At 34.8% G+C, this 72,089-nt stretch overlaps 2 protein-coding genes and 1 pseudogene across 3 annotated transcripts; all 3 read right to left on the bottom strand.

Moving 5' to 3' along the window:
• Positions 1–33,798: 33,798 nt before the first annotated feature.
• Positions 33,799–42,688, bottom strand: LOC149151770 (triacylglycerol lipase OBL1-like; annotated as a pseudogene). The gene is made up of 6 exons (XR_016263286.1): positions 42,421–42,688; positions 35,432–35,743; positions 34,985–35,204; positions 34,863–34,896; positions 34,091–34,749; positions 33,799–33,978 (listed from the first exon to the last, which is right to left on the bottom strand). The product of XR_016263286.1 is annotated as a triacylglycerol lipase OBL1-like (transcript).
• Positions 42,689–56,083: 13,395 nt separating this feature from the next.
• LOC149151769 (putative xyloglucan endotransglucosylase/hydrolase protein 5) lies at positions 56,084–57,756 on the bottom strand. Its single transcript, XM_089445567.1, has 4 exons — positions 57,370–57,756; positions 57,054–57,154; positions 56,733–56,929; positions 56,084–56,619 (listed from the first exon to the last, which is right to left on the bottom strand). The coding sequence occupies exons 1-4, from the start codon at positions 57,563–57,565 to the stop codon at positions 56,208–56,210; spliced, it is 906 nt and encodes a 301-aa protein (XP_089301693.1). The 5' UTR covers positions 57,566–57,756; the 3' UTR covers positions 56,084–56,207.
• Positions 57,757–61,797: 4,041 nt separating this feature from the next.
• Positions 61,798–66,278, bottom strand: LOC149151768 (uncharacterized). Its single transcript, XM_089443259.1, has 5 exons — positions 65,868–66,278; positions 64,338–65,705; positions 62,852–63,854; positions 62,356–62,695; positions 61,798–61,822 (listed from the first exon to the last, which is right to left on the bottom strand). Exons 1-5 carry the CDS (start codon positions 66,276–66,278, stop codon positions 61,798–61,800), a joined length of 3,147 nt encoding a protein of 1,048 aa, XP_089299385.1.
• Positions 66,279–72,089: the final 5,811 nt, after the last annotated feature.

Raw genomic sequence — 72,089 nt, 5'->3', positions numbered from 1 at the left:
TCATGGTTTCAGGTTATGAACAGAATGGACAACCTAATGAGGCCTTCGAGCTGTTTCGGCAATCGCAACGATGAGGTTTGAAACCTGTCTTATACATGGTGGTAACCATTCTTCTCGTATGCTCCCACTTAGCAGCTCTACAAATGGGTAAGGAAGCCCACCGTTATTTAATAAGGCACGCCTTTTAGTGGGATGTTTATGTAGGGATTGCTCTAGTAAATATATATTCCAACTGTGGAAAAATGGATATTGCATACCGGGTATTTCGGCAAATGTCCAAGAGAAATGTGGCTTTGTGGAATGCAATTATCAGAGCATGTTTTCAGAATGGGTACACTAATGATGCCCTGAAACATTTCAATAAGATGCAATTGGCAGGTGTAAAACCCAACTACCATCTTGAGTGTTCTCCCCCACATTTTCCTACTTGGCAGCTATACAAAAGGGTAAAGAGATCCACAATACATACTTAAAAATGGATTTGATTCCGACATTTCTGTTCAGACTGCTGTCATGGACATGTATACAAAGTGTGGAAGTATAAAGTTAACCTGCCAAGTCTTTGATAAGGTGTCTCAAGCTAATGTGGTCTCATGGACTGCAATGATTGCAGGCTATGGTATGCATGGGTACGGTGGAGATGCTCTCCAACTTTTTAACTGAGTGCAAGAGGAAGGCATGAAGCCAGACCATGTCACTTTTGTTGTAGTACTATTTTATTGCAGTCACCCAGGCTTAGTGGATAAAGGCTTGCAATACTTTGAATACATGAAACAAGTTTATCATGTCACAACTCAGATAGAACATTACGAATGCATGGTTTACCTTTGTCGCACCCGGAAATTATATGAAGCGCAAAATTTCATTAAAAAAATGCATTCAAAACCTGATGATGGTATATGGTTAGCAGGGATGGAATTTGACGGGCATTTTGCTCGTCATAAGGCTTTTTGAACGTATTTGACGGCTGGAATTTGTCCATGCCCGTTTTGAGTGACGTGCCCTGAAGAATAAAAAACGTTTTTTTGACGTTTGGAACTTTTTCCAAAACGTTCTTACGCCCGGCCCAGGGTTAGAATTTTTCGCTATTATTGGCTATTCGAATGATGTCGGCGGGTAATTGCACATGCAGAGCGTCAGAAACTTTTAAAAATAAAATAAAATAACGTTTATAATGATTTAAATTTTTACGACTTAATATTTAAGTCAGAAAGGTTATCGACATATGTAAATATGACGCAACTTCAGAAACTTTTAAAAATAAAATAAAATAACGTTTATAATGATTTAAATTTTTACGACTTAATATTTAAGTCAGAAAAGTTATCGACATATCAATATGTAAATAAGTTATGTTGAAATAGACAGCTAGGCATTATAAATCACAGTGACAACCAATGGCATCGTAACAACCAATCTGAAAAGATCAGAGGAAAATTGCCTTTTCCTATGTACTCGCTGCTGCATGAGGCAAGTAGCTCATTGAATTGTGAATCTTGCCCAAATGTTGGAATCTTTCCCTGGACGATTTCGGGGATCTTGCATGCAATTTCCAAGTTCCAACAGTAGCAAACCCAACGCATTGCGCATTGCCCATTCCTGTTTTCTTTGTACAATCCAGACTTCGAGTTCATGATTCACACTCTCTCTCGAGTCTCAACGCATTGCCCATTCAAACTTACGCCTGTTCCCCGGCTCCAGCTCAAGATTGGCTCCAAGGCCCATTCAAACTTACGCCCGTCACCCAGCTCAAGATTGGCTCCAAGGAAACTGGGAGGAAATTACAAATTGGTGCTTCAGGTTAGTGATTGATTTTTTATTCTTCAAACACTGTGGGTTTACCCTCTGATTGTTGCTAGCTTTTAATTTTTTATTTCATAAATTTCACAATAGATTTGGATATGTGTAATTACTCACCGCTCTTTAAACATGGGTTTATCATTATGGAGAATATGGTTTCTTAGAGATTTAAATTCTTTTATGAAATGATTGTCGATTGTTTCACTGTCTACAAGTCTCTCCCAAAATTTACTTAATACACATTATTAATTTACTTTTTTTTCCGAAGAAAAAGCGAACTTTTATTGAAGAAATAAAAAATTACTTTGCATATGCTTCAGCATCTCTGTTTGGACTGTAAGACTGCTTTTGCTATCCAACAAAAACGTCCTACCTTCAACAAAAAAACCAGCTGTTCTTTGAATGAACTGCTGTAGACTGTTTTTTCCTTCTAATCTGTTCAGCGATAAACCGTGACATCCCTTTCAAAAAAGGGCAACAGAACCATCATAAAAGACGGGTCCATCAAAGACATAAGCTTGGATCTGTGCTGCCATAATTGGTTTACATGGCAATTTTTTTCCCTTACGAAAGCTGTATTTTGTTATAAGGCTTGATCGCCTCATTAGGAAGTGCAAACAAAAAGACAGCTCGGGTACATATAGCTTGACTGTCTCATTAGAAAGTATGCAAGATACTTTCCCGCGTCATTCTTGCTCTGAGATAAAAATCTATCGTGAATTTACGCATGCGAGATGGCAATACACATAAAAATTTATGTCTGCTATAAATGCCTGCGTCTTTGGATTTAAATGGTTTGAAATGGACCCCCTAGGGAAAAAATAATAAAATTTTAAACCGCTATGCAAAACATATTTCTGCGAATACAAGAAACTCATCGCCAAAACTTTCGAGGACTGGATCTTGCAAAACAGAACTCCCGTGACCTGCCGGCTACGGGCACTCCATGATCTGCTCCCTTGTATTGCTAAGCTTGTAAAAATAATCCATTGCTTTCTGTAAAATGGCATGGTATTGCACAAATGCAATTACAATCACAAATACATTATCCTAAGACAGTAAAAGTTATTGATGCAAAGATCATTTTAAGTAAAAATAAAAGAAAGATATTAGCTTCACTCTAGACACTAAAAATGTCTTCTGTGCCTAGTACCTACGAATCACAATCTTTGCATTTTAAGGTATAGTAGTTGTTCACATCATGCAGGTAAGTTAACAATGTGATGCAGCTCCGCCTCCAAGTATTTAGTATCTTGCATGCAAGTTAAGAATGTGATACAGCTCCAAGCATTTACTATTTTAGCTGTATAATAAGCGTAATGTAAACGGGAAAAGAAAATTAACTATCACGGAGATATAAATGATTTCAGGCATGGATTGAAGAAATGGCCGCTTATGTGAAATCTATTGATTCCAAGCATGTGTTGGAGATAGAAATGGCCACTTATTGCTAAGCTTGTATAAATATCGATTTCGCCTCCGTACATATTTATACTGTTGGCTGGTACGTAATTAATAACTTCTTCAATCACCAGTTTGGAAATCAAAATTTAGATGCCCAGGTTGCAATTGAAAATAATTCCTTCATAAGTGCAGCCTTTTCAAAATTTCGATTTTTTCCATGAAAATCATATAAAGCATAAGATAAAGAATAGAATCATGACAATAAATTAAATAAAGATGTAAATTATTCTAACAGCTATATTGAAACAATTACATTTGTCTAAATTTAAAATCGAATAAAAAAATATTTATATGGTAATACAATTAATCAAATAAGATATATTTAATATATTATTTTAATAAATAATTATGTTTGACTTAGAGTAAAAGATAGGAAAAAACTAATAATAAAGAATAATAATAAGATATAATAAAAATAAATATATTTAAAATATTATTCTAATATACCAATTATGTTTGACTTAGATTAAAGGATAGGAAAAAACTAATAACCAAATAAATAGAATATAAAAAGACTAAGAACTAAAGATGAGATTTTATCTAATCCTCAAAATAATGCATGGGATAACCTATAAAAGATTAATAAAACAAACTCAAAAAATATATACAATCATAATTCCATCTAAAGGTGAAAGGTTGAAAATAAAAATAAATTAAATTAAAAGAAAAAAATTATAATAAAGGAAAAGGGATCAAAGATGAGACACTAAATCCTAGCTAGAAATCTAAAAATAGTATTAAAACTCCTCTAACCATTGGTATAGATATGATTAAATGGTAGGTTTCACCATTCAATTATCACACTTGCCAATTATTTTGTTCAATAAGCTTTCTAATAATAAAATTTTAATTGTGTTTCTCATAGGACATCTTTATGTCAATTTTTGATTTCAAAAATATTTGGATAAATATTATCTAAGTTAATTTTTAAGATTGGACTTTACTCATCTCCATGAGATTTCATGCCTATCCGATTTCAAAATACTCCAAAAATTCCCAATCAATATTTTGAATAAATTAACTTCTAAATATATGAAGTAATTTCGTGCCCATTAGATTTCAAAATATTCCCAAAATTAGCAATCAATATTTTGAATAGGTTAACCTCTGAATATATGAATTAAAGTGCTTTGCTTTGGGTATTTGTGGGTACAGGATCAGCCAAAACATCGTACCAAGCAGGGTTGGAATTTCGATTTGAACTTTATATATATTAGTGTTTTATATATTTTTTATATTGACTTTATTGTTTTAATTATTTTTTTTAATTTAATAAAAATTGTAATAATTGATTTTTTCTAACTTTAAAAAAATATTAATAATAATAATTATTAAAAATATATATTTAATATATATATATATATATATATATATATATATATTTTTTGTTTATCAATAGTATATAGAAAATAATATAATCAACCTAAATTATATTTTGCTTTAGAGAAAATAGGGGGTGGTTAAAAAAATATGGAATTGTTATATATTATGTTTTTTTTTTTTTTATATATATGAGGATCTAATAAAATGTTGATAATTCTATAAAAAAAAAAAATATTTCAAATTTAAGGTTACAATTATATGTAAGATTTAACAATATTATTATTAAGATATTATTTATTAGTGAAGGGTTAATTTATTATGAGAACATCATTCTTGAAGGGCAAAATTTTTAATATAACGTTTCTTGACGGGAAGCATAAGGACCCAAAACGTCAAAAAAAAGTTGCATGACGGGTAAAGAGAAATCCAAATTCCAACCCTGATGGGTAGCCTTGCTTAATTCATGTTTAATCCATGACAACTTGGAGCTAGGAGAGTATATGGCAGTGTGACTCCTTGAAGTAGAGCCCAGAGATGCTGGAAATTATGTTCTATTGTCAAATGTCTATGCTGCAGCTGGTAGGTGGGATGATGCAGTAAAGATGAGAATCATGATGAAATACATTGGCTTGGAAAGGATTCCAGGATGCAGATGGATCGAACTCAAAAACAAGGTTCATGCATTTCTTGTTGGAGATAGATCAGAAGCACAATCTCAAAAAAATTATGCCACATTGATGAGCTTGCGTCTGCATATGGAAGAGGCAGGGTATATACCAGACACAAGCTTTGTAATGCATGATGTAGAGGAGGAAGAAAAGGAATACATCCTGTGTGGCCACAGTGAAAAGTTGGTTGTCTCTTGTGGAATTATTAGTACCTGCCCTAGGACACCTATCCAGATCATCAAAAACCTTCGTGTTTGTCGTGACGGCCATAATGCCACAAAGTTTATATCTAAGATTGTTGGGGGAAAAATAATTTTCAGGGATGCAAACCGTTTCCACCATTTTAATGCTGGGATAAGATTGTTGGGTGAAAAATAATTGTCAGGGATGCAAACCGTTTCCACCATTTTAATGCTAGGATCTGTTCTTGTGGGGATTATTGCTAATCGGATTGAAAAGATCTTAACACGCTTTGCCTTAGTAGCACATGACTGGGTATCACATTTCATTATTGGATAGTGTTCACTTCAAGTTTCTAAAGTTTGGGAATTTGTAATGAGACAGTTTAATAGATGTTGAGTTGTATTTGCTAAAGGGCGTGCAAAGCATTGCAGTGGATGTTATCATTATATCTAGTCCAAAATCATAAATGCTATGGATGTTCATATGTTGTGTGCTCTTGACAAAAACTTGAATATAAAACAAGAATAGATTCTCGTTCTCTCTTGAACCTCAGTTGCAATAGTTCTTTTGGACATCAAAGTCAGTGAAGAAAGTAGGTGGGTAAATGCGCAGAAGTAGTGCTTCCAAAAACTATTGATCTGGTTTTCTTTTTGCAGTATGATTCACATGTCATGTCTGATAAGAAGCTTACTTTTCCAAAAACTATTGATCTGGTTTTCTTTTTGCAGTATGATTCACATGTCATGTCTGATAAGAAGCTTACTTTTGACTGGTTTTTGATGCAGCACAAACTGTTTCACTGATAGTTGCAACCTTAATGTCCACATTACTAGTTGGGAATGTTAAACTTGTGGGAGTGACGTTGGGTGCTCATGTAAATAATGTCAAGCCAGGTTGGAGAATCATGTTAATGGAATTCAGGACAACAACCTTCGATGATCACAAGAATACTGTGAAATTTTATCATTTAAAAATCATTAAAAAAGGTGTGGGATTATTTTTCTGACATAACTGAGAAAATAAAATGGCATTTACAGATTGTGCTAATTTTCTGATTGCTTTGACTAATATAAGATGTTGGTTTCATGGAAAATGGATCCCTTCTCTTCTATGCTCTAAATGCTGCAGATGGCAAACTTGGTGCTTCTCCAAAGAACAAGGAAAGGGAAAATTGAAAAAGCCAGCATTGCCATCCACTGCTATTGTAAAGGATGGAAAGCTAGTCACTCCAACCTTTTGCCTTTATAATTGATCATTTGTATTTCTGGTTCCTTTAGAATAAAAAATGGAGGGGCAGGAAGAATCTGGTGCCAACAAAACAAGTTGAAATAGATAGTGGATTTCCTCTAATTAATGTCTATATCTATGATAGAATGGAACAATATGAGAGTTTTATTGTATACCTTTCCTAAAACATAACATATGATAAAAAAGAAACGTCAATAAAGAAACAAAAGTGCTAATGTTTCTTATGCCATTGCCTTGAGGTGTTTTTTTTACAATTGTGTATTTAATAAATGGCATTAGGTTATTAGTCAGTTGGGAAGTTATTTTAATCACAATTAATTAAATAAAAATAGATATATTTATTTTAAAGATTATACTTAAATATAAAAATTCATAGGTTTATTAATTGTTAAATTTTTAATTATAAAATAATTGAAAATAATTTTTAAACCTATTTAAATTTTAAATATTTATATATTTAAAAAATGTACAATATTTTAAATAAATAAATTATAATTTATATAATACACATGAATATTTTAAAAAAATATTAAATTAATCAAATAAAAAATTATTCAAAAAACATATATTCTATTTTTTTGGTTTACTCTTAAAGATTCTTCATATTTTTCTTATCTACTCACATAGATTTTTTTTTGTTTGTCAAGTTGTTTGTGTCCTCTACGGATGACTATATGACTAACTTTTGGCTTGAGAAACCAAGACTCAAGAACATTTAAGTTGACAAAATCACTCGGAGATCACACCCGGCTCAAATCACACTAACCCTAACATGACTCGACCACGTTTTGAACCAATCACATTCATATCACGAAGTGAATTAAAAAAAACCTCATCATACTTTATTCTAAACTCGATGAGTATCTACAGACCATTGTTAAATTTCTCCATAATAATGAAGCCAGTGGTTAATTCTCCATCATAATTGAGTAATAGATTATAGAAAAAATGTGAAACGTATTAAAGTTGTATTAAAGTTATGCTATCTCGAATTTCATAATTGATGAATTTTGTTTGTTAATTTAAATTTCTCCATAATTTTCACATCTCTAAACATAATACTTTAAAACGTTAATAATGTGAAAGTAAAAAAAAATTATGAATGTAGTGTATTTACACTTAGGTAAATAAATTCACATTACATTTAACATAAACAATACACTTGTTGCAATTGTATTGAAGGCTTTTACACCGAGTATATATGTTAAAATAAAATGGTATATAAACCTTACTATACATTAATGCAATAATTCCTTATCCAAGTACAAGGTTATTAAATTAGGTCCTAATACAACGAACCTCGCTACCTGTGAGTTGGTGGGAGGAGGGTTCTAGGCTCTTCATTTTTCTTTACAACTATTGGCTCTTCCTCACGATTATACCTTAATCGACGATCATTTGAGACGAAACATCATCCAACGACAATGGGTGAGTCCTTATCTTTTTGGTGAGTTTCTTGTGAGATGTTTTTCGGTGTTTGCATTAGTTTTGGAAGAGTCTCCTAGCTCTGACCCACGACTCTATATTTTTCATAGGTCCAACCACATTTAGTTTTTCTTAGCCATGATTCTATTTTTTGATCTACTAGGATCGCAGAGGAGGGTTTGATAGATTCTACATCGAAGGAGCAGCCTTATGGTCACAACCCTAGCCAAGTATAGGGTTTCATGGTTTAGTCTTGAATATCATAAATATATAGTTCTTGTTTGCATAAATATTGCTAATTTGTTCTTGTGATTTTCTACGTTTTGCTAGAGGTTTATTTCTACTCGAATATAGTTGTTCGAGGGCGAGGCTTCCTTTTGAAATTCGTTCCTAAGGTCGCGAACCTGTTCCTCTTCCAGCCTAGAGGTAATGTGGAAGCCTTGTTTTGAAATCTCTTGGTTAATGGGTCTTTGGACCATCTCGCTATAATGCGCTTACATGAGTTTAAGATTATTTCTCATAAGTGTATTTCCCTTTCTTACTGTAATAGATCCTCAACGCTAAATCCTCTTAGATTCAAGTCATGGGGCCTCCATGTCTATCGTTTCAAGTTGTGGGTGTGCGATTAAACTAGAATTTGTAAAAAAATTGATACAATACTACCAAACTACTATGTGATCGTTTTAAGAGTTTTGAATGTTTTTATAGGGAAACTTCCTTCTTATTTTAAGAAATTTGTCTTAAAGATTTTATGCTAGGATTGTTTGATATCTATCTGGGGTTTTTCATAGAAGGTCAGTGCTTTTGCATAGTTCTAGTTTTATATATTTACATATTCGTTACAGAGATATAATGTTCAGATTTATAGGTTTCTTCCAGCTAGTTTCTTCTTCGAAAGCGAAATTCGACTTTTCCTGTCCAATTGGTTCGATGTATATTTTGTAATTTTAGTTTATTTGCAACAAGGAGATAAGGAGATTCGACCCTTGTCCCTAAGCTTGGTAATATTTCTTGTTGGGGTTTAGTACTTCTCAGTTTGACTTTCCCCAAATTTTATTTATCAATTGTTTTTCTTATGTGAGAGTTACATTCTTACTGCATTCTTTAATTCCTTTCTAGTTCAAATATTTTAACAAACATGGTCGGCCTCCGAATCCAGTCCATCTTCCATTACTTAATTTTCCCTAGCAACGAAGGGCCAAACATAGAGACACCTATTTTGTTCATTCAGTAATAGTTGTTGATAGAATTGTATTCCAGATTTGTAATTTCTCGAGCTATAGAGTCCCTAGACAGATCTAGAACAACTCCTATTTATTTTGATTTCCCTGCTTTCTTAAGGGTTTTCCTACCTTGTAACCCTAGAAGAAGAATTCCTCCTAGGAACTTTGTTTTTCCTAATTAACAGAACATACATAGTTATTGTTTATGACTTCCAGATTATGAATTCCTTTAGTAATCATTTTGCCTCTACTAAATTGGTTCAATTAACCACTTTCTTATCAAAATACCTATTTTTGTTCTAATATTAAATTAGTTAACAACATAAATACTTCTGTTTCAAGAATACATTTAATCAACAACATAAATACTTCTATTTCAAAAATACAATTAGTCAACAACATATAACCTTCAGGAAGTGATAAATACTTATCTGACTTCAGAAATTAATCACTGTAGACTATTTGGATCAAAAAAACTATATGTTACCGAATTTTCCTTCAACCCTGAGACTCACTTCCTATCCTGAGTCTCCCCATGAGCTGTTTCTCACATGCAGTAAGACTAACAATTTTTTGTCACATCTATCTGGTCTTAACCAGACATAGCTTATAAACCCTGTCTCACATTTAAGCACGGAAATCCTTTTTTTTTTTACTTCTTTCTTTCTATTTTTGTCTCAGGTACACATACCCTCTTCATCTTCCTTGAGAATAAATCTTCTAGGAAGTAGTTAGGGATAGGTAACCGCCTACCCTAACTACCTGACATGTGAGAGTTACATGTTTGTCATCAAAACATTTTCCTCATGCACAATTAATCAAAATAGTAAATATTTAAACTTAAATAGTAATATCCAGTTTCTTTAAATGCAGTAATTAAATACTTACAATTGCTGGGGACATCACATCTTCCCTCCCAAGATTAAACATCGTCCAATCTTTCTCTGCTACAAAAAGGTCCAGACAAGTCTCCCTCATAACTTGTTCATGCTCCGAGGTGGCCTCCTCTAGCCAAAAGCGCTGCCATTTCACTTTAACTTGGGTGATAACTCATTTTTGTAGCATTATCTCTCTCCGATCAAGTATAACTAGGGGTTCGACAAAGAACTCGCCTTCCAGTTCGACCTGCACAAAATAGAAATTTAGTGAGTTCTTTTCCCTTGGTAGTTTGCCTTGGAAAACTTTATTTAAGATCTAATTGCCTGTATATCTTGCCAATTGATTATATGTTTGGGATCATATATATATTTTTTAACACATAAGCATGTAAAACATTGTGCACACGTATGTGGCTCAGAAAAGCAATTTGATAGGCCATCGGTCTGATTCGAGCTAGAATTTGGCAAGGACCGCAAAATAGAGGTGCTAATTTGGCACATTCACTCCATTGCAATGTACTCTTCTTGGCTAGTACACGAACATAAACATGATCTCCAACATGAAATTCCCGGAAACTTCTCTTTCGGTCAACAAAATTCTTTTGCCAATCTTGAGAAGTATTTAAATTGGAATGTACTTTCTTAATAATATCCTCCATTTATTTTAACATGTTCGGTCCTAACATCAATTTATCTTCTGGCCCGCCCCAACTCGAGGGTGTCCTGCACTTGCGTCCATATAATACTTCAAAAAGAATCATTTGCAATGATGTATGGTAACCGTTGTTGTAAGCAAACTCTACCAAATGTATGTAATCCTCCCATTTAGATGGTTGTTGCATTACATAATTTCATAGCATATCTTCTACTATTTGATTTACTCGCTCGATCTTCCCATCCATTTGAGGGTGGTAAGAAGTGCTAAAATGCATCTATGTGCCTAAACCTTCAAATAAGGCCTTCGAGAAAGTTGATGTAAATTTTACATTGCGGTTGGAAATTATAATCTTTGGTAATCCATGTAATTTAATAATGGTTTTCATGAATTTGTTAGCAATTTGTACATCCTTGCAGGTTGACTGTATTGGTATGAAGTGAGCAGATTTCCTCAACTTGTCTATTACCACCATTATTGAGTCATTCTGTTTTTTAGAATTAGGTAGTCCTATGATAAAATCGATGGAAATGGTTTCCCACTTCCATTCCAGAATAGGAAACGGGTGAAGTAATCCGACTGGGTGATGGTGTTCCGCTTTCACTTGCTAATAATCTAAATAGCGAGCCAAATACTCAGCTACTTATTTCTTCATACCAAGCAAAAATATTCTTTTCGGAGTGTCGTAATTAAATTCTTGTATCCGGGGTGGCTTACATACAGAATTTTATGATATTCATCTAAAATTTAATTTTTAATCTTTCTCTCGTTAGGTACATACATTCTCCCTTTATAAATCAGTATACCTTCTTGATTTACCTCATATCCCAGCTGTTGTTCATTGTTGTTTAAAATTTAAGCTTTCTTCCATAAAAATTTATATTCCAGATCTTGCGTGGCTGCCTCTTTAATCTACTTATTAAACTTAGTTCACACTTCACTGAAAGAGACCTCATATATAGAGTTTACCTTCTAACTTAAGACATCCATGATTCAATTATCCTTAAGCTTCCTAGACTCATAAGCAATAACTCTACCCTCCTGCATTAGTACGACACCTACACCTTCCTTGTTGACATTTGTACAAACCAAATAATCTTATTTGGATCTACAATGCTTACAATAGGCGTGGTGGTGAGTAAATGATTAAGCTGATCAAAACTCCTTTCACAATCCATGGTCCACATAGGACATTTCCTTTCTTTTGCAGAGAGGTAATGGGATATGCAACCCTGGAAAATCCTTCAACAAATCACCTATAGTATCCAACTAGACCCATATATGATCTTATATCAGCCACATCATTTGGTACTGGCCACTCTATTATAGTTTTTATTTTCTCTGGGTCCATATCAATTCCATCCTTGGTAATGACATGTCCTAGATACTGCATTTTTTCTTTAAAGAAATCACATTGGTTGTACTTGGCGTACAATCGATGTTATCTTAAAACTTGTAGAACAATACGGAGATGTTCTTTATTTCTTCTATATTTTGAGAGTAAATTAGTATGCCATCGATAAAAGTAAACACAAATTTATCCAAACACTGATGAAATAAATTGTTCACGAGGCACATGAAGGTCATAGGAGCATTAATTAGCCCAAAGGGCAACACAACAAACTCATAATACCCATAACGAGTTCTAAAGTTTGCTTTTGTTATATCTTCTTCCTTTATTCTAATATGATGGTCCCCAAGGTGATACACTTGGGCATATATCTTTTTTATCAAGAAGTTCTTGTAGCTGCATTTTTAATTATGTTAAATTTATTATATTCATGTGATAAGGAGTATCGGATACGGGGGCAACTCCTGGAATCAAATTAATGGTGAAATTTATATCCCTCTTTGGAGGAAGTCCCGTAATTTCTTCAAGAAACATGTCCATAAAATTCTGTACCACAGGTATATTTTCTAAAGAAACATATTTTTCCTTTAAATTAGCGTATCCTACCTGTATCACATAAATTTGACATCCATTTCTAATACATTTTGCTAATCGAGGGGCTATTACTGGTCTTATTATGCCCTGAATTTCCTGCTTCTTTCCTTCTTCATCCATATAGTTAATAGTTTTGGTTTTATAGTTAATGAGGGAACAATGTTTTTCCAACCAATCCATGCATATTAGGATATCATACGATCCTAGGGGCAACACATTCAAGTCTTCCATAAGAGACTGACCTGCTAACTTTAAGGGGCAGTGTCTGACCTTGGCCAACACCCTTCTCTTTGCCCCCGTGGCTAGTTGTACTAACCAAGGATTCTTAAAATTAACAGCTTGCAAACAACATTGTTCTACTACCTTGGGACTAATATAACTCAAAGTAGCTCTTGGATCAATTAAAATAGATATGGTTCAGTCGAATATTTTACCTTCAAATTATATCATGGTTGGTTGGTATTTCACGTGATGGTCTTCAAGGGTAGCATTGATTTTAGGAATACTTCTTTCCACTTCTCCCACAATTGATGCTTCTTGAATATGTGTAACCTGATTGGTTCCCTTACGGTATGGACAGTTTTTAACATAATGTGGTCCTCCACATCCCTAACACTGTACTGGAGGTCTAGCTGCTACTTCCACTTCAATTCTGCCTGACTGCTCATTAGTCTTGGACTCACTTGGAAGTCTAAATCTGGGCTGATTTCTATTCATATTTATTTTTTCTTTTCCTTTATGGGGTCCCTTGTTGACTATGGATTTATTTCCCTTACTGTTAGAGGTCAACTTAATCCCCTTGTTGTCAACCCATCTCTTTCCCACATCCCCCTTTTTTCTACTTTGTTGATAGCATAATCGAGCCCTTTGTATAATTTTGTCCATGGTCTTTGGGTTATTGAACTAGAGACGTTATTTCATGAACAGCGACAGACTGCTAATAAATCGCAACACTTTTGCTTTTTCTTCCTATATGTAAGGAACATACCGAAGCAAGGACATAAATTTTGTTATGAACTCATCCATAGGAAACTGACGTAATCAAATATCCTGACACTATTTTACCTTTTCGTCATAAAATTTTTTAGTTAAATATTTCTCCTTAGAATGATTTGGGAAATTTTCCCAGGTTATGCTCTCCTCATTTACTCCATGCACCATTTTTACTTCCTCCTACCATAGGGTGGCTTTTCCTTGCAGATGAAATATGGCCAAGTGAGCCTTTAAATTATGGTCCTAATCATACAAATGAAAGTACTTATTCATATTGATAAGACAAGCTTCAGCTACCTCTTCCTATTCACCATCAAAGACGAGAGGTTTTATTTTATGAAATTCTCCTTGCAATTCTATTCTCTGTCTTTTCTACTTTTTGTGTTCTCATGCATTATCAGATTCTTCCTCTTGATTATCTTCATCACTTTTTGTTTCTAAATTATTTGTTCGAAATTCTTGTTCACCAATCATGTTCCTGTGTTGTGGAATGGGAATTGGTTGTCCCTAATTTTTTCCATCAAACAGACTCTTAATAATCTTTTCCTACTCCTGCATTAGCCTTTCATTATCTTCCGTAACCAGGCCATCTCATCCTTCAGTTCTTGCATAGTTTCCAAGATTGTAGTGTTGGTATTTCGTGACTCTTCCCCCAACTATACCCATACCTTAGAATTGGCTTCTTGAAAATATGTTGGTCTTATTCCTGTCACAGATTTGTGTGGTGTAATTACATTCCTCCTCATGCTCATTGCTTTTATTTCCTTCACTTTCTGTGCACATCACAAATATTGTTATTCATTTATTCTCCAGAGGTATCATCTTTGTAACCTCAATGCTCTGATACCACTTGTCACATCTCTAAACATAATACTAAACATTAATAATATGAAATTAAAAAAATATATATGAATGTAGTGTATTTACACTTACGTAAATAAATACACATTACATTTAACATAAACAATACACCTGCTGTAATTGTATTGAAGTCTTTTACACTGAGAATATATGTTAAAATAAAATGATATATAAACGTCACTATACATTAATTCAATAATTCCTTATCCAAGTACAAGGCTATTAAATTAAGTCGTAATATAATGGACCTAGCTACTTGTGAGTTGGCAAGAGCAGGGTTTTGGGCTCTTCATTTTTCTTTATAGTTGTTAGCTCTTCCTCTGGATTATCCCTTCATCAACAGTCATCTGAAACAAAACATCATCCAATGAAGATGGGTGAATCCTTATCTTTTTGGATAGTTACTTGTGATATGCTTTCTGAAGTTTTCATTACTTCTGGTAGAGTCTCCTAGCTTCGACCCACGACTCCAGATTTTTTAAAGGTCCAACCTCATTTCTTTGCAGCACTTATATTTGTTCGATTACACAGTTTGTCTCTGCCATGATTATGTTTTTTATCTTCCAAGCTCGCAGAGGAGGGTTTGATAGATTCTACATCGAAGGAGAAGCCTTATGGTCACAACCCTATACAGGTACAGGGTTTCATGGTTTAACATTGAATATCATAAATCTACAGTTTTTGTTTGGTTAAATATTGCTAATCTATTCTTGTGATTTGCTAAGCTTCATTGGAGGTTTCTCTCTACTCGAATATGGTTGTTCAAGAGTGAGGCTTCCTTCCAAAATCCAATCCTAAGGTCATAGACCTGTTCCTATTCTAGCCTCTAGGTAATGTGAAAACCATGTTCAGAAACATCCTGGTTTATGGTTCTTTGGACCATCTCACTATAATGTGCTTACATGGGTTTAAGTTTATGTCTGATAGGTGTATTTGCCATTTTTACTGTAATAGATCCTCAAGGCTAAATACTCTTAGATTCAAGTCATGGGGCCTCCATGCCTGTCGTTTCAAGTTCTGGGTGTGTGATTAAACAGGAATTTGTAATTTTTCTTTTTATACAACAATACCAAACTGCTCTGTTATCATTTTAAGAGTTGTGAATGTTTTTATATGGAAACCTTGTTCTTATTTTAAGAACTTTGTTTGAAGAATTTTATGCCAGGATTGTTTGATATCTATCTGGGTTTTTTCATAGAAGGTTGGTGCTTTTACACAGTTCCAGTTTTATATATTTACATATTCGTTACAGAGATATAATGTCTAGATTTACAGGTTACTTCCTACTAGTTTCTTCATGGAAAGTGAAATTTGACTTTTCCTGTTCAATTCATTTGACATATGTTTTGTCATTGTAGTTTATTCGCAACAAGGAGATAAGTAAATTTGACCCTTGTCCGCAAGCTTGGTAATATTGCTTTATAGCAATAACTTGCTTGTTGGGGTTTAGTACCTTTGGGTTCGGCTTTCCATACATTTTAGTTATCAATTGTTTTTCTTATGTGAAAGTTACATTCATACTGCATTCTTTAATTCCTTTCTAGTTCAAATATTTTAATAGACATGATCAGCCTCTGAATTCAGTGTATCTTCCATTTCTTGATTTTCCCTAGCAGCGAAAGGCCAAGCATAGAGAAACCTATTTTGTTCGTTTAGTAATAGCTATTGATAGCATTGTTATATGATTATTTTCCGGATTTGTAATTTCCTGAGCTATAGAGTCCTTAGACAGATATGGAACAATTCCTATTTATTTTGATTTCCCTTCTTTCTTAAGGGTGTCCATACTTTGTAACCCTAGAAGAAGAATTCCTCCTAAGAACTCTATTTTTCCTTATTAATGGAACATACAAAGTTATTCTTATGACTTCTAGATTATGAATTCCTTTTAATAAGAATTTGGCCTTTACTAAACTGATTCAGTTAACCCCTTTTTAAACAGAATACCCATTTATGTTCCAAGATTACAATTAATCAACAACATAAATACTTATGTTTCAAAAATAAATTTAATCAACAACATAAATAATTCTATTTAAAAAATACATTTAATAAACAACATACGTATTTTGTTTCAAGAATACATTTAACCTTTAGGAACTGATAAATACTTATCTGACTTCAGAGGTTAATCACTGTGGATTATTTGGATAAAAACAACTATATGATACCGAATTTTCCTTCCCAACCTTGAGACTCGCTTCCAAGCCGAGTCTCCCCTTGAGCTTGTCACATGCAGTAAGACTAACAGTCCTTTGTCACAATTATCTGGTCTTAACTAGACATAGCTTATAAACCTCGTCTCGCATTTGAGCACAGAAGCCCTTTTTTGTTACTTCCTTTTCTTTTTGTCTCAGATATGCATACCCTCTTGATCTTCCTTGAGAATAAATATTATAGGAGTAGTTAGGGATAGGTAACCACCTACCCTAACTACTTCGCATGTGAGAGTTACATGTTTGTCATCTAAACATTTGCCTCGTGCACAATTAATAAAAATAATAAATGTTTAAACTTAAATAGTAATATCCAGTTTGCTTAACTGCAGTAATTATGGCATAAGGCATTCCCCTCTGAAAGAAACTCCCCCAACTACCTTTCTGTCATAATCCTGACCATCATATCCATTCTTAGATGATTAAACAATGGTCTACCATCCAATTTAATTAAAAAACCTTAAACAACCTTTAAGGTAAGATTAGTTAATTAAAATCAATTTTCACTACCCATCGCATTACCCTAACCAACCTGTCCATCGTGCGCACGTGGATAGTCATGTTTGCAAGAGAGGAGGGCATTCTTTGCTACAGACCGGAACTATACACTTTGTATTTTAGATGGTTCTTCCTTTTTTGTTTTTCTATTCATTTTATACTATTTATGTATTGACCTCTAATCATACCTATAAGAAAACCTCGTTTGGCCAGACTGTTAGGTGCACAGTAGGAGGCTTCTTGGAGATTTCTCAAGGTAAATTTTCAGAAATCGTCTTGATTAATTTATGTGTTTCATGGGGACTATCTCCATCTTTTAATTTGAACCAAACCTAATTGGTTTTTTTTTTTTTTTTTTTTTTGCAGATTGACTTCATACTCCTGTCCCCCACAAACCCTCCTTCGAGCATCTCTAGCTTCAAGGTTAGCATTCTTCCCTCTACAAATCGGTGTCGGTGTCTTGCTACAGACTGTAAATTGTCCCTATCGCTTTGTCAGGGTAACAAATTTCCTTCCCCTATTATGAAGATTTGTCTGTGAGTCGACTTTTACCAGGGTTTCTAATCACTGATTTTCTTATTATTTCCCGCAAGGAATACAATAAGGTGGCCAAGGGTATTGCATCCCTTCCTCTTGCCAGTCAAGGTCATGGCTCGCATCAAACTCTTAAAGGTAATGTACAGTTTGGGGTTTAACTAGTTCTTCCTTTTTGTTGTTCTATTTGTTTTCTACTGTTTACGTATTGACCTCTAATTGAACCTCGTTTGGCTAGAATAAAGGGTGTCGAGTAGGAGGATTCTTGGAGATTGCTAAAGGTAAATTTTCAGAAATCATTTTGATTAATTTATGTGTTTCATGGGGGAATCTGTCCATATTTTAATTTGAACTGAACCTAATTGGGTTTTCTTTGTTTTTCTTGCAGATTGACTTCATACTCCTATCCCTCGTGAACCCTCTGCTCTTGGCTCCTCTTGAAGTTCGTCTTGAAGTTGGTTCCTCTTGAATTTCCTTTGGGAATTTGTAGCTTTAAGGCTAGGGTTCTTCGCTCTGCAACTCGGTGTCGATGTCTGATGGCAGGTGCTTTAGGTTGGCTGAGCTGCTTAGTAGAATCAACTGAAGGGAGTGCTTTAATGAGCTTTTTATGGCCTCTGAATTTACATTGGAGGTGATTATATTATGATTATGTTGTATATTGATATTCATGTATTATGATATGATGCTATTGATCATAGTGATGTAGGCCACTTTTCCTATATGATGAAACAGGTGTGCATGATTGTATTGGATAACTCCAGGTTGGGAGTCTGACAAAGATAACCATGAAGGGTAACTTGTGATGTTGAGAATTTTATTTTGACTATGTTACATATATTGTTCATCTACTTGATTTCTTTGTTCATGCATGTGTAGGACACAGGGCAAAGCCTTGCCAGCTTGCCAATAGATGGGTGTGGGACATAAGTAGAATGCATTGGATTTGTTGTGCCAGGTTGGGTACAAAGGTGCTATGGATTGCCTACTCAGAGTCGAGGATGAGACACAGAGTTTATTATTTCTTTGGCATCATTCATGATGGGAGGGGTAGAGGTGCTTCGGCTTGCCTACTCAGTCTTGAGATAGAGGTGAAAAGTCTCTCATAGGATATGTGGGATAAGGAAGTCAAATAGATAAGAATGCCTATCTAGGAGTAGAGCTAACATTTCTACTCTCAGTACTTCCTGATGCAGCATTAGGTTATGATCAGAGTCAGACAATGGAAAATATAAAACGAAAGAACAAATCTTATGAACAGAATTCAACACAGCAAAGAAATTCACACACTGATTTAAGCAACTCAGAACACTAGTATCTTTATTCAGTGGTTTTACATAACCACTCATCTTTCATACATTCCAAGAACCATCACGGTCTCTTGATTCTACATAGATTCACTCTACAAGGCTAATCTATAAGAGACCAAAGGCCCCAATTACATAAATGTTTCAAATATTGAAACATCGTTTTCAGCCTTACCTACCCTACATTTCGAAAAACAAGCGAGGACTCCATGTTATTACTCTTTCAAGCAGGGGATCTACTCATGAGCTAGGAGCATAATCAATCGGCCCTATCAACTATTTCATCCAAAGGGGTAGGCTACAATATAGAAGGGATTACTCCCCGCCTTTTCAGTCTATGTCTATGTTGTTCTATCCATTCGAGTAAGGGGTGAGTCATCAATTGTTTCCTCCTCATATATATATATATATATATATATATATATATATATATATATATATATATATATATATATATATATATATATATATATATATATATCTATATCTATATATATATATATATATATATATATATATATATATATATATTGATCTATTTTTCCATATGTTTAGTGCATACCCACCATCCATAATATGGCATGTTGTGGAATTGATTTGTTTTAGATCCATATCAAGCAACAAACCCCATTCAGAACAACTGAAATAAAACTCGAATCATGTAGTTTCCTTATGAATGATGTTGCAAAACACTTCAGCTGAGGAAACCTATTTTGGGTGATCCAAGCCCGCCATACCCTATTGGGAAAGCTCCAAGTTTGAAGCTTTCATTTCCTTCCACTATTATAATAATTCTGATTCCTGGGAAAACTTCTCTTAGTCTTATGAGGGTGATGATATGACTCATATTTCTCTTTTTCAAGAACAGAGGGTTGAGGCTCAAGCTCTAAATGACAAACAACACTTCCAACAAGAGTTGAAATAGCCACCTCATCAATTATTTCAACATAGTTAGCAATAGGCTTCTCTGACTACAACTTAGTCATAACATCAGTGACAATATAATACAACAACATTCTCAAGTTCTTGCCTATTAGGAACAACGATCTCATCAATTTGTGCATCTCAATTAGAAATAGGTTTCTCTCTAGTCTTAATACCACTAGCAACAAACAAACTTTCTTGTGCTCAACAAGGCTAGTTGTAGGCAAGGAGGTAGAAGCAGCATCATATCCAAGACCTGCTTTATATGTTTGCAACATAGGGGAAATAGGAACAACAATACCATGTCCATTATTCCCAATTCCTCCTCTGTTATATCCCATTTCGCTCAACAATCAAGACCCAATTCTGATATTGTGGTTATGAAAACTAGAGAAGCATCATCAGTAGCCAATAAAGCATGAGGTGAAACTAAAACATCGACATTAGTAGTCTTACAATCAATAGTTGATGATATTAGTAGCTCAACACTCTTCTTCTCAACATGTTGCAATCAACTGACTTCTTACTGAAGGTCCTGTCTGCAAACCAACAATCCTTAAATTGTTTGATCCTTCTTAGTCAAATGCAGCAGCAAGGAGTCATAATATTATTTCAATGCCTTATACTCATCGAAAAATTATTGTCTTCTTGAAGAGGGGAAGCTTCTTCATGAAGCTTAGTAAGAGGCGTGCAAGTGGGAAACTTAATCAATAATGCTCCATTTTTCCTGGCTTTTTTTTGTGTATGATCAAGATGTCTATCCTTGGTCAGCATGATGATTTGTCTTATCTATGGCATGGGAACTGATGAATTCTATGCACTGTTTTGGCTATTGAATAGATTACTTATGTATATATACATGTGTGTTATTATATCTATACATGTGATATGTGTCTTGTTCTCTTAGATGAGATGTTGTTTGTAATCCTGTTTATGGAACTAATTAGAATGCATGGAATGAATGGTGTTGATATGGTTTCGTATGTGATTATCAATGAAATGTGGTCTCGATAGTTAGATCCTATGGCTGGGACATATGATAATAAATTACTATTGATGCTCTGAGAAAGTGTGAACTGTGTAAGATTGGCCAGACTTGCAGGAATCAGCACTATCCCACCTTAATGGTCGTCACATGTATTTTTTAATGCAAATTATTATTTATAAGTTGGGTTATAATATACAATTTAGGCCATTGTTTAAACAAAATGTACATACATATGGGAAGAATATGTGTGGGGATTTGAGGCCATAAAAAAAAAAACTCCTAATAATGAATACACTAGTCCCTTAACGTACATACATATGGGAAGAATATGTGTAAGGATCTTAGGCCATCAAAACAAACTCCTAAGAATGAATACATTGTTCCCTTAACATACATACATATGGGAAGAATATGTGTGAGGATCTGAGGCCATCAAATAAACTCCTAAGCATGAATACACTAGTCCCTTTGAGAGTGTGAGATGAAATCCAATATGTTCCCCCAAAATAAAATATAATTTCTATTACTCCTAAGCATCAAAACGTACATACATATGGGAAGAATATGTGTGGGGATTTGAGGCATTTTTTTTCTTTCATTACACTTAGGTGTTACTGGATTGGAATAAGCAACCCTTCAAGGTCACGCGTCGGGATCCATATTGGCTAAAAGGGTTTATAGTTACTACTTAGAATACTTGGGACAAATGACCTTAGATAATACCTCTTAGACCTGGTTCATGTGATTCTAATTATAGTTGAAACCTTCTGTTATACATTAATTAAGTTTTGGAGAGCACTGAACTTCATCATGCTCTCATTATTGATTTTGTTATGACCTTTTAGGGGGCATTGACTTCTTTGCATAAAATGTATGGCATGTGACTCTTGTAGGTCATAGCTTGGGTGGATGCCCATTGTCTTATGTGATGGAGATGTATCCAACCAAGATCTCCAAGGAAATTTTTGTGTGTACATTTACTCCTAGAAACAATCAGAGCTTCCTTAGCTCTGCTAACCCAAAGATGTGTTGCCGATTTTCAAATCATTCAAATCTTTATGAAAACTGTGACTTTGAATAGTCAAAACTTTGTCAAAAGAATATTTTACTCTCCATAGTATGTGTTATCAAGTGATTGTTTGTTTTAACATTTTAAGCTTTTAAATATGGATTTTTTTGTTACCAAAATTTCCATGCTAGATGTTGAGACCACTTCCACTAAACATCATTTATGTTTTCATTACAAAAGCCTACATTATGCTTGGAAAGGTTTCCATTGAAGAAATCCAGTGACATTATATTTTTACTCTATTTCCATTGAAAAAACTCAAAGCATTACTTTTAAAGGACTGTGAATAACAAGGGTATATAGATATAGGAGAGAATCAAGTAACTCTTCTCCTTCTCCACCCACAAAAGGAATTCCTACTCATATTTGCATGATGCAATTGTCCAAAATATTTTTACTATTTAACAAAATGGTTTTTCTTCCATCAATAATGATGCACAGAAAGCACTATACTGAAATCTCCCATGTAATATTTCGGTAGAATAAAACACTCAGAACTGCCTTCTCTTATAGATGTGAAGAAAGAAAGGCATATTTTAGCACATGTTAGGGTAGCCAAAAATTCCATCTATATGTTATGGGAGTTTCAAAATTGAGTTCACTCATCAAGGCGAAAGACTTAATTGTTCATCCTGATTGATCGAACACAATTGCCACGACTCAAGATGTTATATATTTCATATTTTGATGCTCCAAATTCTTATATTTGTAATAATTCTCTTTATTATAGCCTTCACAGATTCTGCTCTCTCCTATTAAAAAAACCCATTAACGAAAAAAAATGGTAAAAGAAAAACGTACTCCTGAAATTCTAGCGTTGGCTAACTCTAATAAAGCATTGATAGAAATCTAGAAGCAAACAATATGTTTAGTCTATGTTGTTGTAACACTCAATCCTTGTTTAGAATTATAAGAAAAGTTGTGCATGTCAAATTGTCTTAATGGTTTCTTTCCTCATTATAGTGTTTATCTGAGACTATGTTTCTATTCTTAATCCAAGTAGTGCATTGTGCTCATTCTTAGCCTAAATAGATATTTTGTGTATTTTGTGCTCATGCTTAGCCTAAATATCTATATTCTATGTATGGATACATATGTATCTAATAGTGCAAGACCTGGGAGTTAAGAATTTAGACTTGAACATCAATGACTTTAGATATTTTATTTAAAGCCCCCGAGTTTCTAGTGGAGGGTTACTACTTTTGTAAAATTGTCTCTTATTTCGAAAAAATGCCCATTATTGTTGATTCTCTTTCTATTTGCAATTTCAAGGCAACGTTTTTCCACAAAAAAGTAGAAATCACTTTCTTTCTAAAAATGGTTCTAATCTTTATGGTAGTAATATTATGAAGTTGTAATATATGTGCTTACTTCTTGCACTTTGATTTTTCCAATTTCGCTTTTAACTGTCCTTGAAGCTCAAAGGTTACTATTAAATTTCCAAGTGATTGTTTATCAAGCTACTATACTCCTCATTGAATGCCAGACCATTTGAAAATGAAATGATGTGAGAATTCCAACAAATATGCAAACCTGCAAAAGTAATTTCATTATATATGGAAGAATGGGATTACTAGTGAATCGAATGTACTTAGATGATACTTAGAAGAAAGGGAACTTGACAAGATGTCTATGTTATTTCACTTTATAGTGATGATTCTTAGGGAATATCCCCATACTGGCTTCTTCTCGAGGAGACAACTTACAGAAGAAATAGAACTGTATGGTTCTCTATTTGATTTTCTATATTGGTGAAGTGTAAAAAACACTTATTGTAGCCTTTTCAGAATACAAAATTTTTAAATTTCCACAAATATATGATCACATGCTCAAATCAATGATTGAATATTATGAGCACGCCTTTAAGAGTTCAATAATGCATATTTGGTTCTCATCCATGTATATCTGTCTTCTGTTCCTTTTCCCTATCAATGTGATTGGTTCAATCTAATTTTTTAAGTTAACTATATATGTATTTGTTAAAGTATTGTGCACTCAAGAAGGACTACTTCCATTATTCTATTTTTGTTTTCTTCCATCTCCTAAAATAAGAAGCTTCGAAGCTATAGCCCTTTTCCCCTCTGAACTGGTTTCCAAACACAATCTTTTCAACCCCTTTGTTTTCAACTACTTTTACTATTTGATGCCCATGGAGAACTACTTTACAAAGCTTTGTTGTGGGCTCCCTAGTTGTTCCCCTTAGTCTGTTAGTACATTTGAAATTTGAGTCTTTCCATTGATGAAGGACAAATTATTAGCTAATCTATGTCTAGGATAACATCTATTGGCTTACAGACTAGCACAACCACATTTACCAATGTGGTTGATAAACGCCGATAAGCCTATATGAAACATATATACAACCACATTTTCCAATGTGATTAATATACGCCGATAGGGTTATATCAACCACATTAATAATTATTATGGGTATTTTTTTAAACACAAACTATTTATCATTTTTAATAACTATATAAATATTAACTACTAGATTATTTATATATATTACTATATGAATATTATATTAATATTATAATAATAATATAAACTCACAATAATATTAGTAATATTAATTAATTAGATTATCATTATATTATTAAAGAAATAAAATAAAATTATTATTATAAAATTATTATACTAATAATATAAAATAATAATAATAATAATTACTATTATATTACTTTATTATTATTATAATATATTGTGATTATTATTATATTATTATAACAATAATATAAAATAATAATAATAATAATAATAACAATCACAAATATTTTGAAGAGTTATTATAATAATAATAATTTTAGCTCATAATAATAATCATGATCCAATAATAATTAGAATTGTGATAAGTGAATTATTATGTGTAATTTTTTAAAGACCAACTATTTATGATAATTAATAACTATATAAATAATAACTACGATATTCTTATATATTTATGATTATTATATTAATATTATAATAATAATAATAATAATAATAATAATAATATTCTAAGGATTTATTAATTCAACCATGTTTATTTTAGTATTTTCAATATCTATCTTAGGGTTTGTATACATTGGGTTTATAATATTAGTCCCTTTTGTTTATTATTACCCAAGGGATAAATACTAAAAAGCCAAGGGATTATGAACTAAAGGGAATAATATTAAACATAAGGGACTAATATTATAAACCCAAGGAACTAATATTAGACAACCATGGTCAACCATGGTTGAATGTCACATTGTGACAAGGAATGTCTCACCATGAAAATAAACGATGTTTATTTTAGTCTTCATAATATTTATATTAGGGTTTACCAATGTTGGGTTTATAATATTAGCCCCTTGGGTTTGATATTAAACCCTATGATTAATATTATAAGCCATAGTATCACAAATTATAAAGCCAATATTAAAATTTACTACTATAAACTAAATATTAGAAAGTCCTAATAGTATAAACCTTGTATTAAACCCAAATTTTGTAATGTAACAATGCAAATATTAAACCCTAGGACGAATATTAAACTCCATGATTAACAAACCCAAGGGATAAATATTGTAAACACAAGGATTAATATCAAACCCTACGAATATAAAACCTATGATTAATACTATAAACCCGAGGAATTTATATCATAAACCTAATGGATTATAAACCCAAAGAATCTATATTAAACACTCGTTAATATTATAAACCCTATCAATAATATTATATGCTAGGAATATGAACCCTTAGATTAATAAACCCAAGGGATTAATAATATAAACCTAAGGAACTAATAACAACAAGGGGTTAATACTAAAAACCTAAAAAACCAAAAGGATTAATAATATAACCCAAGGTATATATAACCTAACATAAACAAAAGGGACTAATATTATAAACCCAAGGAACTAATAAATCCAATGGTTTAATATTATAAACCCAAGGAATTAGTGAACCCAACGGATAAATATTAAAAACCTAAGGGATCAAGAAGCGCAAGGGATTGATATTACAAATATAAGATATTAATAAAGATGACCATGATTGATATTATAAACCCAAGTTAATAATAAACCCAAAGGATTAATACTAAAACCCCAAGGGATTATGAACCCAAGGAAATAATATTAAACCCAAGGGACTAATATTATAAACCAAACATTGGTAAACCCTAATATAAACATTAGAAAGACTAAAATAAACATGGTTTATTTTCATGATGAGACAAGCCTTGTCACAATGTGACATTCAACCATGGTTGACCATGGTTGTCTATGATTGACAATGGTTGACCATGATCGATATTATAAACCTAAGGGAATAATAAACCCAAGGGATTGATATTATAAACCTAAAGGAATAATAAAACTAATGGATTAATACTAAAATCCCAAGGGATTATGAACCCAAGGGAATAATATTAAACCCATGGGACTAATATTATAAACCCAACATTGATAAACACAAATATAAACACTACAAATACTAAAACAAACATTGTTTATTTTGACGGTGAGACAATCGTTGTTACAATGCAACATTTAAACATGGTTGACCATGCTTTGCTATGATTGACAATGGTTGACCATGATTGATACTAAACCCATGGGACTAATATTATAAATCCAACATTGGTAAACCCAAATATAAATACTACAAACACTAAAATAAACATAGTTTATTTTTATGGTGAGACAATCCTCGTTGCAATGCGACATTCAAACATGGTTGACCATGTTTGGCTACGATTTATATTATAACCTAAGGGAATAAAAAACCCAAAGGATTGATATAATAAACCCAAATGAATAATAAACTGAAGGGATTAATACTAAAACCCCAAGGGTTATGAACCCAAGGGAATAATATTAAGCCTAATAAACCCAAGGGAATAATATAAACCCAACATTCGTAAACCCAAATATAAATATTACAAACACTAAAATAAACATGGTTTATTTTCATGGTGGGACAATCTTTGTCAAAATAAGACATTAAACCATGGGAATAATATTATAAACCCAACATTGGTAAACCCAAATATAAATACTACAAACACTAAAATAAACATGGTTTATTTTGATGGTGAGACAATTCTTGTCACAATACGAAATTCAACCATGGCTGACCATGTTTGGCTATGATTGACAATGGTTTACCATGATTGATATTATGAACCTAAGGGAATAATAAACCCAGGGGATTGATATTATAAACCCAAGAGATTATGGACCCAAGGGACTAATATTATAAACTAAGCATTCATAAACCCAAATATAAATATTACAAAGACTAAAACAAACATGATTTATTTTCATGGTCAGAAAATCCTTGTCACAATGTGTCATTCAACCATGGTTGAGCGTGATTGATATTATAAACTTAAGGGAGTAATAAACCCAATGGATTGATATTGAAACCCAAATGAATAATAAACCCAAGGGATTAGTACTAAAACCCCAAGGAACTATGAACTCAAGTGAATAATATTAAACCCAAGGGACTAATATTATAAACCCAACATTCGTAAACTCAAATATAAATATTACAAAGACTAAAATAAACATGGTTTATTTTCATGGTCAGACAATCCTTGTCACAATGTGACATTTAGCGATGGTTGACCATGGTTGGCTATGATTGAGGGATTAATATTGAACCCTAAGATTAATATTATAAGCCATATGCTTAATATTAAACCATAGGAATATAAACCCTATGAATAATATTAGAAACCCTAGGAACAATATTATAAACCCAATGGATTACTAAGCCGATTGGATTAATATTAAAAACCCAAGGGATTAAAAACCGAATGGAATAACATTAGACCATGGGATTAATATTAAACCCTAAGAATATAAACCTTAATTTAATATTATGAACCTTAGGATTGATATTATAAACCCAAGAGATTATTACTATATATCCGAGGAATAAATATACACAAAGGATTAATATTATAAACTAAATGGATTATAAAGTGAGGGGAATAATTTTAAACCCAAGGGATTAATATTATAAATCTAAGGGATTAATAAACTCAAAATATTAATATTAAAAATCCAAGTGATCGATAAACCCAAGGGATTGATATTAAACCCTATGATTAATATTATAAGCCCTAGTATCACAAATTATAAATCCAATATTAAAATTTAGTATTATAAACTAAATATTAAAAAGTCCTAATATTATAAATCTTGTATTAAACCCAAGTTTTGTAATGGTTGATAATGGTTGATGATGGCTAACAATGGCTACTTTTGTTGGGTTTATAAACCCAACATTGTTAAACTCAAATATAAACACTACAAACACTAAAATAAACATGGTTTATTTTGATGGTGAGACAATCGTTGTCACAATGCGACATTCAAACATGGTTGACCATGGTTTTCTATGATTGACAATGGTTGACCATGATTGATATTAAACCCATGGGACTAATATTATAAATCCAACATTGGTAAACCCAAATATAAATACTACAAACACTAAAATAAATATAGTTTATTTTGATGGTGAGAAAATCCTTGTTACAATGTGACATTCAAACATGGTTGACCATGTTTGGCTACTATTTATATTATAAACCTAAGGGACTAAAAAACCCAAAGGATTGATATAATAAACCCAAATGAATAATAAACCCAAGGGATTAATACTAAAACCCCAAGGGATTATGAACCCAAGGGAATATTAAGCCCAATAAATCCAAGGGAATAATATAAACCCAACATTCGTAAACCCAAGTATAAATATTACAAACGCTAAACTAAACATGGTTTATTTACCTGGTGGGACAATCTTGATGGTGAGAAAATCCCTGTTACAATGCGACATTCAAACATGGTTGGCCATGTTTGGCTACAATTTATATTAGAAACCTAAGGGAGTAAAAAACCCAAAGGATTTATATAATAAACCCAAGGGATTAATAATAAAACCCCAAGGGATTATGAACCCAAGAGAATAATATTAAGCCCAATAAACCCAAGGGAATAATATAAACCCAACATTTGTAAACCCAAATATAAATATTACAAACACTAAAATAAACATGGTTTATTTTCATACTCGGACAATCTTTGTCAAAATGCGACATTCAACCATGGGAATAATATTATAAACCCAATATTGGTAAACCCAAATATAGATACTACAAACACTAAAATAAACATGGTTTATTTTGATGGTGAGACAATTGTTGTCACAATGCGACATTCAACCATGGTTGACCATGTTTGGCTATGATTGACAATGGTTTACCATGATTGATATTATAAACATAAGGGAATAATAAACACAAGGGATTGATATTATAAACCCAAATGAATAATAAACCCAAGGGATTATGGACCCAATGGAAAAATATTAAACTCAAGGGACTAATATTATAAACCCAACATTCATAAACCCAACTATAAATATTACAAAAACTAAAACAAACATGATTTATTTTCATGGTGAGAAAATCCTTGTCACAATGTGACATTCAACCACGGTTGACCATGATTGATATTATAAACCTAAAGGAATAATAAACCCAAGTGATTGATATTAAAACCCAAATGAATAATAAACCCAAGGGATTAAAACTAAAACCCCAAGGGACTATGAACCCAAGGAAATAATATTAAACCCAAGGGACTAATATTATAGACCCAACATTCGTAAACCCAAATGTAAATATTACAAAGACCAAAATAAACATGATTTATTTTCATGCTCAGACAATATTTTTCAAAATGAGACATTCAATCATTGGACTAATATGGTAAACCCAAATATAAATATTACAAACACTAAAATAAGCATGGCTTATTTTCATAGTGAGACAATCTTTGTCAAAATGCGACATTCAACCATGGGACTAATATTATAAACCCGACATTGGTAAACCCAAATATAAATACTACAAACAATAAAATAAGTATGGTTTATTTTGATGGTGAGACAATTCTTGTCACAATGTGACATTCAACCATGGTCGACCATGATTGATAATATAAACCTAAGGGAATAATAAACCCAAGGGATTGATATTATAAACCCGAATGAATAATAAACCAAAGGGATTAATACTAAAACCCCAAGGGATTGTGAACCCTAGGGAATAATATTAAACCCAGGGGACTAATATTATAAACCCAACATTTCTAAACCCAAATATAAATATTACAAAGACTAAAATAAACATGGTTTATTTTCATGGTGAGACAATCCTTGTCACAATGTGACATTCGGCCATGGTTAACCATGGTTGGCTATGATTGAGGCATTAATATTGAACCCTAAGATTAATATTATAAACAATATGCTTAATATTAAACCGTAGGAATTTAAACCCTATGAATGATATTAGAAACCCTAGGAACAATATTATAAATCCAATGGATTACTAATCCGATTAAATAAATATAAAAAACCCAAGGGATTAAAAACCAAATGGAATAACATTACACCATGGGATTAATATTAAACCCTAAGAATATAAACCCTAAATTAATATTATGAACTTGAGGATTAATATTAGAAACCCAAGAGATTATTACTATAAATCCAAGGAATTAATATGCATAAAGGATTACTATTATAAACTAAATGGATTATAAAGTGAGGGGAATAATTTTAAACCCAAGGGATTAATATTATAAATGTAAGGGATTAATAAACTCAAAATATTAATATTAAAAATCCAAGTGATCGATAAACCCAAGGGATCAATATTAAACCCTATGATTAATATTATAAGCCCTAGTATCACAAATTATAAAGCCAATATTAAAATTAAGTATTATAAACTAAATATTAAAAAGTCATAATATTATAAACCTTGTATTAAACCCAAGTTTTGTAATTGTTGAGGATGGTTGACGATGACTGCTTTTGATATTGAGACAATTTTTGTCACCCTAAAACAAACATGGTTGACCATGGTTTATCATGTTTGACCATGATTTATCCTAGTTGAGTGTGGTTTAATATTAAAAACCCAAGGGATTAAAAACTAGGGGAATAACATTAAACCCTAGAATGAATATATAAACCCTAAAATTAATAAACCCAAGGGATTAATATTGTAAACACTCAGCTTAAAATTAAACCTAGGAACATAAACCCTATGATTAATATCATAAACCCTATGGTTGACCATGGTTGATTTTCATATTGAGACAATATTTGTCATAATGCAACATGGGTTAACTTTTATATTGAGACAATCTTTATCACAATGCGATGTTAGACCATGATTGACAATAATAATATTATTTAATAAAAATATTTAATGTTAAAATTTATATTTATAAATATTAATAATAGTGCAAGTAATATTAATATTCACATTAATATTAATTAATATTATTATTAAAATTAATATTAAAACTTTATATTAAAATTTTATACATATTTAATGTTATTAATGTTAATTATATTCGTAATAACAATATTAATTAGCATTAGTATTAATATTATTAATAAATTAAAACAACACAAAATTAAAAATAATATTATTAATATATTAAAACATCACAAAATTAAAATAATTTAAAATTACCACATTAAATAAATTAAAATTAAAATAACTTATTATAATGTATAATGAATTTTCATATTACTATTACTATTACTATTACTATTACTATTACTATTAATATTAATATTAATATTAATATTAATATTAATATTAATATTATTCATAAATATTAATATTAATTATAATATTAATAATATTAATATTATTAATTAAATGTCATTAATATCAGGAATTAACATTAAAATTAATATTGAAAACTCAATATACCTTAATATTATAAGTTCTAATATTGATGAAAACATTACATAATTTAATATTAAATTCTAATAATACAACCATAAAAATTAAAACATAATAATCTAAACTTAATATAATTTCAAAACATATTAATACCTAATATAACATAAAAATATATTAATATTAAATTAATTATATTTTAATAAAATTGGATTTTAATTTTGTTATTAAATGTAGATATTTATATTAATATCATTATGAATATAATTAAGTATAAAATTAATAAATAGCAAGTTTATTATCCAATTTAAACAAAAAAAATTAAATTTTCTCAAAACAAAAATTGTATGTTTTAAGAATATCTTAAATAAAAATATTAATAATATAAATCTAAAATTACTCATTTTCTTATGGCCCCTCTCAAATTTAATGTTTTCTTTAAGTTACATTTCATGCCACCATTATCTTGGTTTCCCTGTTTATGAAAACAAAAGATTATATATTGTTAAGATTTAGTAAATTAAAACAAAAAAATAATATTTTCAATTATTATTAACTTATTATGTTATTAATTACTTGAATATAAATAAACCAAACATTAAGGGGTAATTGTGAATTGTGGTTGTTTAAATAAGTTTTGAAACACAATTTTACATGTTCAAGTTGTAAATTGGTTTAAAATAATTAGTTTTCACCCTTTTAAATATTATTATGTATTTGCATTGTTATTTTTTTTATATTTTTTAATTTTACAATTAAGTATATATATTTGTATGTTTTCATGAATGAATAGATTAAAACATAATAATATAAATTCAAAATGATTAATTTCATTATCTAGACTCTAGATCATGTTTATATATCCATTTTCAATAAAAATGAAATCAAAGTAACTACAAATTTACAGAAAGATCCAAATTATTAATCCATTACATTTTTATTGCAAGTTTATAAGCATCTAATTTTCTGAGTATTTTAATTTAAAAATATGGAAATTGTATTAGCTCAATATAGTTTCTTCAACAAAAAATACATATTTGAACAATAAATAAGTCTGAAAATGAGAGATCCTTTTAATCATCCTTTCATTTTTTGTATTGTCTACATGGAAACAATTAACAATATACTTGTTTTGTATAAATGGTTTTTAGTGTTTTTATTCCTAATTTAAACATGAACATGTAGCTATAATGTGGTTGGAGAGACAGTAACACAAGGTTCTTGGCATTTGTGGTAGATGTTATTGTCTGTGTTATGTTTTTATTAGTTGAATGGTTTGTTGAAGGAAGATTGAGGAAACACAAACAAATAATATATAATAATTAAGATTAAGTTTAGTTGTACAAGAATAAAAGAATTTATATAAGTAATTTGTCCATTCAAGATCATAGCTGTTTATTTTATTTAAAATTTTGGGATGATAAATAAGATGGGCCATTTTTATAATAACAATTTAAGATCAATTATTTCAATTTTAATAATATACAAACCATTGAATATCAATATTAAAAATCTTAAACCTAAACCTACTGACCTAAAACCTAATCATACTACTCTAAAACCATAAAGCTAAACCTAGTTCCTTAAAACAATATTATTAAGATATAAACCTATTGTTGTAAAAACTTAACATCTAAAACCATTTTCAAAATAGTGACTTCTCAACTAAATATTGTTATTACTTTTATGAATGTCTGGTTTAAAAGACCTTGTATTCTCCTCTCCACAAAGAAATAAATAAAACCTAACATAATAATATGGATGAACATTAGATAGAACTCTTATTCTCATCTCCACAGAGAAAGAAACAAAACCTAACATAATAGTATGGATGAACATTTGCTAAATCCCTGGAATTATAAGCCCTACTATCCTGAAGAGTGTCGACAATTTCGTTTCTTTGAAGTCCCTTCCTTTTGTGTATTGCAAGAATAAACTCTGCACCAATTCCCACACAACATTTATGCTTAGGGGGATGAAATATAATAGCGAGAAATTTCTGTTGGGCTCCTCCAGAAGATTCTGTCAAAAAATAAACCATTTAATATGAGCGTGAGGTTGAACAAAATATTGTATCAGAAATGAAACAGGATTTTCTGGTTGAAGAGAATGTGAAGAGCAGTAGTATAAGTACCTTCTCTTTGTAGCAGCTGTTGTAGTAAAGGCATACACCAAAGTGCTTGTACTCAAATATTGGATCGTCGAAGGGCAGTCTGGGAACTAGGTCATTGCAGTAGACGATTCTAAAATATGTGGGTACTGTTTCGTTTATGTTCTTGTTCATAAACTCTGCGAATGCTTCATCTCCAACTCTCGGTTGTCCGAATGTATAAACACCAACCATTTTCTCCAATAGCGCCTCTTCCTTGTGTATAAATAGTATTACTGGAAACAACACAGCCAAGGCTCCACCAAGGCTGTGGCCTGTCACAATGAATTTTGCATTTCTGTGAACTTGTAATAATTCTTTCAATTTCTTACGAAGAACATAATAAGCCAAAGGCTTTTCAGGATCTTCTTTATCAATATCAACAGTAGGCACAACACTGTCAAAATTACTATGATTATCGAAGATCTGGGGGTTTTGTGAATGGTTTGCAAGACCCAAAGCTTCCAGAAATCCAAGATGAACCTTTCCGATTTGGCTGAATTCATACCATGAGAAATCGAGATCTGTTTCCCAGTCATCTGCATTAAATGGCTCTGTTCCTCTGAAGGCTATCACTATTAGTTGGGCGTCCACCTCCTTATCACAGAATATAAAGGCTTGCGTTGATTTCTTTTGCAAGTGATCTGATTATATATACAAGTCAATCTTAACATCAATTAATGAACGAAAAATTATTTTCTATATATATAATATGACTGAATCATAGATTATTGAAGCCAAAGAGTTGCATATATACCGTTCCAGCAGTCTAAGAACTCCACGAAGTGCATCTGCAGGATCAGGTTGAAATATTTATTAAATCAAATAGAGTTTTGCATGAATAAACAAGTACTAAAATTCATGGAAACTAAACACTACCTCCCAATGTTCTGTGACTCTGTTTCTGATAACCAGTTTGTTTTCATAAGCTACAGTTGAAGCCATGGCACAAAGGCCTGCATAGAACTCTTTCCGGGTTCAATGGTTGAGTCAATAAGTCCCCTGGTTCTGCCATGATACAAGTTTACGCGATGCTCAAGAAGGCCGATGATACTGAGGAACGTGTCGGACCCTCTTCTCGGTATTATGATTCTTTGGCCTGAACAAATCAAAACATTCAGCCAAACCCTAATTAATGATGTTGGCTGAGGGTGAATTCCTTATTCAATTTTTCAATATATTAAGAAGAGATCTATGAGAAAGAAACAGACCAATAAAAATCACCAGTCCCTAACTCATGATGTTGGTTGAGGATAAAATCCTTAAATTTAATTCTTAATACTTTAAAATCACGTATAAAATAAAGAAAAAGATGAATAAAATCACCAGTGAGTGGCCTGAAGAGTGTTTTTAGCAATCCACCATTTCTTGAAAGCAGATTTAAATAGAATTCTATCCAGGTCCCCAAGTTGGCTAATGGTACAGCAGCAATCTGGATAAGTTTTATCAATATAAGCGAAAGCCTGATTTTCCAAGTCTGATTCACGTCCGATTTGATGGAGTTGGGGCATTCTAAAACATCGGATCTCAATGCCCCGTCAAGAAAGGACTGAGTAGAACCTGATCTCGATTTGATGGAGTTGGGGCATTCTAAAACATCGGATCTCAATGCCCCGTCAAGAAAGGACTGAACAGAACCTGATCTCAATGCCCCCGAAGAAGAGATAGCAGGAAAAGGGAGAAAATGCAAACACCCAAGAAACTTTATGAGATGCTCGACGAAGAAACTTTACATTACTTATCCACGTTGCGAGTTATTCCTCCATGTTCTAACAACCATACGTTTAAGAATTTAAATCGACATTAGGTCAGGTTTATGACATGTTGGGCGAAGAAACTTTACGTTATTTGTTGAGAGTTATTCCTCCATGTTCTAACAACCATACGTTTAAGAATTTAAATGGACATTCGTTTCACATGCATAGAGAATTTTTAATTATTTTTAATTTAAGTTTTTTAATCTCTATACGTGGCCATAAACAAGACCCATCCAAAATACACCTTTCCACTACTATGCCAAGTGTATGTGTAACGTGTGTGTTACATTTTATAGTCTTCAGGTTTATGACATGCTCGGCAAAGAAACTTTACATTATTTGTTGAGAGTTATATGGCATGGTAAATTTTTAATGGAGCTTTGTAAAAAATTAATTTAAATAAGGTTTAATCATGTGATTTAGATACGCAGGGAAGTTAGTAATGGGAATTCAATCCATTGATATTGTGGCAACTACGAGAATATACTAGTATCTTTCAATTGAAACTGTCAGCTCAAATTTTTTTATTAATAAAATCTTTAGAATGTCCCACTCTAATAGGAAGGCCACCTATCAGTGTAATTATCCATATCACATGCCATCTTGTTGATTATTGTATTTTTGGATTAAAGCATGAGTTAAAATTTCACTTGGAACGTACACAATTTTAATCCCAAAATATCCTGATCAACAAGATGCTGAACGATATCCAAAACTTTGAAAATGTCATGCTCACCTGCCATCTTAACAATGAAGGTTTCTCTATTGGTCCAATCATCTGTATCTTTGGATGAAGTTGCGAATTTTACGGAACTGAACTGAGGTATGGCTTATGCAACGTCTGGAACCAAGTCTGGCATCTAGAATCCTCTTGAATACGAGCTAGAAGCAATTCATAAAATTTTGATCACTTAAATCCATTCTGGTAGCAGAGCAGTTGCTTTCCAGTATGAATCCTTGTGCTTTGATGTACTTTTCATCCTATTTACCTATTGTGTCCTGTGGCCATTTAAAAAATATATATATATATATACTTTTCATCCTATTTATCTATTGTGTCCTGTGGCCATTTAGAAAGAATATATATATATATTCCTTTCGTTTTACCGCTTGTTTTGGATTGTAATTCTCGAAATATTAGTTGGTTTCCTGGTAGCTCATTCTAACGGATCCATTCATCTGTATTACCATTTTGAATTTTTACTTTCTCCCTTCCACCACTTGACATTTCTCTGGATTGTAATTCTCTATTTATAATCTCAGATTAGAATGAAAAAGACAAAAAATAAGATATAAATAGAAACCAAGGGAAGACTTTGCACCTATTTAACTTGATTCTAAGAAATTATAAATGCAACTTCTAATTAGTACAAATAAAAACAATAATATGTGCTATACATTTCTAATTAGTACAAATAAAAACAATGTGCTATACATAAAGCAGATCCTATACATGGTCGGATTGGAGGGATTGGTGTTTCGGGAAAAATGTATTTTTAATATTAAGGAGATTTTCAAATAATATTATTTTTTGAAATATTTATTATTTTTTTGAAGTATTTATGATGGGTGGTCTTTTTTATTTTTTTTGTTTTAAATATTTTTCCTTTTCCTATTAAATACTAAAAATAAATAAATTTATTATATTTTTGTTTTAAAATTAAAAATTATTTTTTATTTTTACATGTATCTAGTAAATAATTTTTTGATAAAGATAATAAATTGAATCTTTTTATTAATATATTCTTAATATTTAACTTATTTGTAAATTTGTATTTGTAAAATTATCTATTAAAAATGTTATAATTGGATGCATATTTTTATTTTTATTTTAATATTTATGTTATATATGTTGAATTTTATAATGAATTTTGTGAAAATACGAGTTTATGTAGTTTTGGAAATTTTATGTGAATGGAAATTTTTTTAAGGATTAATTATAACTTTAGTGTTTGAATCTATAATGTATAAGCATATTGTTTTAAGTTGTTTTTTATATTGAATTTTAAAATAAAGAATATTAATTTAGATAAAGAAGCTTTAGAAATCTTTTATGAAGTGGAATATCTTTAAGAAATGCATGTCTAATATTTGAATTTAAGATGTCACTTTCTTTAGGTTTTAAGTTGTTTTTATTTATATTGAATTATTTTTCACTCAAATTCACTTATAGTTAGATAATGCAACATATCACATCTTTTTTCATTTATGCTCTTCTTCCATATGCACAACTTACAACATTTCCTATACAAATGATGAATTTTGTTTGGATAATTAATAAGAAAAGTTAGATAATATTATTTTTTATTTCTTAAATTTTTGTTTTATAAATAATAAGAGAAATACAAAAAAAAGATAATATTTAATTTTGTTATAATTATATAACAAAAATTTGAGTGATGTAAAACCTCAAGTCTAAAAGGAACGAGACTATTCATAAATGAAGATCTCATTCCAGAAGATAAAGCAGAATTAAGAAAGGAGGTTCAAAAGGTAAAAGAAGCTAGAAAGGAAGGAAAATGGGCAATAATAGAAAATAGAAAATCCTTTATTCGAGATAGAAACCAAAAAGATAGTAATCAATAGCAATTAAACATGCTCCGAATCCTTTCTTGGAACTGTCGGGGCTTCCCATGGAACAAAGGCCCCAAGCTAAGTTGGATTTCAAATGATGTTGATATTATTTTGCTTGTTGAAACTTGGGAGCACAAAGAATCTAAGGTCCCTAACATAGATGGCTTTACGCTATGGTCTACTTGGAACAAGCGATCCTCCTGTAGAGGCATTGGGGGAATATCTTGTTACATTAAGAAGAACATCTCCCCCCATGCTAGAATTTATAAAAATGACCCTCACAACCAATATAGTTAGATAGAGATCAGAGACATTAATAATAAAATGTCCTACATAGCAATATGTTATTTCCTCCCCATAAATTTTAACTTCTATAAGAAGAAGAATCTAGATAAAACTAACCCTTACAATGGTTTAGAGAATGATATTTCTAGCCTAAGGAATGACAGTAATATCCTTTTAATAGGTGACTTTAATGCTCGAACTTCAAAAAACCAAGCTATTATTCTAAGCAATCATTCCAACACTAATCCTCTTTGGTTAGAAGAAGACCTTACTCTGGCTAGTAGGTACAAAAGGAGCTCTAAAGAGCTCAGGCAAAATTTGTTTGGGTCGGAGCTAGTCAAGCTCTGTAGTGCTCAGGATCTCATAATTTGCAATGGTCTAAAGAAGTGGCCCAATTCCAGCAAGATGACCTACATCCATGGACTTGGTCGCAACATGGTAGACTACGTTATTTCTGATCTCCCATTATACAACAAAATAATAAATTTTGACATCATAAACGACCACGAACTTGATTCTGATCATAGGCCTTTACTTATAACTCTCAATTTTGTCATGCATAGAGTTCCCACAGAAAATAATACTTACAGCCAAAAGAACTTAATATTTGATACAAATAAAAATGATCTCTTTCTAAATGAATTAAAAACTAATTTGCTTCCTTTATCTAGTATAGACAACATAGAAGACCTCTATCATAATTTTACTACAACCCTCTCATATTCTATTAACAAGTTCTCAATTGAAGTTTCAAATAATAAAAGAAATAGTAAAACCAATCCATGGTATGACAAAGATTGTAAAAGTGCAAGGAGAGCAATTAATGAAGTTGTTGATGAATCTCTTAAAATGGACAAGATAAAAATATATAAAGCCCTAACTAAAAGGAAAAAGAGACAGTACATTCGTCAAAGATAGGAGAATCTCTTACACCTCTCTAAGATAGCACCTAAGAAATTTTGGAGGTAGATTCTGACTAGGAAGACTAAAGATAATAATAAAATTGCTCTTCACAATTGGAATTCTTATCTTAAAAAGATTTATGAATCTCCAAATGTCATGGATAGTTTGGAAACCCTGCTCACAACGAAAGAAGTTTTCTCTTTAGAAGACATTAATTTTGGGGTTAATCGCCTGGCTAATGAGAAAGCTAAGGACATTGAAGGTTACGAGGCGGAAATCTTAAAAATTGGAGGTCCTGTCCTCATCCCCCCACATCCACAAGCTTTTCAATCAAGCAGTCAGCAAGGGTTCCCTAAACCTTGGACTGAGAGCCTCATTATCCCTATTTTTAAAAGTGGGGATACAAATAACCCCTCTAATTATCGAACAATTATGATCAGCCCTCTCTTAGCCAAGTTATATGGTAGTATTTTGGAAAAGAAGTTAAGCATATGGCTTGAAAGTGAAGGTAAGTGGGCTAAAGGCCAAGCAGGTTTTAGAAGGCATCACTCAACAATAGACCACCTCGTTACGCTTAAGATCATTGCGGAGGAATGTCATAATGATAAATCCAATTTATTTTGTTGCTTTGTGGACTTTAGAAAGGCTTTCGATATGGTTCCTAGATACAACCTTTGGAATAGATTAGAAGAGCTAAAGGTTCCTCTCGAGTTGAGAGCTGGTACTATAAGGTTATACGAGAATGTAATTGCCAAGCTAAAGAGAAATGAGGGGTGGTCGAAAGATATTAAGTGTAACATCAGAGTTAAACAAGGTTTCCCCCTCTCCTCTAACGTATTTGGCATTTACATCGATAAGCTCGAAGGCTATTTAGAGGAAGCAGGATGTGATGGCACGATCTTAGTTGGGATAGTCGTCATCGTTCTTCTCTATGCTGATGATATTGTTCTTTTGGAAAGGTTCCCATCTGATCTTGATAAGTAACTCGGGCTTCTTAAGGATTTCCTCTCTACCATGGGTATGACTGTTAACACTGACAAAAAAAAGGTTATCATTATCAAATCCATGAAGGACACTTAGGCTAATTTTATGTATGACAATAATAACTTGGAGGAAGTGTATTCTTACAAGTACCTAGGAATTGATATTCATCACAAGTTGAACTGGAACCATAGCATTGAGAAAATGATTAATGGGTGGTGGAAAGCTTATTTTGGTCTTGAAAATAATTGTAATACAACAAACCTTGTAATGTGGGATAAAAATAAGTTCCTCTTTGAAACTTTAGTCACTCCTATTATCTTATATGGCTGTGAGGTTTGGGGTTGCAACATCTCCAGAGAATCATGGAGAAAGATTGAGCAAATCTAGAAGTGTTTTATAACTTATAACCTGAAAATTAAAAGTAATACACCCTATCCTATTCTCCTTATAGAAGCAGGTATTTCCCCTATTGAGAGCCTAGCTATGACTAGGTTTCTGTTGTACAAGCACAAACTCAATAACATAGACGATCATAGACTTCCTAAGCTAGCTTTAAATTCCAGCCAAAACCACCTAAGGCTCAATCGGGGGTGGCATAAAGACACAAGGGCCTGGTTAAACTCTTGGGAGATCAACGAGAATGATGCATTGCAAAACATAAATAACATTAAAGATATTGTTACTTCTAAGTTCAAAGAAAAAATGTGGTGTGAGAAAGATTTAGCGGCTAAAAGAAAATTAAGTTATTATAATAAGGTCATCAACCCCACCCTAGAAGATCAAAAGTATCTCTCTATTTTAACTAGCTCAAAGAAGAAAATTAATATAGCAAATATTAGAACGAATTCTCATGAGCTCCATAGTCAAACAGGTCATTGCGCAGTTCCTAAAATGCCATGGATGGAAATTTTCCATATATGTGAGAATAGGAACATCGAGGATGAAAACCACTTCCTCTTAGAGTGCCCGGCATACAACCACATTAGATCTCAGTTTCACAATCTTTGTTACAATAGTGACCTTCCTAGCCTTTTACAATGTCAAAATTATAGTGAGCTAGGGAGGCTTCTATCCAAGCTTTTTGAGCATAGGAATAAAATCTTAAATCAAAATAAATAATTTGTTTCTTTAGGTCTAGACCAATGTTTGGTCTTAACAGACGTTAACCAGCATCATCATCATCATAATGTACACCGAAAAAAAAAAAAAAAAAAAATGAGAAATATGAATAATTAAAAAAAATGTTAATAAAATATTGGTAAAAAATATTGAGTTGGAAAAAAAAAACAAATTGTAATTGCATTAATTTTATTAATTTAAAGCTATATGAAATATATATATATATATATATATATAATCTTTTCATTTTATACATAATAAGATATAATTTTGGAAATATTCTATTAACTAAAATAAAATGCATAAGAAAAAGATTTTGAAATTATATATATATATATATATATATATATATATATATATATTATAAAATAAAATAATTTTAATATATTCAAAATTTATTATGTTTAAGTTATTTTATTATTATAACAGATTTTGAATTTGCATTAAATATAATTTTATAAATTGAAATTGAAATTAAAAAAATGTCTATTAATTTAATTAATTAAAAAAACATATTTTTACGCCGTAAGGCGTTCCCTCTGAGAAAGATCTCCCTAAAATGTGACGTGTGCGATCGTGAGCCATTGATTTTGTGTGTTAGATGATTGGAGTGTTTTCAGCCGTTCATTTAATCTGTTTTATTTATAAAAAAAATGATATTTTCCCATGGTAATGGGCCATGAAAAGCCAGACCTTGCCTGGTGGCCATGAGACTCTTCTGCTGCCTTCGCATAGACTGCCTGGTGGCAAAGAGACTCTGCGATAAGACTCTTCTGCTGCCTTCGCATAGACTGCGATAGGTACGCATGGAATCACTCCATTTCATTCCATTGCCCTCGATGTCGCCCACGGAGTTGAGTACATGCACAGCCTTGCACAGACGAGCTTCATTCACAGAGATCTGAAGCCCTCTAATCTTGTACCATTCGTCCTTAATTCTCTGTTTTTTTTTTTTATGCATGGTGAGTTGTAAACCTCAACTCTGCATTATTGCAGTAAAGCCCACAGCCTGAATAACTTAATAAGACACCTGATGGACTATGCAAGGAATGCAAAGCCGAAGAGGCCAATAGCCTATTGCAAGAGATCTTAAAAAAGCTTTGATACTAGAGGTGTGACATTCACCAGCAAATAGCAGCCTCTGTAAATATATCGGTGAAATGGACGTCGAGAGATTCAGGAAGAGGGATCGGTTCACGAATTGCAATTGGCGACTTTGGTAACAATGCACTGTGCAGTAGGTAAGATATCTGAAACCGGGTTGCTGGCTGAGCTTGATGAAACGATTTGAGTGGAATTTCATACGAGTGCACCTGGTGTTTAATCTGAAAACGCATTTGATTGTGTGTCGTGGGCTGCACATCCTAATTAAATGCACCAGCTGTTCAATCTAAAATGAGATCGGCCTGGTGGTTGGTGTGTTTAAAATTGCAAAGTGCTCACATTAATAACCAGCAATTGGTTTGCAAATACGCTTCATGGGTTGTCACTTGGACATTGGAATCCTAATATGGTTGACATTGATAAGGTGGACAGTGCAAATCTCAATAGTGGTAGGGGTGATTCGTGAATCAGGGCATGTCAACACTACTTCTTCCAATTTTTTTGTAAATAATTTATTATGGTTAGTTATTCGGCATATAGTGGTCTTCGCTGACCAACAACAGATACGAAGGAAAAGCTCATCAAACCCCATTTTTATAATTGAAAAAATGGAGGAATTTTGTTTATTGTAACTGAAAAAGAACTGCATCTTCTAACTAAAAAGGGAGCTATGAAAAACGGCAGCAGCATGGGTGGTGGGGTATCTTTTTCTTTCAAAAGAAGAACCAGAAGCAATGTGTGAGTTCGGGAGAGAAAATCTTGGTGAGAAAAGCTTGGAGGGAGTGCCTACATGGCATTCCTCTCCCTCAGTCATGTAAATATTTCTTTCTGCAAGAAAGTTCAATTCTGTGTGTGGTTTAGTGGGTTGTGTTTGTTGTTAGTGCATTAGTGCCTACAATCTCGTTTGGCATTTTGTTGCAAATTGTCTCAATAATAATATCTTCTTGAGAACTGAACTAACACAATTGTGAAAGAATGTCTATTTTTAATGCCCTTATAGATGCATGATAACAGTTTTTGAGTTCCGATGTTTCTCATGAGCATTTGGATTCTTGAATTCGATGTCTGGCAGGCCTTTTATGGGCGACAATAAATTGAGAACTGCTTCATACCTCTGCTTGTGCATTATAATGCCTTGTGACTATATTTTTAAATGGGTATATCTTTGTGAAACAATGTGATTCTCAATGCTGCCCTTGATGTGCATATCTGTTACTTCTGAATCTTGATATGTCACCTCTGTCAGTGGGTTTGATATCTTGATAACTTAGAGTTGCTTTGTTTGATTTGGTAACTCATGTCAGTTTTGTTGTAGATCGATCTCCTTCCAATTGCATTTCTCTCTAGTCAGCCAGAGATAATAGCTCTCATTCCCTGTTGCCTTTTAGGGGTCGGGCAGTCTGAGTCCACATGTGCTATATGATCATTACAATGGACAAAACCCTCCTTGGAACACCAATGTTAGAAGAAATTTACCTCATACTGGAGTTTCGAGTATTATGTTGTTCCTGCTTACAGTGGATGCTCTGTGGTGTTCAAACCACTTGAGGGCAAGAGGATAACAGAACATATTGCGAGTTTCAGCTTCTTCCAGTCTAAGAAAAAATGAACAGCACTCACACAGGTGTGATTGGGCTGCTCATCTTTGCAGGCCTCTGAACAACTCGATATCAAACGTAAGTATTTATTGGTTTGAAGAGAGGCTGCAAAACTTTGCTGAGGTGCATGCAGCAGGATTCTGTGGAAGATTTCCTTGATTGCTTCCAATAGAGCTCTCTGGACTGCTACCGATACCAGGTTTGGCATTTACAAAAACTGAGTCATTCTTGAAAATGAGGTAACATTCTCTGCATTTTTAAAAAGAAAGAAAAATTGAACACGTATCTGTAATGGCAGAACGTGGAAATGTTTTTTTTATGATATTAAGGGAATGATGTGATTCAGCTGATATATTTCCTTACCTGCCTATGCTATCAGTGGTGGTGCTGTGAAGATACTTACGAGTTTTCTTATGCACAACACTCATGCGTGCAATGCTCTAATAGTGATTTCTTGGTAAGGTTCCCAACAGATTTATTTGTACCCCGAATAAATTTATACTTAAAAATTGCTCATCTTACATTCATAATATGCCCTCCTGCCAATTGGAAATTAGTCTTGAATCCCTACAAATTACACAATTTATGCCATGCTGAAACATTTTTTTGTACCCACTTTGATGATTTAAAGCATCTGTTTGAGATATTGCATATATGTATTATGTAGTCCCTTTTGAGAGTTTATGTGGACCATGGATTTAACTCTGTTTCTTCAGATTAAATGACCAAATCATGCATGTGGTTCTGGGAAGTCATGAAGTTGTTGTCCATGGTCGTCAGTGTAATAATTCTATAGTATTTGGCAACAATGTTGAACATCCTGTAGCTGCTCTTAATGTACAAGGCTAGAACAACACTTGATTCCATCATTGTAAACACATTCCGTTTTTCAGATCTATTGTCTTTTCTTCTCCCCATAGAAATTAACGTTGTAAAGATACAGGCTGTGGAGGATGAGTGGATGGCTATAACAAGTTTGAATCTTTTCCTCGAATGTGTAGTAATCCTGTGTATGGTATGCATTGTGAGAATGTGATGAGATGGAAAATGTTTCCAAATCAAAAGACAATGCAGCTTGGATGTGAAGCACAGATTCTTAAGGACAAGGCTGTAATGAAGGTTTTGTCTCTGTCATTATCTGTACCACAGATCCTCTGCATGCATGCCAATCAAGATTTTGCTGCTATTTTGTTGAACACATATCTAGCTTGTCCTTTGGCAGCAATTCTACATGCCCCATTGAAAGAAGCTTCTGCTTGATTTTCTTTTCTGGTAGCTGTGGAGGTATCACACAAGGATTTTCTATTCTGGTAGCTGGATACAAGGATGTTTTACATAATATTCTAGTAGTTGGCCTTAAGGTCTATTTTTTGAACACATATCTAGCTTGTCCTTTGGCAGCAATTCTACATGCGCCATTGAAAGAAGCTTCTGCTTGATTTTGTTTTCTGGTATCTGGGAGGTACCACACAAGGATTTTCTATTCTGGTAGCTGGATACAAGGATGTTTTACATAATATTCTAGTAGTTGTCCATAAGGTCCATTTTCATGATATGTGGGATGGCGTAAGTACCAACACTTCTAGGAGGCATAACTTCTTGCCTAGAGCTTAGAATGTAGCATGAAATAGTCAACGGAAAGCTCTTGGATAGGAGCATCCAATCGTGTCATTAAAATTTAGCGAATTAGTAAATATGCCTTGGTGGTAGATGCTTGGGGTATTAATAGGCAAAATTGGGAAAATAGGCCAAATTTCAGAAGGCCATAACTTTCAGGTCACATCTAATAATTGGGCATATGAATAGTCAGCAGAAATCTCATGAATTGCAAAATCTAGTGGTCCATCCACAATTTGAAATTGATCAACATAACTTGTCAGGAAATCAAAAGAAAGCTTATGTTGGCCAACAAGAGTAAAAATGTCCATGGTTTCATAAAATGCAGAGTTTTTGATGTCTAATTTAGCATAATGACTACCAGAAATTGTTAAAAGCACAATACAAAATTGAAGTGCAGATACAATAAAGAAAGATATTATAAGGGCACTCAAGTAGGGTTTTATCGAAGGTCCACTCTCAAGTTCTCAAATGCCATTGATGGAACTGGTCAAGTTAGATGTGGACTTGATTCCATATTCAATGGCACAAGGGTAAGGTGATTTAAGTTAGTGTATTGATTAAAAGGATAGAATGCATCTAAACAATCGTTGTCAATGGTTAGTATAAATTGGGTTTCAATAGAAAAAACAGAGACAAACCCAAGTATCATAGCCACTTCATGAGCAATGAAAGGATGACAGTTATGAGGACCCTTGTGAGCTCTTGGTTTCTAGGTTTGATACTCTTAAAGAGAATGCGCAGCAAAGGTGTGGAAGATGATTGCAGAAAGCAAGGACTTGTGAGTATCCTTACCTTTATAGGTGGTTACTATGTGTAACCAACCAACCATGTCAGAGACAAGAAGCAAGGAGCAAATTGGCAAGGGGATTAAATTTCATCAATATGCATGGCCAGTGATCTTAAATCCAAAGGAGGTAAAATTAACAATGATGGTTGCAAGTATGATTACAATAAAGGAAGGGATGCATTCTTCATGTAGGAGTGCATCATCTCTATGGGAAGTAGGTGAGAGCTGAAGGGAGTTGCAAGTCAGGGGCTAACAGGTTGTGCTTAAAGAATTTAAAACAAGAGATCCACTTGTGTATTAGAGTGCATGGTGAGAGTAGGGGAAAGTACACGAAATTTAGTGGGTGGAATGATGAATGTCCATTCACTCAAAAAGGTGCTACTAGTGACATGAATCAGGGCATTATGTGCATAATGCTTCCAAGAGGATACAAACAAAGTTCAAATAGAATTATTACATAAATAGATGTGGACTCCAGGACTAATTAAAGTCTAAGACAATTCGAGATGGTGGAAAGAGGAACCATAATAGGGATACCAAGTTAGAGTAGGTTGCCGCACTCAAAGAAGGATGACAAAAATAAATGGGAATTCTTGATGCATGTAAAGAATATCGAGAACATTCCAAGGGTGTTGAGTGCAGTCTCAATATAGAATGGGATGTCAAATTAAGGGGGACACAAGCAGGGTACTGATTTCTGAAAGGGTAATTATGAGGGTACATGAGGAAGAAAGTATTACGATGCTTTGTACTGGTTGTAACCGGATGGAATCTGAAAGCAAACCATCTAAAATGGGAAGGGAATCAATTGAGATGCTCTAAAATGTTGGAAGTACCAATTGAGGGTACAAGAAAAGAAGATATACATGCTAAGTTTGTAAAAGGAACGTCAAAAGAGTCAAACTCTCTAAAATAGTCTCTATGAAGCCAAGAAAAGAAGATATACCTGATAAATCACAAAATGTTGGAATATTGACTAAAGAAATTAAGCTTGAGGCCCGATTGGTCAAGGAAGTGGATATCAAAGAATTGACCTAACATAGTATATGTTGGGCATGTATGGTGGCCAAGAGTGATTTGATTAACAAATGCTTAAAAGGAGAACAATTGTGCAAAAATAAGAATAAAGACAAGGTTATCTACAAGTACATAAAGGTGTACAAGTACATAAAGGTGTAAGGTGGCAATACAAGTAAGACATATTGGTTGGCGTTCGATGCATATGATAGTAGAAGGATTAAAGGTATAGTACAAAGGCTGTAAAGATCCAAGGGGATTACTGGACAGCCATATGTAGCACAGGAGATGGAATAAGAATGCATACTAAAAATGCATGTTTGGTCCATATAGATATGCACTAGAGCATATGAAATTGTTGAACATGCCTACAACATGTTGTAGATTAAGAATAGTCTATTGTCATGGATTAAATAAAATTTCAATTATGATAGCAAGTTGCTAACAATTAATTGTGCATTTAGAAATTCACAAATTGCCTGTGGAGCTCCCAAGTCACCATGACATCATGGTTGCTGAAGGAGCACATAGTTACATTTGAGCATTTTTCTTTACTGACTCAGACTCAAAATCAGACATATTAGAGCATGGTTCTTACAATTCCTCTACTAATTACAGCAACCATCGCTTTGGCAGTGGACTGCCTGCCCCTCCTCCTGCTTATCAGTCTTCTTTTATACATTAGGTAGGTACGGTGCTTATCTTACCGTGGTCAAGCAAGTTGTGAAATGTATATGATTTATAACATATCATCCATGAACAAAAGAATTATCGGGCCAGAAACTGGTTTTGGGTTTTGGTGTGCAAGTCCCTGGCTAATGTCATAGTCTCAATAGTCACTGTTAGACATGTCAGCATTCACACTGGCTTTGACACCTTCAAACCTTACTATACTTCAATTCGTTCTATTATTATAATAAAGTATTATTGTTTGTACTATTCAATTTTTTCTGGTAAAAATAGTACTGGAGTACATTCCATACATTGCAATTTCATACTGACCTCCCATCGTGGCAACTATCCTTTCAACCTAAATATGGAGGAGATTAAGCCCTTTCATTGCTTCCACCGACAGTGTGTGAAACCATCTAATTTCGACCTGACTCAACATAAATCTCAGGGCCATATTTGCACTTCACGTGTACTGCTTGTTCTACCAGATTTTGGTTCCTTTCTCCTTCTCTATCAATCTCATTTCAATAAATTATAAATTACAGACATTCATTGACGCAGTTTCAGAAAGGGTTTCCCCTGCATATTGAGTCACATGAATAAATGAGACAGAGCAGGCTCGATTGGGGTGACCTTGCAACACATTCACAGGACTAATGGAGAGATCAAGAGTTTAGAGTAATGTGGACGTGTTCCCAGGTCGCCCCAGTCGCAACCTCCTCTGCTACTGCTGCTTTAATGGTGTCCTCCGCTTCTCTTCACTTCTTATCTCACATCCAATATACTCAAAGGTAAGGACAGATACTATAACTGCAAGAAAGAAAGAAATAGAATCTGCAACAAGTAACAATGTTTAACAGTCTCTTTCGTTTGTTTGTGATTCGTGCAGTCTCCCCTCTCTTTGATAGCAGTGCTTTGTTTTCAGGTGAGCAAAGGTTGTTTATAGGGGCAACCATGGGCATTTTTATATATATCAGGAATCTGGCAGATAACAACAAGGTTAATGGTTTGAACTTGCTCTCATTTTTAGGATTTCAAGATATTTTTAGATTCTAATAGTTTTTAAATGTGATTTTTTGGAAAGTTTTCTTATTAAATTTGTCTAAAATCTGCTGGGGATTCATTGAAATCACAAGCTCACGAGGTGAACTCTTCACAAAGAAAGTGCCCCAGGGATTTTTGAGGGTGCTGAATCTATATATGCAATTAAAAAACCAGTTTAAACAACACAAATCAAGATTTGGCCACAAATTTTTTCACTAGGAAACTCCAAAAAATCTCATTTAAAGACATTGGCTCTACCTATCTGTTATGTAGAATCTGCATTTAATAGCGACCTTGGCCCTCATTTCTAAAAATATTCTTGTTTCTTTGATTGAGAAAATTGTATGTCACAACTGGCATAATTCAAGTGCAGTAAGTTGTTTGTTACTGAATCCTTCTATGCTATCAAAATCTACAAATACAATTACAGCCAAATTATTTGTTTACTTTCATGATCTTGCAGAAATCAGGATGCAGTATATGTTTATTGCTGAATCCAGCGATACCATCACAATCTACAGTTTTAATCAAATTGTTTGTTTGTTCCATGAAATTGTATATGAAACCCATAGTGCATAATCAGGGTGAAGTAGATATTTGTTACTGAGTCCATCAGTGCCAATCAGGCTCTACAATTTCAATCCATTTAATCATAAATTTCAACAAAAATTGGTCCACCATGTATGTGGATCAATCATTAGTCAGTAACCTTACTCCTCAGGAGCCAACGTGCTTTCAAGGGTTGCAGTTTAATGCACATGCTACATAGGAGATAGGTGTTGCCACGGTGTTCAGCCATGGGATGTTCAGCTCACAACTTACTTTCTCTGCCAACGGGCCATGGTACCTTGGAATGGTACATTGATGCTTGAAGGCCTCATTCAATCAAATCTGCAAGGAAATATGGAAGGAGGAGTGGCAACAATCTGACTATCTGAGTTCGAGTCCTAAAATTGAAAAAATCTCGAAATTAGTCTTTCTCCGAAGAATTTTCAACTTCAAAAGAAGTCAAAATGGCACAAGTATTTTTTGTTTTAGGAATTCTCCAACATTTGTACCTCACTCTGCTACAGTGGGATCATATTAGAATATGTGAAAACAAATATCTAAACATTTTAATTCCTTTGAATAGTGAGAGTATCTAGCTTATCAATGTTCTTTGGCCCTGTTATGGCATAAAAAATATAAAATCTATTTTGGTTCATGGACCATCTTCAGCGTTTGATTGTGACCTATGTCATGTTATAGGGTATGTTTCCAAAATGGCATGTCCCTTTGTTGAAATTTCATTCCATATTAGTATTCTTTTGTCTTATCTTTAGCTTTAATCTTGTGACATCTAATTAATTGTTTTTTGACAGTCATGGTTACTCTTCAGTTTTCTTTGAACCCAAGAAAGAACAGAGTAAAGTTTCTTATTCCTTTGAATAGTGATAGTAACTTTCTTGGAACTTTCTCAATAGTCACTGTAAGGGAGGAGGAATATAATTGCTTTTCACGCGAGTTCCTGGGTTGATGTGATAGCCTCCTTGCACAAAATTCCTTTGTGCAGTCCCATCATTGCTTTGAGTGGTCTCAAACATTTCCAAAAACCATTTTATACAATTGGTTTATAAAGGCTTTGCCTTTACAAAAATCTAGCAAACCTTCTTAGGCCTTTCGTCCCTCCACCATATTCTGATCTGAGGTTCAAGTCTCTTTTAGGGCTTGACCCTTTTCAGACTGCAAGTTGGCCTTTTCAATTTTTTTTTAATCCCATCCACCTGGCTAAGCATTAAACTTCCTTTGTGCAGTGCCATCATTGCTCTGAGTGGTCTCAAACGTTTCCAAAAACCATTTTATGCAAACACTGTTTTATGACCCGGATGCGGTGTTTTCAAAGAGCATTAATGGGCTCACTTAGAAACGCCGGCGCAAGGACCAGCCAGGTGATGAATTGGGCTCGGATCCAGGCTCACTGCAGTCGAAATTTGACTAGCATGCAGATGGAAATAAATGGCCCATTAGGCCGAGATATGGATACAGTAGATATCAGAATGGCACCTCCTGTTCCCATTGTTCGTCCCCCGATTCGTAGCTATTGTCCGCTGCAGGCAAAGCTCGCAGGTAGCATAACAACTACATGGAAATGTTGTTGGCACCTTAGTTGCATCGATTTTGGAAATGGCCACCATTTCTCCCACTCCATGCTTTGCCCTGTAAATCCTGCTCAAAGGCCCTGTTTCTATAATCAATCCCCCTCCCCAACTGAATATCCCGTTGATCTGCTCTCAGTCCTCACCAGGATGGTAAGGCATCGAATGAGGAGTCGATATGGAGGTTCTCGGGGAGGCAGAGCGAGACCTCATACTGCGCAGAGCTCGGCTCCCCCTTCCCCTCCTCAGGACCAGGAAGATGAGGCTCAACCCAGACCTCAGCTCAGACACTATTCCTACGCGCGCAGTAGGCGGGGGCGTGGGATGGAGTCAAGGGATCCGCTCAGAGATTTTGGGCTCCATTCTGTTATTTCCCAGCAGAGTCCTGGCTCTGCCTCTCACACTACCCATTTCAGGCTCCATAGCCGTCTAAATAAACCTACTATCACTGCCAAGGTGACCGTTGTCTTCACTGAAGAAGAAATGCTGGACAATGATCAAGTGACAAGCTCTAAGGAGCATTCTCAGGGGATGAGAGCCCAGGATATGAGAGGAGTCAGGAGGAAAATTCAAAGGATGATAGCCAGGGAATCAGGCATAGCAAAATGCAATGAGCATGTAGACGACTTTCAACGGGCGGGTGGCTGCTCTGCAGTCGTGGCTTTAACGGTGGGGTGTGCTGGCCGATCAAGAGGCGCCCAGCAGATGGAGGGGCCTAACGGCGATGCTGAGAAGAGCAATGTGGAGGAAAAGGAAGATGATTGGGAACAATATGTGTGTCCCGTGGTCGAGGAAACTCCAAAGGAGTAGCAAAACAACTGATGCCCTCTGGCAAATGCAGCCACCCATGAACCAAATCGGCCTCAGGCAGATCACGGTTTGGTCCAGTGGCTTGATATTTTTGCGTATGTTTAGCAGTTCAGTAGTTTTGTTGGTTCGCTGTCATGTCCAGTGTTGCTGAGTTTCACCTTTTTTCTGTGTCACAAGGTCGTATTATGGTGTCTGTTGATGTCAGTTCAGGGTTATATGGTAATCGTTTTGTAATTTCATGCTGGTTTCCCCAATCTGGGGCAGTATCAACTGTTTCGATGAAAGCTAGAAACAGAGTTTGAGGCGGGGCCTCGGTGTAATTATATTTTTGCCTTTTTTAATTGAATTAGTCTTACTTAGAAAAAAAATTGTTTTATGCATCCTATTTACTTTTCCAGCTATTGTATGATTGTTGCTATGGTCCGAAATTAATTTCTACATTAATTAAATTCAATAATTGATTTGTTTGATTGAGATCATAAGGGAAAGAATCACTTAGGGCTAGAATTTTCTACAATTGGAACAATGCACAATGGGTTCATTATTGCACAATTAGAAGCTAAAATGCGAGAAATTTCACAATGGATTCATGATTGAAACCATTAACTTAAAACAAACATGTTATTTTTTAATCACCTTGTCAATTTCGAATAGTCACAACTATGGAGCAATTTTAAGGTAACCTTTCATGAGGTGAATGCTCAATTTGAAAGAAGTTTCAACTTAGAATAGGGTTGGTTATGCCGATATTAGTCAACAGTGTCAATTTTATAAATTGAGAAAGAGCCAAAGCGGACATGCTATTGCCAAATCTCCTTGCTCATGTAGAAAGGGAGTGGCATTACATGTGACAACTCCTTAGTTACCTCAAATATCATTTCTCAACTTTTACCTACATTGCATTTTTAATTAGTAGCATGTCGGATAACCTTTGAAGGAAAAAATCAATTATAATTGAATTGTGGAATGGTAATATTCAAACCTTCAAGTGAGCAGCTGCTTTCTTTTTGTCGATGAAGACACCTGTGGGTTCAACCACATACTCATTTGTTGACACAAATATAAGTTCCAGGCCTGTACAACATACTAAGTACCAGGCGGGTAAGCTGTTCAGAGCTTTTAGATGTTCCAAAATGGTGCCAAAGGTGAAGTTATTTGGCTTAAAAACACTCTCCTCATTTTACCAAAAACATTTAGGGCCTCATGGCATTACCCAACGCAGGCCTTGACAATGGTGCCAAAGCTGAAGTTGTTTGGCTTAGAAACACTCTCCTCATTTGACCAAAAACATTTAGGGCCTCATGGCATTACCCATTTTGTGCATATCATCAAATTACGGAACCTGAAACAATTGCACATCTCTCCACCATTATGTACAACATCGTTTTCTCTGGAAACAACAATACTCATGCAAAACCCAAATTCCACAATACGAATTTTGCCAATACAAAACCCACAACATAGCTCTGGTGTTGCTACTGCCCAATGCCCTAAAAAATGTATACATTATTTGGCATTAACTGCATTTTGCAATTTAGTATTTAAACATTAGACGATGATGATAGTAATTGTTGCTAAGCTTGAATAAATCTATGTTTGTAGTTATGACAAACTTTATCGGTCAGCTGGTTTAACCTTGTATGTCTAGCTAAGCGAACTTCAACTCAGTTTGGTGATTCTACAACTAGACCTTAGTTGATATCAACTCCACTACACATTTTTACATCAACTCAACCAAAGCTAACATGAACTTGGCTCATTCAGTGGACTCAATCAACAAAGACTTTAAGTAACGGGAAACTCAATCATCATGGCTTATTTGATTGTTTCTAACATGTGTAGGTTTCTGAAATTGTTAATTTACGGTTTTAACTATGTTTCAAAAAGAATAATCATATAGAAGTTGTTGTAATAAATATCTTTTTTATTATGTTTACGAGCTTAGATAACCACTCATTTAGAAACAAATTGAACATGCTTCTTGCCCTTTCTCCACACCCATTTAATCTAACAATGGACATAGAGCATGTATATTTATACCTGTGCGTTGGAAATACCATTTTATACTTTAATGTTTATTATTTTTGTTTTATTATTATTACTTGAATTTCTTCTTAACAAGTGGTTGTGTTTCTTTTCCTTTTAGTGAAAGTATGGGCTCCAATGTTGGCTCTCTTATTATGGAGTATAATTCATCTTTGAGAATTTTTCAATTATTAAATTAGGTTAGTCAATTGCTTAAACTATTAAATTTATTTCAAAAAGTTTTTGTTACTTTATAGGTTAGACACTGGCTTGAAATATTAAACTTATTTCAAAATGTTTTTGTTACTTTATAGATAAGGCGTAGATTTCTTGGCTCTGTGATGAAAATAATGAAGGGAAAATACATGTTAATCTGTTACTTGTGCTCTTTGATGGAAGTTTTGTAATGCATGACTGAAAAATACACAGTGAGAGAAAAATACATATTATGCTAATTGAGGAATTTTTTTCGCTTCTCAAACTTACAGTATTGAATTTAACACACTAACGCTTTACAACAATGAACTAACAATATTCATGATGAAAATAGCAATATGGAAGATTTATCTGCATAATTAAAAAGACAATATGGGAGATTCCAATCACGTTCCAAGGCATTTTTTAAAATGTGGATGTGACAAAAGGTTGTTGTGGAAGGTGCTGTTTGTATATGGGAAATTTCTTGATCATTGTGTATAATCCTAATGTTGACAGATATGTCTACTAACTTGTTTCAGTTAATGGGGCATTGATTTGAGCGTTCAATATATTTTTATTCTTTATCAAAGTATTCTTTTGTTGTATTTGTGTTCTTCAATTTATGCCTTACGGCGTTTCCTTTGCAACATTTGGTGCAAATGCTAGTATAATTTATATGAAAGAGATCAGTTAAACATCTAAATATGCAAAGTGATTTAAATTAAATTAAACATCTAAGCAAGAATTAAAAATTAAAATAAATTGTTTTAACTAAATCAATTAAATATCTAAAGTGATGCAAGTTAAATGAAACTTAAGTAAAAAATCCAAGAATTATAAGTTAAAGTAACTTTTCATTGTGAAATACTTAAATGAAATATAGTAAAAAATCTAATTATTATAAAGTAATTTTTTATAATGAAATACATAATAGGAAAAAGTTTAGCACTTTTTCAAAAAAATATTGACTAATTTCTATTTTTTTTTTTAAATGATTGGCTTAAATTCTATAGTATAAAATTATTTCACCTTAAAATCACCAAAATTTTATATAAATACAATATAAAATTATTGTAAATTTAAATATTTTTACAAAATATTATTAAATATTTTATAAATTTCATATAATATACTACAAATTGGCCAAAATTTCTAATATTTCCATCAATAAAATTTTAACCGCTTTGAAATAATATACTCATTAAAAAATTAATAAATAAATATATAAAAATAACCCTACATGATGTTAGATTAATCTGTAATGACATGAAATCTGGAGAGGTAACCTGAAATTGTATATACTTCAGATAGAAGGTAATAACTCCATTATGACAACTGGCAAATTTTTAGTGATCTCAAGAATCGCAAAGTTTGGATCTTGGCACATTGTTTCACATTCAGTGTGAAGCAATAAATAGTGAAACAATGAATGAATCAATGCCAAACACCGATTATAACCTGTTCTGCTCTTCACGCGTTATTAACCGAACACTCAGGAGGAGGTTTGGGAAATCTGGTTTGGTCCGTGCAATAGTCATAAGCCAGGTAATTTCTTCTCACCCATCTCAGCTGCCTCATTTGTTCTGCACTCAATCCTTTGCTGCCCATATTCTCCCACCACTCTGAGGAGGGAGAGGATGGACAAAATGGAGAGGACTCAGAATCTCCGTCCCACTTGTGACCTTCAATATCGAAACCTTTGAAAGTAGCTATGAAAGGGGCCTCCGTCCAGTTTATCTTTGTCCTTCCTCCATCGGTGGCCCAGGTTTCGCCATTCCAAATACTCGCAATAACTTGCATAGGCTTCGATGATGGGTAAGGAACTCCCAGGGTTTTCTCAGAGTTTTTAAAGACTCTCACAACAACTCCAGCCACCATGAACCTGCGCGCAAGCAAATGAAAATTACATTAATAGTACTGTACTAGCAAGGGTAATACAGGTTGAATTTTTTTTATCAAATAACTGCTGGAGGCGGCAAGAAAGATCGAACATACAGGATATAGTAGCGGTTCCAAAGAAGAGAATAAGTGTAGAAGTCAGCAGTGGGGTCGAACCAAAGGTCGATTCGGCTCTCCCGGTTGCCAACGCCGTTGACGAAAACATTGGTGTGGAGGTAATGAGGTTTTCCGGGTTTGTTTCCCAGAAACTCAAAGTCCACCTCGTCGTGGTTAGAGGTTTGTTCGGTAGAAAGCTGCAATATCCAAAGAAGTTCACAAGAGCAAAGAAAATATTTACTGGAGTATAGAATACAGCTGATACAGATAATCAATCATAAGCAATAGCAAAAGCATAATGATTAAAATAAGTCTACTGACATAGAAGGCAGTGACTGTCCCGGATGAATCGCCTGGTATCAATTTGATTTGCATACTGAAATAACCAAACAAGTATCTGTTGTTGGATGCGAAGCCCGAACCTGCAAGACAAATGTCATTAACCTACCAATGAATTAAGATTGTATTAGCATAGCATCTTTATGTCGATTGCAGAAATAGCACAATCACATTTCTGATATACACTGATTGGTGTATAAAAAGGGAAAATGTTATTAATTTATCTATATCAATCACATTTATAATAAATGTGATTGTCATAGCTCACAGCTAATTATTGGTATGTATAATGTAATACCTGAAGATCGGTTCATAACAAGCTGAACAGCCCGATGATTGTCCAGGAATTTTACGACATTTTTACCCCACGTGATATAGAAATTCTGGTCGAAATCATCGGTTGTCTGGTCCTTGAGCGCAATCTGACAAGGTCTCGCCGCTGCTGCAGAAAGTAAGAGAAAAATGGTCAATATTATAACTCGTCGTATTCCCATGGAAACGGATCAGACAACAAGGATTAAAACTAAGGCGAAATATGTGACCATATGGGTTCTGAAGAGAATTTATAAGGAAATGGACAAGTTGACCATACAGGCATCGAAGGGAGAGGTTTGCTGTCAAGTTGAACGCGGAGAAGAAAAGGCAGCGGGAAGAGTTTGTGCGTTCATGAAAAAAATGGAGGACTGAATTCGCATTTTATGCGCTGGTTATGCGCCATGACTCTTGGCATGACTGTGCTCAACTACTCATCTTGGAGAAGCCCGAATATGGTTCGATTGAATGGGTAAGTTTTATTCGGGAGTCAATGCCTTTTCAGGCGCGTTAAACGATAATGTTGATGAAATGGGCTCCTCACGGCTTTGGGATATTGAATAATTCGTGCAAGAAAAGATGGAAAATTGTGTGGATCCAAAGGCGAGACTCGCGTGTTCTGTAGGGTACTATCTTCACCATTGTTATCACAGGGTCCACAGCCACTTTTTTTCTGTGGCTGTCTCCCGCGCAGCATATTCCTGTAATGTCATTAGGCAAAGCACTTATGGAACTTACAATCTTCTCGGCGTCTCCCGGTGTCATTGCCAGCCACTTATTCGATTGTTGTTTTTGGGATATTTTTATATGGATAGTAAATTTTGAAATATATCAGATTAATTTTAACTGGGTTCTGTATCGAGGCCACAATTTTGGTTAGTACAGTGAATTTTTAGTTTGAATTTGGTGAATTTTTTTTAAGAAATGTTAGCTTGAATTTGGTGTTTTTTTTTAAAGAAATTTTATTGTGTTAGGTTTTTAATTATATTTTTTATGGCTGAAATAATTCAGTTTTATAAAGAAATTTTGGAGCATCAAAGGTCTTGAAATTTGATCATTATTATTTAAATTTTCAAAATTTCTATAACATTTTCTCAAAATAATATCAGAATTCTATTTTTTCCTTAACAAAATTATGACATATTTTTTTATTAGATACTTTTTAAAATATTAAATACAAAACCAAACAATAACTGTTGAAAAATTATATATCATGCATGCATGGGTAACTATGCATGTAAGTGTATATCCAAATTTCACATATTCATTCAACATTTACATACTCAATTCATACTTAAAGTCTACTTAAAAATATATATTTGTGATTTATATATAAATATATGCGAAATTTTAATATATATATAGAGTTATTGTTAAACTCACATGGATAGTAAACACAATAGGAAAGATAAATCAGTGAGTGTAATTTTTATTAACAAAAGATGTAGATTTATAGTACAATAGGTGACTCTTGGGATTCAGATCCCAAGGTCTCTTGGACTGCTTTGTTGTCACGACCCCGTTAATTTATACCTAACAAAAAAAATTTTTATGAACCTATTTCCCAGATTTACCATGGAATATGATACGCTTGGTTCGCATGAGCATATAACTTTGTAAAAACATGAATTATGGTTTACGGATCTTACACCTTATTCGATATTCATTGGAACTATATTACACCACGTATATAATTTAATATGCATTAACTTTTATGTTAACCCACCGCATCATGCTTGCATTGGTTCTCCACGTCTGGTTGGTGGTCATTAAGTCACAGCGCCACATGGTGAACGGAGGTCAATTTAACTTACCGTGCCATGGCCAGGTGGCTGCAAGCCATGTGAAGCCATGTGATCACACTCCGGGTTGTGCATTCGATATGTGTGCCATACTCCCGCCCAAACGGACGATGGAGATCATATCTTCAGATCGGATGGCACAGGTTAACTTTAGGGTTTGGTTGACATATAAGTTTACCGAGTTCTTCGGTTCTGGCTCATTTGCACACTATGCATCCGCAGTTCTTCCGACAGACTCCACCACCATACCACTCCGCTGCTCGCACAGGTAACTTCTCAACTATGGCAATTTGTTTAAGGTTTACAGTCGATTCTTTGACAACTTTTCATCGGATCCTAACGTTTGTGTTCCATTATTTATATAGTTGATAACAGTGCGGTGCTGTGCAGAAGGGTTTGGCTTCCATGGCCTCGACCATCCGAAAGGTTTTCTGATCGACCCGCACACCATTCGGGTAAGCCCTCCTCTGCTGTATACTTAATCATTTAAGTCAGCTTGGAATGAATGTTTGGCGGTTGTTAATGACCGAAAACGGAGCTGATGCACGGTATTTATGTGCCCAGGTCTGTTACTCTGGTTTCGAGACTTGATGTTATTCACAGGCGGCATTCTTGGCCGATTCTGTACTTTACAAACCCTGGGGTTAGAAGTTGTCGGTTTATGGCCACAGGCCAACCGAGGGTTTTGATATACTGGTCATGTTATTTTACAGACATTTATATAATAGGATTTGTATTTAAACGTTATACAGTACCATATTTCTTTGTGGCTTGCTGTTACTATGAGCCGGGGTTACCCGACCTGTAACGCCCGCTCAGACTTTATTATAATTTAACATTGTTAACTTTTGCCTTACTTTACGGCTCATTATAGCATTGGTTGTATGGTGATTCGGTTTGCGCCATTTCTGTCATCTCAAGGTTATCTATGGTTCTGTGCAGACATTCATCGACTCTTGAACGAAGTTAATATATTTCTGCGTATTTTCTCAATCTTGTGATACTGTATTTATTTGTTTCGGTTCATGGGAATCATATCATGGTTCATTTGTTGCGGTCTCAGGCATCACGGCCTGCTTCCGGAACAAAGGAAGCAGGTCCAACCCTTACCGCCTATATTTTCTGGGTTTTGTATGAGGGTTTCTACTCAAGTTCGATATTCAGAAATGCATCTTATTAAATTGTTTATGTTTATAGCTGGCGCACAGCATTTCTATCTCATTTGTTTGGCATACCATGACATTCATGATTTAATGTTGGTTTGAGGTTTATCTGAGGGTTTACCCTGCACTACTGTACCTAAATGTTCTTTGTCAGTTTAGTTATACGGCTTCTTATTTATTAGTGACCTGGCTGTTATACAGTGCTCTTTACCGTCTTTCTTATTATCGGTTAAGCTTCAGTATTAAACATGGTCTCACATTGCAGGTCCATAAGCGTTGTAAATATACATATACTGTTTCGTATTTACTTGAGTATATACTATATCTTGCTGGTTTTAAATAATGATCTTTCTTTATTTGATTCTGGCCGCAGTATGCCACACCTCTGTTATAACTTATATTTTCGTATATGAATCTGTACGTGGTCGATAGGAATGAGGTTTACTCTGATAGCCGTATATTTGTTTATACACTCTCTGTCTCAGGAATATTAGCTTAAATAACTGTGTCTTTAATATCTCAGTAAAAAAAATATCAGCGATTACATATATATATATATAACCGCGGCTTCCAATTTGTCAACGAGAAATAACACAGTCGGCTGTATATAGAATACCATGCTATAGATATATCTGTATTTCCTTTAATAAAGATAAACACAGGCACTTGTATTTGCTAACATTTCATTTTCTGAATCAAGAATCTAGACCACTATATTCCGTATGCTATCATTACCTGATTTTAAGTAAAGCTATCTAATAAGCGTACCTGGTAATCTGCTACTGTCGCTTTGCTGTAATGTTCACCTGCAGTAATCTAGCTCTTATCCTCCCAACCTCGAGAATCCACTACACTGGATCTCCCCTCCGAGCTATCTTGTAGGCCACAGCCTTTTTCAAGATTCAAGCACCACGGTGCAGGGTTATCTGGTCACAACCAGACTTAACCCAGTATTCACACTCTGCTCTCTCCTCTGGAGTCTGCCTCTGCCTGTTCCCTAACAGCCCAGAGGTTTTTCCCTTCCACCCCTTTCTGGGTGAGAGGCAGTTGTCTCCTGTTCAGTTTCTTAACTGATTCTTTTCTTTTAATAGAAAAGGCCCCTTTGTGGAGGCTGCCATCATTCTTTCAACACATGTGTATAATAGTTCATTATATTTTCTTTTAACAAATAATAATGTCTTAATAACAAGCTGTCACCCATATTGTTTTTACCACAACAATTACCGGAAATTACAAGTTACCAGGGTTATTACATCTTCCCCCCCTAGGATTGGACATCGTCCCGATGTCCATTCTTATCAAATAAATTTGGATAGGCTTTTCTGAAAAGTTCCTCGTCTTCCCACGTAGCCTCCTCAGGGCCATAATGCTGCCACAGCACCTTAATTTGGGTAATAGCCCGTTTCCGCAGCTGCACTTCTCTCCGGTCGAGAATGCTCTGTGGTTCGACTAGGACCCCGCCTTCCGGTTCGACCTGCAAACAACCAGCACTTAATCAATTTCTCATTAAGTATAGTTGTATAATTAAACCCAATCGGATCAATTCTTACCCGTACATCTTGCCATTGTATAACATGTCTAGGGTCATACACATATTTCTTTAGGACAGAAACATGAAACACATTGTGAATCCTAATGTGGCTGGGTAAAGCAAGTTGGTAGGCCACCGGCCCTACTCTAGCGAGAATCTGAAATGGTCCGAAATATCGGGGAGCTAGTTTAGCGCACCCGCTCCACTGCAGTGCGCTCCTTCTAGTTTGAATCCTTACAAATACATGATCACCCACTTTATATTCTGCAAATCTTCTTTTCTTGTCTGCGAAACTTTTCTGTCTGTCTTGTGCAGCCTTTAGATTTGCTCGTACTTTCTTTACCATATCTTCCATGTCCTTTAACATTTCTGGACCCAAATTCAATTTATCCTCTACCCCACTCCAACCCGAGGGTGTGCGGCATTTTCGCCCATACAAAACCTCAAAGGGACTTAGCTGGGTGGAGGTGTGATACCCATTATTGTAGGCAAATTCAATCAAATGCAAATATTCTTCCCACTGAGTAGGCTTGAGCATCACATTTGCCCTCAGCATATCTTCCAATACCTGATTGACACGTTCCGTTTGTCCATCGGTTTGTGGATGATATGCTGTACTAAAATTCAGCTGGGTGCCCAACTCAGCAAACAATGTTTTCCAGAAAGTGGAGGTGAACTTCACATCACGGTCCGATATGATTACCTTTGGCATTCCATGCAGGCGGAACACATTCTGCATAAAGAGATGCGCAATTTGTACCGCCTTGTAAGTAGACTGTACGGGTATAAAGTGTGCTGCTTTACTTAGTTTATCAACTACAACCATAATAGAATCATTACCCTTCTTTGTTCGTGGTAAACCAGTTATAAAATCCATGGAGATGGTTTCCCATTTCCATTCCGGAATAGGTAGGGGCTGTAACAGTCCCGCTGGGTGTTGGTGTTCAGCCTTAATTTGCTGGCACTCCAAACATTTTGCCAAATATTCCACCACTTGCCTTTTCATTCCAGGCCAGTAATACTCTTTTTTGAGTGCCATAACCAACTTTTGATATCCTGGATGACCGGCATAATGGCTGATGTGGAATTCATCTAAGATCAGCTTCTTAAGGTCACCGGAGTTGGGTACATACATTTTTCCATTGAGATACAGCATCCCAGTGTTATCCAATGTATACCCTTGCTGTAACTTGTCATGATCAGCTTGCTGTACCTGCACTTTCAAATGCTGATATTCTGAGTCGTTGTGCGCTGCTGTTCTTATTTGTTCAACCAGCGAACTCTGCCACCGGCTGGCTGAAAGTTCACATAAATTATGAACTTTTCGACTTAAGGCATCTGCTACCCGATTTTCTTTGCCCTTTAAATGTTTTATTTCGAAGTCAAACCCACTTAGAAAATCTGCCCAACGACCTTGTCTCGCGTTCAAAGTGGGCTGATTGAAATAATGCGTTAGGCTATGATGGTCGGTTAACAGCAGAAATTTCTTTCCGAGAAGATAATGTCGCCACATTTTAAGGGCATGAATTACAGCAGTTAATTCTAAATCGTATGCAGAGTATTTCTGTTCATGTTCTTTTAATTTCCTAGATTCATAGGCTATTACCTGCCCTTCCTGCATCAATACTCCCCCCACGCCCTCTTTGCTTGCATCAGTGCACACCACGTAATCCTTATTAGGATCTGCGATTCTTAAGATGGGTGCGGTGGTGAGTAGGTGTTTCAAACGATCAAAACTCTGCTGACATTCTGCTGTCCACTTAAACGCCCTTCCTTTCTTTTGTAATGAGGTAATAGGATAGGCTATTCTCGAAAAGCCTTCCACAAATCTCCTGTAATAACCAGCTAATCCCATGAAGGACCTGATGTCCGAAACATCCTTGGGTGTAGGCCACTCCATAATAGATTTTATCTTCTCGGGATCAACCGCAATTCCCTCATTTGTAATCACATGACCCAAATATTGAATTTCTTCCTTAAAGAAATCACATTTGCTAAATTTAGCATAAAGCTGATGCTCCCGAAGAGTTTGCAACACCAATCTAAGGTGCTCCTCATGTTCCTGCTGGGAACGAGAATATATCAAAATGTCATCAATGAATATCAGTACAAACTTGTCCAAAAACTGGTGAAACACGCTATTCATCATGCACATAAAGGTGGCTGGCGCATTGGTTAAACCAAAAGGTAGCACTACGAATTCGTAGTGCCCGTAGCGTGTTCGGAAAGCAGTTTTGGCAATGTCCTCATCCTTGATCCTGATCTGATGATAACCAGATCGCAGATCAATTTTGGAAAACACCTTTGCTCCTTTCACCTGATCAAAAAGTTCATCTATTCTGGGTAGAGGATACTTGTTTTTGACCGTGAGCTTATTCAGCTGTCGGTAATCTATGCACATGCGAAAGGTCCCATCCTTCTTCTTCACGAACAATACTGGAGCTCCCCAAGGTGATACACTAGGTCGAATGTACTGCTTATCTAGCAATTCCTGGAGCTGCAACTTCAATTCCGTCAACTCTGGTATGCTCATCCGGTATGGTGCCCTCGATACTGGAGCTGCCCCTGGTACCAACTCTATAGTGAAATCTATGTCCCTTCTTGGAGGCAGACCCGGAATCTCTTCAGGAAAGACGTCTGTAAATTCCTGCACTACTGGTATGTCACTTAATGCAGACATCTTATCTTTTTGATTCGCATAGCCAACCTGTATGGCATAGATTTGACATTTCTTTCTAATACACTTAGCTAGTTGTGTTGCAGTTATAGGTCGAACCTGAACAGGACGTTTAATTCCCTGCAACTCCTGCTGCTGTTCCAAATCATCCTTGTAGTATATGGTCTTGGTTTTACAATTCACCAACGACCAGTGCTTCTCCAGCCAGTCCATACCAATAAGAATGTCATAGGAACCTAACGGAAGTATATTCAAATCTGCCTTTACGGGCTGTCCAGCTATACTAAAAGAACAGTTATTAACTTTAGCTAAAACCCGCCTTTTGGCTCCCGTAGCTAACTGGACCAACCATGGGTTTTTAAATCTTTCGGATGGTAGCTTACAGTGTTCCACTACTTTTGGACTAACGTAACTTAACATAGCCCCTGGATCAATAAGTACAGCTACAGAAAGGTTTGAGATCTTACCTTCGAATTCCACCATGGAAGGTTGATATTCCGCTTGCCGGTCCTCTAATGCTGCATTGATCCTTGGTACACTGCGTGCCACGTCCCCTACAGTGGAAGCTTCATGGACTTGAGATATCTGATCAGTTCTTTTACGCTGCGGACAGTTCCTAGCATAGTGCGGTCCCTCACATACCCAGCATTGAACTGGTGGTCTGGTTCCTTCAACCTCTGATTTAGCAGGGGGTTCACTAATCCTGCTCTCGTTTGGCTTAGGCCGGAAAGTTCCCTTACTCGTGCTTCTGTTAAACTGTCCTTTTCCAGCCCCTTTGCCACCATTTCCGTGGCTGCCTTTGTTGTTTCCAGCATTTCTGCTACCTTTTCTCTCATTCCATTTTCTGCTGGGAATTTCTCCCTTTTGTTTGTGCTGCTGGTAGCAAATTCTGGCCTTCCTAATTGCCTCATCCATAGTTCGGGGGTTGTCAAACTCAATTCGCTCTCTGATATAGGCTGGCAAACTACTCACAAACCTCTGCACCTTGGCCTTCTCCTCTTTTATGTAAGGCACATAACGCAGTAGAGAGGTAAAGCGATTTATGAATTCATCCATGGATTGTTGTCCTAGTCGTAAATCATGAAATTCTCGCGCCTTCTCATCATAAAAGCGCTCAGTTAAGTACCTCTCCTTAAAATATTTCTGAAACTTTTCCCAGGTTATGCTTTGCTCACTTACCCCCTTCACAATTTTAATTTCTTCCCACCACAAGGTGGCTTTGCCTTGCAACTGGAATATAGCCAACCGTGCCTTCAGATTTTGATCATATTCGTACAGCTGAAAATATTTATTAATATTAATCAGCCATGCTTCTGCTGCTTCCTCCTGTTCTCCATCAAAGAGTGGGGGTTTGATTTTTCGAAATTCCCCCTGTAGTTCTGTTCTCTGTCTCTTGGTAGCCTGCTGCTCTTGCACGTTATCAGAATGGTCTTCACGCTCTTCTGAAATTTCAGGAGCATAATTCCGCTCCTCAGTGCCCCTTTGCTGTTCTGCACTGGGACTGGGTAAGGGTGGATTTTGTTTTACCGACAAGCTCTTCAATATTCTTTCCTGTTCCATAGTTAATCGTGCATTGTCTTCTCGCAAGCGTGCCATTTCACCCTTCAGTTCTTGAACGGTTTGAAGTATTGCCTGATTAGCACTGCGTGTCTCAGCACCAAGCTGAACCCACAGTCCTGTGTTGTCTGGTGGAATGCCACCAGCTCCCGGCATTTCCTCCATCTTATTGTATAACTGTCAGCTGTGGAATGTCTCAATATGTTCCTGGTATACACAAAAAGACATGATTAATGACATTGTATTGTATACATATATAAGATAATTGTTCTTTCTGTTCTTGTTGCTGTTCCAGAGGTCTCAGTTTTGGAACTTGGCTCTGATACCACATTGTCACGACCCCGTTAATTTATACCTAACAAAAAAAATTTTTATGAACCTATTTCCCAGATTTACCATGGAATATGATACACTTGGTTCGCATGAGCATATAACTTTGTAAAAACATGAATTATGGTTTACGGATCTTACACCTTATTCGATATTCATTGGAACTATATTACACCACGTATATAATTTAATATGCATTAACTTTATGTTAACCCACCGCATCATGCTTACATTAGTTCTCCACGTCTGGTTGGTGGTCATTAAGTCACAGCGCCACATGGTGAACGGAGGTCAATTTAACTTACCGTGCCATGGCCAGGTGGCTGCAAGCCATGTGAAGCCATGTGATCACACTCCGGGTTGTGCATTCGATATGTGTGCCATACTCCCGCCCAAACGGACGATGGAGATCATATCTTCAGATCGGATGGCACGGGTTAACTTTAGGGTTTGGTTGACATATAAGATTACCGGGTTCTTCGGTCCCGGTTCATTTGCGCACTATGCATCCGCTGTTCTTCCGACAGTCTCCTCCACCATACAGCTCCGCTGCTCACACAGGTAAACTTCTCGACTATGGCAATTTGTTTAAGGTTTACAGTCGATTCTTTGACAACTTTTCATCGGATCCTAACGTTTGTGTTCCATTATTTATATAGTTGATAACAGTGCGGTGCTGTGCAGGAGGGTTTGGACTCCATGGCCTCGACTATCCGAAAGGTTTTCTGATCGACCCGCACACCATTCGGGTAAGCCCTCCTCTGCTGTATGCTTAATCATTTAAGTCAGCTTGAAATGAATGTTTGACGGTCTTCAATGACCAAAAACGGAACTGATGCACGATATTCATGTGCTCAGGTCTGTTGTTCTGGCTTCAAGTTTTGATGTGGTTCACGGGCGGCACTCTTAGCCGGCTCTGTATTCCACAGAACCCTGAGGTTAAGGTTTATCGGTTACGGCCACAGGCCAACCGAGGGTTTTGGTTTACCGGTCATGTTAGTTCACAGACGTTTATATAATAGGTTTTGTATTTAAACGTTTGTACAGTACCATATTCTTTTGGTGGCTTGCCGTTACCATGAGCCGGGGTTTACCCGACCTGTAACGCCCGCTCAGACTTTATTATAATTTAACATTGTTAACTTTTGCCTTACTTTACGGCTCATTATAGCATTGGTTGTATGGTGATTCGGTTTGCGCCATTTCTGTCATCTCAAGTTTATCTATGGTTCTGTGCAGACATTCATCGACTTCTTGAACGAAGCTAATATATTTCTGCGTATTTTCTCAATCTTGTGATACTGTATTTATTTGTTTCGGTGTTCATGGAAATTATGTCATGGTTCATCTGTTGCGGTCTCAGGGATTACGGCTTGCTTCTGGAGCAATGGAAGCAAGTCCAGCCCTTACCGCCTATAATCAATGGTTTTGCATGAGGGTTTTTACCCCAAGTTTGATATTAAGAAATGCATCTTATTCAGTTATTTATGTTCATAGCTGGCGTACAGTATTTCTACCTCGTTTGCTTGGCATACCATGTCATCCACGATTTAATGTTAGATTGAGGTTTATCTAAGGGTTTACCCTTCACTGCTACACCTAAGATGTTCTTTGTCAATTCAGTTACACGGCTTCTTGTTTATTGGTGACCTGGCTCTTAATACAGTGCTCTTTACCGTCTTTCTTATTACCGGTTAAGCTTCAGTATTAAACATGGTCTCACATTGCAGGTCCATAAGCGTTGTAAATATACATATACTGTTTCGTATTTACTTGAGTATATACTATATCTTGCTGGTTTTAAAAATGCTCTTTCTATATTTGGTTCCGGCCGCGTTATGCTACACCTCTGTTATAACTTATATTTTCGTATATGAATCTGTACGTGGTCGATAGGAATGAGGTTTACTCTGATAGCCGTATATTTGTTTATACACTCTCTGTCTCAGGAATATTAGCTTAAATAACTGTGTCTTTAATATCTCAGTAAAAAAAATATCAGCGATTACATATATATATATATATAACCGCGGCTTCCAATTTGTCAACGAGAAATAACACAGTCGGCTGTATATAGAATACCATGCTATAGATATATCTGTATTTCCTTTAATAAAGAAAAACACAAGCACTTGTATTTGCTAAAATTTCATTTCCTGACTTAGAATAAAGAATCCAGACCACTATATCCTGCGTGCTATCATTACCTGATTTTAAGTAAAACTATCTAATGAGCATACCTGGTAATCTGCTACTGTCGCTTTACTGTAAGGTTCACCTGCAATAATCTAGCTCTTAACCTCCCAACCTTGAGAATCCACTGCACTGGATCTCCCCTCCGAGCTATCTTGTAGGCCACAGCCTTTTCCAAGACTCAAGCACCACGGTGCTGGGTTATCTGATCACAACCAGACTTAACCCACCTTTCACACTCTGCTCTCCCCTCTGGAATCTTCCTCTGCCTGTTCATCAACAGCTCAGAGGTCTTTTCCTTCCAACCCTCTTCAGGGTGAGAGGCAGTTGTCTCCTTTTCAGTTTCTTAACTGATTCTTTTCTTTTAATAGAAAAGGCCCCTTTGTGGAGGCTGCCATCATTCTTTCAACACATGTGTATAATAGTTCATTATATTTTCTTTTAACAAATAATAATGTCTTAATAACAAGTTGTCACCCATATTGTTTTTACCACAGCAATTACCGGAAATTACAAGTTACCAGGGTTATTACATTTGTCCATTCAACTTCCACGCTAACCCTTTAGGATTAGGTGTCCAACATTCCCCCCCTTAATCTGAAGGGTTATGTATGAGTCCAAGAAGAGAGCTGTAATACAAAATGTGCAAAAATGCATGGCAGCACTAGACTGAATGTGCTCTATGAAATGTTGGTAAAAAAAGGGCGGTGGTTTAAGGATGACCACCAACACTGGAACGCTTAGTGCAGTTCCCGGAACTCTTCCAAAACTGGCAAGAAGCTGGAGTCTTCTGCTAGAGGAAGTGTTCTTAATCTGTGATGGTTTAAGGATGACCAACAACTCTGGAATGCTTAATGCAATTCCTGGAACTCTTCCAAATCTGGCAAGAAGCTGGTGTCTTCTGCTAGAGGAAGTGTTCTCAATCTGTGTTCACGGGCATCTTTGTCTCTGGCTGCAACTCTGGAACTGGTGTGGCAGGTTGTGGCTCAGGCTCGCTTGATGTGGCTTTGAAGCTTGTAGATGACCATCATTTCCCCCCCTGTCAGGTACAAGGTGAGAAGATGGAGAAAACTCAACTGCAAGACTGTTCAATACTCTAGAACAAGTTCTAACATGCGTTTGGAATATCTTCTTGGCTTTTGATGCCCATTGCCAAGAAGCGATCCATCCAAGATGAATCTTTGTTCTTGCAGGACGTTTGTTTCTGAAGCATCTGTTTGAAGAATGGCTGGTTTTATGACAGTGCTCACATGGATGAAGATCAAAACAGTGATCTTTCAGATGGCCAACTCGATCACAGTGTTGGCATTTCACGATCTGTTGTTTTTGTTGTTGTTGTTGCTGTGGAAGAGGAGCAGAATCTGGAACAGCTGAAGCTGATCTGTCATGAGGAGCAGGTGAACTGTCATAAATAAATCCAACACTCTGAAACTGAATGGGCTTGGCATAGTCTGGAATATGAAAGGACAAGTCCTTGTCATATCCAAGACCAGTTTTGTGCTTGTTGTGGACAAGCTGTTCCCAAGGTCTGATGATGGGCTTGGGAAGTGCAGACTGAACCTCTGCATCTGCATGTAACTTTGTTGCTTTATCTGAATGAACTGTAACATTATTGACTTGCTGTTTATGGGAGTCTGCTTCATTGTTCTGAACAGAAACAGGTTTAGAATGATGACTCCACTGGTGTAATTCTTCCTGCTGTAGCTTTGTTTCAAGCTGCAAAAACTCAATATTCTCATGTGCAGTTTGCAGAGAGGTTTGGATGTCAAAGAGAGTTTCTTTGTTAACTTTGACCATCTCATCAACAGTGGAATGAATTAGGATATTCAATAACTTTAATGCATCTTCAAGTCTGGCCATTTTTCTTCAATGTCACTTAAAAAACACAACTGAGGCAACAGCAACAGAAAAATAATATTGTACTCTTACTACAAGATATTGTAAGGGCTTATCAAGTGGCAACAATGTCGCGAAAATGGTTGATGGAGCAGGACCTGAGTAAGCTGGATGTTACCAAGTTAAACTACAATAAACATTGGTACAATTGGGCACATGGTAAATCAACAGTCCACAGTTCGTTTCAAGAATGAACTGGAGCATAACATCACCAATGCAAAAAAATATATAAATGTGAAGATGAGCGCTGTCCTCAACTTCAAACTTCAGAGCATCTAGCTGCTATGGAAATCATGCAAAATCTCTACAAGAAACTGCTCCAAAATCTCTACAAGAAACTGCAAAAAAATGACTTCCAAAAATGTCTTCAAAAATGCTTCAAATTTACTTCACAATGCTGATCACTTCTCCACGAATCACTTCACTCAGAGGTTGTTTCAAATTGTTCCATGGACAACACCAAATCTGCTTCGAGGTGGCTTCAATACTGCTCTTAAAATCTGCTTGAGCATGTGCCAAGTCATAAAAAATTTGACTTACAAATCATCTATCAGTGTTAACTCTGTGTGATTCCAGGCAGTCCGAATCTCGATTGACACACGGAGTTGATTGCTGATTCAGAGTTCACTGCGCAGTGTTTGAGCCGCCGAGATGTGCATGCATGGGAGCGTGAGGCTCCATGTGTAAATCTCAGAGGGCACGAAGAAGAGCAGCAAGGACGGGTCAAGCCTCCATTGCTGAACATACGTGGAAATTGAACAGTCAAGGTATTCAGACCTGGAGGAGAAATATAACCAAGCATAAGGTGTTAAGATTCATAAACGCACATGTGAGAAGCCACCATCATTAATGCACAAAGAATATGCAGCTACTTGAACTTCTCGGCTCAGTTTGCTGCGGCCTGGCGCTTTCTATTTGACTAAAGTAGATTCCGGCGTTTCAAGATCAAAATAGTGTCAATGCTCAGACAGCCGATTTTTAGATGCTTCCTCTGCTGAAACAACATAAGGTGTTGTATTTTACACATACTGATCCCCGTATTGCAAATAATGACCTTCCTGATTCAATTCAGAAACTCCGCTGCCGTGTAAATTACCAGGCACTGAAGTTTACTAAGCCAATTGAGCGGCTATCTCAAACTCTTCTAAGTAGAATACGGGATAAGTCACCATACATTGATACCAAGAAGAAAGGCGCATATAGGGAAGCTGCCCTTTGACTCCTCAGTGAGTTCCAAGGGGACAAGACCGTGTGTAGCTTCCAAGCTATTTTAAAGGAAAAAGAAACCCTTCCGATCTGGCGCCAAAGTCAAAATAAGTACACTATTTGCAATGCAGGTGCAAGCAGGCTCCAAGCGCGTCTTTGTCAAAACACTTTAAAGAAAATTCTTAAACCCATTTCAATCCAAAGAGGCGCCCAATGATTATCATGCAATCACCTCTAACCAGCAGCAGAGACAGGAAGACGCAACTGATATCAGAGCCATGATGAGTGGCCTGTTTTCCCTGAGCAACTGGTCTGAGTTGCCTTGAATAGTGCTGACTAGAGCTGGCCTAG

This window comes from Pinus tabuliformis, chromosome 9 (assembly GCF_031772625.1).
Source record: "Pinus tabuliformis cultivar Carrire ecotype Pingquan chromosome 9, CPIR1, whole genome shotgun sequence".
Taxonomy (NCBI): Eukaryota; Viridiplantae; Streptophyta; class Pinopsida; order Pinales; family Pinaceae; genus Pinus; species Pinus tabuliformis.
The sequence above is the reverse complement of the archived record's forward strand: the minus strand, read 5'-3'. Positions and strand labels throughout refer to the sequence as shown.

What these genes read in the sequence shown, in the direction of transcription:
- LOC149151768 (XM_089443259.1), bottom strand. Translation starts at nt 66,278, where the DNA reads ATGGAGGAAATGCCGGGAGCTGGTGGCATTCCACCAGACAACACAGGA. An exon ending in AGCAGTACATTCGACCTAGT is followed by an intron (nt 63,855 to 64,337) that starts GTATCACCTTGG and finishes GATTTCTTTAAG; the next exon opens with GAAGAAATTCAATATTTGGG. An exon ending in GAATTTGCCTACAATAATGG is followed by an intron (nt 61,823 to 62,355) that starts GTATCACACCTC and finishes GGTTGTTTGCAG; the next exon opens with GTCGAACCGGAAGGCGGGGT.
- LOC149151769 (XM_089445567.1), bottom strand. Translation starts at nt 57,565, where the DNA reads ATGGGAATACGACGAGTTATAATATTGACCATTTTTCTCTTACTTTCT. An exon ending in GGACAGTCACTGCCTTCTAT is followed by an intron (nt 56,930 to 57,053) that starts GTCAGTAGACTT and finishes TGGATATTGCAG; the next exon opens with CTTTCTACCGAACAAACCTC. An exon ending in TGGAACCGCTACTATATCCT is followed by an intron (nt 56,620 to 56,732) that starts GTATGTTCGATC and finishes GCTTGCGCGCAG; the next exon opens with GTTCATGGTGGCTGGAGTTG.